At 43.2% G+C, this 63,878-nt stretch overlaps 5 protein-coding genes across 8 annotated transcripts in view; 4 read left to right on the forward strand and 1 right to left on the reverse strand.

Moving 5' to 3' along the window:
• The first annotated feature begins 10,521 nt into the window (after positions 1-10,521).
• LOC116224029 (acyl-coenzyme A thioesterase 5-like) lies at positions 10,522-17,964 on the forward strand. Of its 2 annotated transcripts, XM_031582539.2 has the most exons (11): positions 10,522-10,826; positions 11,100-11,308; positions 12,484-12,583; positions 12,762-12,952; positions 13,498-13,661; positions 13,981-14,100; positions 14,456-14,538; positions 15,776-15,869; positions 16,717-16,797; positions 17,460-17,601; positions 17,717-17,964. In XM_031582539.2, the coding sequence occupies exons 1-11, from the start codon at positions 10,735-10,737 to the stop codon at positions 17,839-17,841; spliced, it is 1,401 nt and encodes a 466-aa protein (XP_031438399.1). In that variant the 5' UTR covers positions 10,522-10,734; the 3' UTR covers positions 17,842-17,964. The 2 variants fall into 2 exon arrangements, with proteins under 2 accessions (XP_031438399.1, XP_031438400.1); XM_031582540.2 differs by lacking the exon at positions 10,522-10,826 and having other exon boundaries at positions 10,890-11,308.
• A 1,788-nt stretch (positions 17,965-19,752) lies between these two features.
• Positions 19,753-42,390, forward strand: LOC105912756 (peroxisomal succinyl-coenzyme A thioesterase-like). 3 transcript variants are annotated; one of them, XM_031582543.2, is made up of 11 exons: positions 32,086-32,241; positions 34,119-34,327; positions 35,754-35,853; positions 36,047-36,237; positions 37,968-38,131; positions 38,469-38,588; positions 38,901-38,983; positions 39,818-39,911; positions 40,286-40,366; positions 40,870-41,011; positions 41,097-42,385. In XM_031582543.2, exons 1-11 carry the CDS (start codon positions 32,150-32,152, stop codon positions 41,219-41,221), a joined length of 1,401 nt encoding a protein of 466 aa, XP_031438403.1. In that variant the 5' UTR covers positions 32,086-32,149; the 3' UTR covers positions 41,222-42,385. The 3 variants fall into 3 exon arrangements, with proteins under 3 accessions (XP_042565945.1, XP_031438403.1, XP_042565944.1); XM_042710011.1 differs by lacking the exons at positions 32,086-32,241; positions 34,119-34,327 and adding an exon at positions 19,753-19,837 and having other exon boundaries at positions 41,097-42,390; XM_042710010.1 differs by lacking the exon at positions 32,086-32,241 and having other exon boundaries at positions 34,029-34,327.
• Positions 42,391-43,812: 1,422 nt separating this feature from the next.
• On the forward strand, positions 43,813-52,738 carry LOC105912751 (acyl-coenzyme A thioesterase 5-like). Its single transcript, XM_031582542.2, has 10 exons — positions 43,813-44,102; positions 45,214-45,313; positions 45,513-45,703; positions 45,802-45,965; positions 46,314-46,433; positions 49,154-49,236; positions 49,648-49,741; positions 50,017-50,097; positions 51,027-51,168; positions 51,273-52,738. The coding sequence occupies exons 1-10, from the start codon at positions 43,871-43,873 to the stop codon at positions 51,395-51,397; spliced, it is 1,332 nt and encodes a 443-aa protein (XP_031438402.1). The 5' UTR covers positions 43,813-43,870; the 3' UTR covers positions 51,398-52,738.
• Positions 52,739-55,650: 2,912 nt separating this feature from the next.
• Positions 55,651-58,535, reverse strand: LOC105912761. The gene is made up of 2 exons (XM_012841760.3): positions 58,407-58,535; positions 55,651-57,254 (listed from the first exon to the last, which is right to left on the reverse strand). Exon 2 carries the CDS (start codon positions 57,250-57,252, stop codon positions 55,705-55,707), a length of 1,548 nt encoding a protein of 515 aa, XP_012697214.2. The 5' UTR covers positions 57,253-57,254; positions 58,407-58,535; the 3' UTR covers positions 55,651-55,704.
• A 4,135-nt stretch (positions 58,536-62,670) lies between these two features.
• Positions 62,671-63,878, forward strand: part of lamb1b (laminin, beta 1b) — a 27,880-nt gene continuing 26,672 nt past the window's right edge. Inside the window, 2 exon segments of the mRNA XM_031582495.2 lie at positions 62,671-62,892; positions 63,526-63,698. Of these exon segments, the coding sequence (XP_031438355.2) occupies positions 62,856-62,892; positions 63,526-63,698 (210 nt within the window). The 5' untranslated portion in view covers positions 62,671-62,855.

Consider the following 63,878-nt stretch of genomic DNA (forward strand, 5'->3'; position numbering starts at 1 on the left):
AAGCTAAAACAGTTGGGAATAAGAGGGAGAGTGTTTTGCTGGGTTAAGGATTTTGATGGAGATAATTTCCAAACACTGTTAATGACTTAAGAATATAATAATGAAGTGCCTTGTATTATTAATTACCTTATATGAATCATGTACTTATGTAAGCAGGAACATGGCTTTTCTGTGTTTCTGCGTGTGTGTTAAGGGGCTTTTATACTCGGTTTTAACGTAGAAACGTACGCACGTAAGATACATAAGCGCTGTTTTAAGCCCCTTGCGCAGTTACATAAGACGTAAGTGCGTCCACCAAAATTTGTAACTATCCAACAAAATCCTCCCAGGGCTTACGCACCCCGCAAGACTGTGATTGGCTGCTAACCGCATCCTTTCAGGAGTCTCACATTTCATTTTCATAGCATAGTATCGCCATTTTTAAAGGCCAAGGCAAGACTACAATATTTTTGAATCATGAATAACCTGCAGACCGTCTCACAAGCCTCTTCTTGATGATTATGAACATACACAACAGAAGAGGTCCAAAGATATGAGCATCTTTACAAACCCTCTTTAAACACTTATAAGGACCTCAAATGACCGCGAATTCATGGATAGAATACTATCCCATTCTCACAGGAGAAATTACCTGAACAGCAATCTGAGCATATTTGTCAAACGCGATACAAGATACTGCTCTGAAATATTCCTATTCCATACTGAATATTCTGTTTAGATCAAAGGTTTGTTTTGACATACCGTGATATTTCAGATGATAGTTATGTGATAGGCTGTACCACTATGTTGACATTTAAATATTCATTTTCCTAGAATATTAGGTGCCACTTAGTCTGCATATGTACAAGCGCATGTTTAGACCAGAGGTGATAAGAAGGGTCGAACTGTGCTTCTTCCGACTTTGCAAAACTTCCATCCTTGCCTCGGACATCAGAAATCCACCACGTGGTTTTCCCTGCTGAACGCTCAACTTCTGTCTATATAAACCTTGTGCGATGTGTTTATCATCGCTTCACTTTCAGCCTTGTGCTGGGAGTGAGCCCAATTGCAATTGTTGTTTGTCTAATAAATATACTTATATGCAGCTCCGGAGTCCTGAGGTAACTAGGGTGAATTTTCACCTATCAGATTTTCTATCAGAAAGGAAAATAATAGCTAGGATTAATGGAGGTCTTAGTAAACAGTATGAAGTAGAGAATGGTATTCCTCAGGGCAGCATTATAAGTCCTCTACTATTCTCAATTGCTATAAATGCCTTTTCAAAGGTGTGGATAGGGCTGTTGAGGTAGCACTATTTGCTGACGATGGAGCGGTATGGAAAAGAGGAAGAAATGTGGAATTTATTGTTAGTAAAATGCAGGAGGCAATTAGTAATATTGAAAAATGGGCATTTGAATGGGGATTTAGATTCTCTGTGAATAAATCCAAGACTGTCTTCTTCACTAGAAAGAGGAATATTAAAGAGGAGCTAAAGATCAGAATATATGGCAGTGAATTAAAGAGAGTTAAGTGTTTTAGGTACCTGGGGCTGTGGTTTGATCAAAAGCTTCTCTGGTCAGATCATATTGATAAAGTAGTGGGAAAGTGTAAAAAGGTACTTAATGTGATGAGGTGTTTGAGGGGTGTTGATTGGGGGGCAAATAGGACTGCATTAAGAGCAATTTACACAGGATTAATACGGTCTGTGATTGACTATGAGTGTTTTATTTATGGGTCTGCTGCAGTGAGCCATTTGATGAAAATTGATGTAGTCCAGTATAAAGCCCCGAGAATGTGTTGTGGAGCGTTCAAGACCACTCCTGTGGCAGCAATACAGGTAGAAATGGGTGAAATGCCACTAAGATTGAGAAGGGAACAGTTGGCGTTGGTGTACTGGACTAATCTTAAGGGGCACAATAATGATCACCCATGTCAAAAAGTTCTGATGCCCTGTCAGGAGAAGGAAAAGAAGCAGAGTTCTAATTTTGGGTGGACAATAGAGCAAAATGCGCAGGGAATGGAAGTTTCTGAGTTGAGCGTAAGTTCGACTGTGACGTATTCCAGGGTTCCTCCATGGATGCTTGAGGAGGTGCTAGTTGATTGCTCGCTATTAGACCGTAGGGAGAATGGGGAATGTGTGGATGAAAGCACGGTTGAAATGCACTGTAGGGTGCAGTATCCTGATAGCATCCAGGTGTATACAGATGCATCTAAAATAGGCAGTAAAGTGGGGGTGGCTTTTGTAGTCCCAAAGCTAAATGTAAAAGTGATGAAAAGGATGACTGATGACTTGGCTGTGTTTACAGCTGAATTAGCAGCAATACGACCAGCTTTAAAGTGGGTGGAAGAGTATAGGCCCAAGTGTGTGGCAATATGGTCAGACTCCAGTTCAGCTCTAGTCTCGTTAAAAAATATGCACTCTATATCAAGACCAGATATTGTGTATGAGGTGTTGCAATTAGAAAATCAAATGCAGAAGTCAGGAATCAGAATTGCCTTTGGCTGGGTTCCAGCACACATGGGAGTAGAAGGAAATGAACTGGCTGATAGGCAGAGGTGTAAAAAGTACTGAAATGTTGTACTCAAGTAAAAGTACAATTACTTTGATGAAATTTTACTTAAGTACAAGTAAAATTACCCATCTAAAAATCTACTCAAGTAAAAAGTAGTTCATTTAAAATGTACTTTAAGTAAAAGTTACTTAGTTACTTTCAACAACTTGATGGGGGCAGCTCCTATATAGTGCAAAAAAGGACAAGGAGTCATAAATCCAATACAAAAACTAGTTATTTTTAATTATAGGAGAATCTTTAGGAATATAGGTGCAATGACATTAAACATGTTAAACATTAAACATGTCAACACAACATTTAAGAACTTTTGGGAGGACATGAACCACATGACAGCTAAAATAAAAAGTTAAAATGCCGCTGCCCCACTGTAAACTTTGGTTACTTTACTTATGTCCACCTTTAGAACATTAGTCTACAAACTTCTTGTTGAGTTTGAGCAGCAGCTGATTTTCAAGGTGAGTAGAGTTCATCCGGGCTCGCTTTGCATTGAACAGCAATCCAGCACAGCTGAAGAGTCGCTCGCAGGCGGCCGAGGCAGGTAGGCCAGTATTGAGTTTCCGGGACAGTTTTTTGATATTCTGAAAGGCGTTCAGCAGATCCATATTGACTGAGACACAGGCTAGGTACCCTTCTAACTCCCCTGTACCTTCTGACCCTTTGGACTTCATTGAGGAAAATAAATCATCTTCATCTGATGAATGTTGTCCGACTTGCTCCAGCCTCCAACATCTGGTCAAGGTGTTGTCTGACATAGACTAGACCTGTAGAATGACAAACAACATTTCTGACAATTAAGTATTGAGCTGCCATCAAGAGTGCATCCTAACACAGAAATAGCTATAAATAGCAACTTGAGATGACAGACCTACAGTACAGAATTCTAGCATTATTTTCTATTTCTACATGCATCACAATTCATAATCCTCAATTCTTGCTAACCGAGACCCCTGAGCATGAACATGAAAGACCTGCACGTTGCAAAGCCACCACTTATCTGACTAAACATCGTGATAAATTCCAGATAACGACATACACATTGACTTGTCCAACTGTCTGACAACGATGGTGTGCGCATTCACGTTGCTCTGTTTCAAGGCATGGGAGCCAGCCAAATGATTAGCCTAATATCAGTTTATGAGGTGTATTTCATTGCTGATGACTGATCTGCAGTCTTTAACACAATATGAGAGACTGAACATAATAATGCTATGACCTGAAACGAATGGAAGACAGGAATGGAATTATTATTAGTCTATTGGATGACGGCTGTCGACGTTAGCATACTGAGGGCGGTTGCAAGTGCTAGCCAAAATGAGGCTACTAGTGCCATGAAACGCATATTTTGCTTAATGGAGCAAAGCTAACTAAACGACAAAAATGCTGTCTGAACTACTAATGGAAAGGGACAAATACTGTACTTACCAACACATGCTTGCGCAGATTTGAAGATGATTTTTTATAAGCAGAAAGTTCTGACTGGCGGGTTAGGCACAGTTTACACAGCATTATATAGCTGTTGCCTCTTTTACGTTGGAAGGCAAACTGCTTGCTGAGATGTGGCCACGGGTTTTCTTCATCTTCTTTAATTTCAACTGGCGGAAAGTTCGGTGCTTCAGCTTGTTGGTTGACCGCAGCTTGTTGGCAGTCCGCACTATCCATCATCTTCCTCCATCTCTATCTCTCGTGACTCGGCACCGGTGCCTTGCATCGACTCCATCATCCACTCTATGCAGCATCCACCATTGCAGCGAGAATTGTCGTTCGCGATTCCCACCTTGAACTATGTTTTTTTTTTTTTTACTCAGTAACGGATGTCATTTCCAATGTAGCGAAGTACAATACTTCAGTCAAAATCTACTTAAGTAAAAGTAAAATTACCGATTTCAAAAACTACTTAAAAATGACAAAGTACACAAAAAAACTACTCAATTACAGTAACGTGAATAAATGTAATTCGTTACTTTACACCTCTGCTGATAGGTATGCAAAACAGGCAGTATTGAAACAAGAAGTAGAGATCAATGAACATCACAGTAAAGCAAAAGTAAGAAGCATCATTAAGATCAAGGTTGGAGATATATGGCAATACATGTGGGACCATGAAAGCACAGGAAGGAATTTGTACTAAATTCAAAGAAGAGTTGGGGGTAGCAGGAGTACTGTAAGGAATAATCAGGAGGAAAACATCATCTCGAAAATGAGATTTGGGCATGTGGGACTCAATAACACCCTAGTGAGAATTAATAAACATGCTGATGGACTCTGTGATTGCGGATGTAGTCAAGAGACCATAGAGCATGCAGTAGAGCAGTGTCCAATGTATCAGCGGCAGAGAAATATACTTTGTAGCCTCCTGAAACAGGAAAAAGTTGTAATGAATTTAGCCAACATACTTCAAAGAAACTCTGGAGATAATTGTTTTAAGTTTATTTTTCATTTTCTGAAAAAGACAGGTTTATTTTATAGGATTTAGTCAGGGTGTTCAGATCCACACTCCAGTACAGAAGGTGGCGGTAATGCACACTAAAAGTTGCGTGCCAACCGCAATAAAACAAGAAGAATAAGAAGCAGCTCCGTCCAGGCTGGGAAACAAGGAAGCAGTAATGAGCCACAACAAAATTTCGGACCACAGTCTAATCACTCAGTGATAACGTTTGGTTTGGTTACTTCCCTTAGGACGAGCGTGCGTTGATAAGTCTCGGGGTAGCCGTTGTCACTATTGGCGGCGTCTGCTTCTCCCGGAGCTTTACAGTGTGTTGAGTGCGTGGAACAAATCCCTTTGAGTCGCCGTGCGTGGAATTCGCCGAGCACCCAGAGAGGAAATATCGGTTTGTTTTCATGAATTGACACAGTCTATCCCGTAGGTTGTCAATCAGCCAGCATATAGGGAACACCTGTAGAGGGATGTCTCACAAGCGCAGACACGACAAATACACAGAAAGAGATAGGCTGTCCCGCCCCCAAACATATGTTCGATGTGATAACATTTGCCCCTGTTACATTCCCCCCCCTCGTTGTCGTCCCGAACACAGTCGCGATACATTCAATGTCCATTTTTACCCCCGTTACACTAGCGCTGTGGTAGAAAAGAGAAAATGTTTTGAAATGTGTGCAAATCAGGAGCGCCAGTGAACGGGTATGGCTTAACCTAAAATAAGAACCACATTCAAACGACACATGTCCAAGCCTTCCAGAAAACAGACTCAGATAAACTATTATATTGATGAATATTTCGAAAGAAATTTTATTTTCCCCCGTGTATCTTCATTTTGGTAGGCCTACTTTGGTCCGGAACCATTCAGGCTAAAGCATCTTGCACACTGCCCCAACAAACGCCAACATTCTCCAACTAACGCCAACATTCTAAAGTTGGCAGTTGTTGCTTTTGTATACGACAATTCAACGTGACGTCACAACAACAAATAACTTACTTCCGGGTGGCTAACGTCGCCCCTGCCCATAGTAAACCTTAACAAACCAACAGGATTTTCCATGTAATTTAACCAGGCTACAAACACGTTTATTCATAATTGTGAATATGATAACAACACGTTTTATGAGTATGATCTTGTGAACTGAAAAAAGAGACGTTCCCGATGTCGTTGCTGTTGATATTTGTTAGCGAGTAACGGTCATATTGTAACGGTTTATTGTATCAAACTCGTAGCGACTGAGATCGCTACAATATCCAACTTAACGATGAACAATTTTCAGGACTGTTTGTAGCTTTCCAGCTATCTGTCTGGACACAAGAATGTTTCCATACAGATATTAATTTAGTACATATCTATCTATCTTATTGACAGTATTGAAAACTTTGTCATTGTATTGTAGATGAGCAGTTTTGAGGGTTTGTTCTCTCTTAGCAGATGTGGTTGGACTGGAGTTAGCTAACTCAGGTCCCAGGTGTTGTGATTGGGCAAAATCAGTGTGATCAGCATCAGGGTTTGGCCGACCTGCATTATAAAAAAAGATTAAGTAACCGTATCATAGCCAAGCCAGATCACGCCACTGTCTGTGGTTTGTTTATTTACAACAACGGGACTAGCATTATCACTCTAGCAAGCTTGCACGATATGCTACCGTTATGCTACCCAACAGCAACCCAACAAAAACGTTTCATAAATGACCTGTGAGAAAATGTCTTCCGCAAATCCGTTCATGAGTGGTTGGTTGCCTAAACCTAATTCTTTACATTCCTTGGTACATCTGGTATTACAACCCCAAACACAACACGTCTTCGGCATGACGTTAATCGATTCGTAAATTAACTACTATTGTACTGTCCTCGTTGAGGTGTGATAACTTCAACTAGACAGCGAGCTAAACTCTCTTATATTCATAAAGATGAAGAATGTCTTGTATTCTTGTTTGCAGATTTATTCTTCAAATTGTACTGAATCCACGACAATAAATTCAAGTGATCAAAGGGTGAAAGAGTAAACTAGAACACAAAAAGCTAAATGTTGCAATTAGCCAAGTCACCTAGTTCCATGAAGTAAAGAAAGCACATGTTAAGCTAACTGTTAACATTTCCTAATAGCATCCACGTTTTAACATTGCCTTTTTAGCATTATAACTACGTTTTTAAACAATGAAATTAACTTAGTTATAACAAGATACAGCGATGCCTCTGCTGGGGAATCAACCTGTAATAAGGAATCTCTCCGGTGTAATGACCGTCAGCCTGCCGTTTCTACATTATTCTGAACAATTTTACCTGCCTACTTCCTGCACGGCTCAAAATTACAACGTCAAAATCAAAGTCTGGATGAAACTGAAATTTTTACAAATTCGACAATTCAAATGAAATGCCTAGAGGCAGAACAACTATAAACTACTATGCTATGCTACTATACTAACAACTGTTGACAGGATGACAGTTAGCCACCCGGAAGTACCTTGGCAACCTTTGTTTACAAACATTCTGATTAGGTCTATAGCTCAAGGGAGCTTGTTTGTGGCGTGTGTCCAGAAATGGCTTCTTCCGCATCACTCTCTCATACAGCTGTTCTTTGTGCAAGGTGCGCTGAATTGTTGAGCGATGCACTTTGGAGGTGGTCTGATGGTAGTATTTGACTATTCTGACCATCCTTTGCCTTTGCCTCCGATATTTTTCTTGTCCTTCCACTTCTGGCCTTAACAAGAACTGTGCCTGTGGCCTTCCATTTCTTGATTACATTCCTCACAGTGGAAACTGACAACTGAAACCTCTGGGATAACTTTTTGTAGCCTTCCCCTAAAACACAAAGCTAAACAATCTTTGTTTGCAGATCATTTGACAGTTGTTTTGAGGCCCCCATGATGCCACTCTTCAGAGGAGATTCAAAGAGAAGCACAACTTGCAATTGGCTACCTTAAATACTTTTTCTAATGTTTGGATGCACCTTTCTATAGAAATGAAGGCTTAACAATCAGACTAATTATGTGTTGCAATTATTCAGTATTGAGTAGTTACAGGTATTCAAATCAGCAAAATGATTAGGGTGCCTAAATATTTGCATAGCCTATTTTTCACATTTGATTTCATTTCACACAACTAAACACTGCTAAATATCTTTGTCTGGAAAACACCCCAGTACTCAGTGTTAACACCAACACCGGCTAACACTAACACTAACACCAACTGCCGGCTAACACCAACTGCCGGCGCACACTGACCCGACTGTTGGTGTTTGTTGGCGTTAGTTGGAGAATGTTGGCGTTTGTCGGGGCAGTGTGCAAGCTACATAAGACAGTGAAATAGTAAAAATTCTATTTTACTATAATATAATACTATAATAATTACAATATATAGTTTTAGGGGACCCAAAATAATGTCATAATTTTAGGCTGCATTAAGAAAAGTCATAATATCATGAGAATAAAGTCATAATGTTTCAAGAATACAGTGTTAGGCCTAATATTTAAGAGAATTCCACACGACTAATTCATGAACATATGCCTTACAACTAAAGTGCAAGTTTTCCTGAGAGGGACAGTTGACATATTTTCACAGAACGCTCATGCAGATATGCACACTCCTCTAATAATCTCACAGATCCTGTGTCGAAATACACCGTCACAGTGGCTGGGATAAGACGGGCTGTGACATTAAGCAATATAACAAGTTTAAGGGCTGCCATCTTTTATTTATGCTGATGTTTGTGTTTATTTTATGTTTATTTTTATGTGAATCACTGCATGTAATTTCTTTGTGCATGTTATTTCTTTGCTGTTAAGCATTTTGAGCTGCATTGTTTTGCATGAAAGTTGCTATACAAATAAAGTTTATTATTATTATTTGTGATTCAGATGACTAAACACATGAATCACTCACTTCAAATATGATTTTAGATTCATTTTAGACTTTATTTACATAATCCTTACAGCCATGGAAGTGTGTGGGCTCCTGTTAGATGTCAGACTTCCACAGAACTCTCACTTACGCACACTGCTCTGATAACTTCAAAATTCTAAAAAAAAGAATCTTATCTGTGCCTTCAACTGCAAAATCAGATGGTGACATTAAGCCATATCCTGTCTGTTGCATAAGCATGCTAAAATACAAAGACAGAAGCTCCACCAGGAACTTTGTGCACAGTTACTATGGCAGCACACTATATAACACTGTTGGGAGCACATAATTCTAATGGTACCTCCTAGGGGCCTAGGCTTTTAATGCAAACAGGTCTGGCCACTTTTTATTGTTTTGTATGATAATCAGGTTTCTCTGACCCACTGCCTGAGATGGTTCTCAGTGGCCTGCCCCCATTCCCATGCTATATTTGGTTGGAGTCACTCACACCTCAGTTTGCTTCCTGCCCCAGGTGTCTGAGCAATACTAGTGTGGGGACCGTTTTGGAGATTATCACGGACAACTTTTGGTGGTCACAGCCGCTGCTTTATCACGAATCTAATGTTCTCACACAGGACATACTGTCATTTCTTACACACCCTTGGCAGCTATTATAACCCACATAGCAGACACATAAGCATTGGCCATTATGTAATGTTTATGTGTTTACAGTATAGTACATAACATGACATTTACATGTACATGGTGATGTGAGAACCTGGTGATTATATCCCTTTTATTTTACATTCATGCCAGCTGTGCTGCTGCTGGTAATGTAAGCAAGGCAAGTACTGTATGTAGGCTTTTAGCTAGCTCACTTGTTTTACACAAAAACTCCTTACTGCCCCATAGCTGAATAGGTACTGTGTCACGCTACGCCTTGCACTTTGACCTTCAGCTTGTCCACTGACTGTTACTCTCATTTCTCTCACCCTCTCTCCCTCCATCTCTCCCTCCACCAGGTGTGTGTGTGTGAATGTGAGGAAGGCATTCTATGAAAGGTGTGTGAAGGTGAGGAAGGCACTCTATGAGGTGTGTGTGAAGGTGTCCAGATTTGTAGCATTCCAACTCGTGCAATGGCAGACCCTTAAAGACGCTTGCAATTGGTCTTGGCCCTAGTAGCGCTCCTTGTCCAGCAAGGGCACGCAAACCTGACTTCATCTGGCAATCATTTATTGTTTCATATGAAGCTGGCTCCCCCCACTGGTCATTGTGTGAGATTTGGTTAATGGTTATCTTTGTTCTTGCTGTTTTTACACTTCTAAGGGAAAAGGTTAATCTCATAGGAGCTTATTTTGTCATTGGGTATAAGCCACAACCCTTTCTGGCTCAGAGTCTTTCTCCTGAATATGCCAAAGCAGCTCATGACACAAAAAATTTTAATCCACCAATATTTATAATGTATTACATATTTCAATCTTGATATCCTGAATTATAGAGAAGCTGATATACCGACCTTTGACCAAATCCGTTGCAGGGTCAGCCGTTATGCACTACATTATCGCCAGAATTGAGATCAGTTCGCTACTTGATCTAAAATTATGTTATCAAAAGACTATCTGTAATATTCTGAACTCGTAAAAGTTGCACAAAATATTACTGACAGCTACCATCATAAATCCACGCCTTCAAGCACGCAGTGCAGCGACGTTCATGGCTGTAGTTAATAAACCCCCTATCTTCAAACACCCTAACTGCAGGCAGGGGGCAAGACCACAACCTCCAGACATATTGCATACAGTATCGTTGGTTGTTCGAAAGAAGCGTCTCGCCGCACTCTGGCTTTCGCTAAGCAACAGATGACACTGAAATTGTTGATCAACGACAATCAGGGGAAACGCAGTCATGATTTTCAGAAGTTATTGCATCTTGGCACAGAAGACTGCACGAGTGTTAGTTTCGGGTAGACATCAACTTCCGACTTGCATCTGGCTAAGGTAGGCTATGCAATTCTCCTGTTGTGTCCAAATTCTTCATTTTTATTACCAAACGACTGGCCCCTTAGTTCAGTTTTACTCTTGGCATGTGGACTTGAGGTTGAGACTGAAAGGGTTAATCTCGGACTCCATGTGTATCGCGTTACTAGGATGCACTTTCACCGAGTCCTAGCGTCATTTGTTTAAGACCGAAGACTTTGTAAAGAGGTAAAAGTAACGGAATGTCATTTTATTCAAGAGTAGCCCAAAGATAAATGTTTCTGCTGATGTCAGTCTTCGTAGGTCGGCGAGCTCAATGGCTGTGTGTCCGGTGTTGTCGGTGCAACCTACCCGGGCACTGGTGGACGAGAAGTTTCAGATAGTTGTGAGAAATCTACACCCAAAACAAGAGGTGACGGTCCATTCTTTACATCACTCCGAGGATAAAGACTACTGGGAGGCGTTTGGCCATTATACCAGCGACGAAAATGGAACCGTTACAGGTAACCAGCGCTGGGGAAGCTACTTTGAAAGCATAGCTCTGCAAGCTACCGATCACTTCAGACTGGAAGGAGTTGAACTACAGCCAAGCTACTGAAGGCAGAAATTTGGTTAGGTTAACTTAAGCTATTTAAAGTAACACTACGCAACAATTTGAGACTTTTTGAGGTATGGTTTTGAAGGCAACTAGTTTTGGTACCATCCTTAAATTCATTTTGATAGCATATGGTCATGTGAAGGACAGATAAACATCTGTGATAGGAAACTATAACTAAATATGATGCAAAAACTCATTTGAGTTTATTGCAGAAAGTGCCTACTTGTTCCCAGATCATAAAATTAAATACCCCACTATTCATGGGAAAGTGCAAAGAATGTCAGCTTTGGTGTTGCGTACAATGTCCATCATTCAGACAGCTGCATTTCAGAAACTAGAATCCAGGTGGGGATATAGCACCAAGTAGGATTACTCAATTAGCCAGGTAACTTCTAAAAAAGCATGCAACAACGTCTCTGAACATCTGTTAATAAATAGCAATAATCAATAAATATGACTAATTGACATCTAATATATTAAAGCTTAGTTTTATAAATTCAGATTCAAAATATTAAAAACTGTAGCCTAAACTATTTCATCTGCGCTTTTCTTGAGACCAAGATGGCAAGGAATATTTTTTTTTTGTCTTAAACTAATCTGGATTTTTTTATTATTTGACTACAACCAAAACACTTTGAAAAAAATGGGCCTATTGTCTTACTTGTCAGTTTTGTAACATCTGACTGGTACAATCTTCAACTTGCGCCATTTTAGACAGTATGAACAGCTTGGACACTGCTCTAAATAACGGGCCTATCTTTTACCAGTTAGAGCATAATCTCTTGTTTATATGAGTTCCGAGCAACCGTTAGCACATGCACTACACAAAGGTCAGGTGTGTGGTGGTGGCTGCCTGATGAATGCATTACCTGGGTATGCCTTCACAGCCTTCAGGATGGGTGGAAAAAAGGTGCGGGGCTGGTCAAAGGGGTTCAGTTACAGTAGAGAAGCTGGGGTGTGTTTTGGTTTGCCTTTGCATCAGCCTGGCTAGCTTGCTATGTAATAATACAATGCATCGACTGGTCACTGTTCTGTCTGTAGACCTTGCTGACTTTAAACCCTTTTCCCCTTTTCTCGTAGTTATGGAAGATGCAAGCCGTGGTGGGACCTACACTGGAACTGAACCCATGGGCCTACTTTGGAGCCTGCGGCCCATTCCCGGTAGCAGACACGGGCTCAGGTAGCATAGCTATGTATCAGACAGAGTGACTGAATGTCTGTGAGACTCTCCTGTCTGCTTAGTACAGGCTACTGAATATTCCGTGTGCGTTTGTGTGCGTTTGTGTGTGTTTGTGTGTGTGTGTGTGTGTGTGTGCGCGTCCATACAGGCTACTAAATGTCTTTCTGGGATGTTTTAGGATGCGAAAGAGGAACGTTCTGTCTCCAATGGTGGTGAACATATCAGTCTACAAAGGTCACATGAACCAGGGGTTTTCTGAAGAGGCCGCATTGGCGACGGTTGTCACAGAGAGATGGTACCTGGCGCCAGGTGTGCAGCGTGTGGACATTAGGGAACAAGGGGTCAAAGGCACACTCTTCATACCACCAGGTACAATCTCTCACACTCACACACACTCACACTCACACACACACACACACACACACACACACACACACACACACACACACACACACACACACACACACACACACACACTCCCACTCACACTCACTCTTACACACACTTTCACTCACTCAATCACACACTCTCACTCACTCTCACAGTCACACTCTCAATCACACACTCACACATACTCTCACACTCACATTCTCACTCTCACTCACGCTCATACTCATACTCACTCACCCAAACACACACTCACAAACACACTCACACACACACACACACACACACACACTCTGTCTGAATATGATGTTTTGAATATGATTTGTATACATATGAAGGGGAAAGAGAGCCTATTTTGCCAGTTTGTACATTTTGTTACTTCCTGCAGCTGTAGGTCGCTGTGCAGATTTAACAGTGCAAAAAAAGGTTTAAAACGGTGTGTGTGTGTTGGTCTGGTCTGTCTCTATATGGCTTTGTGTGTGCATATTTCTCACATTTATTCTTGTGTGTGTATGTGTGTGTTTCAGGCCCGGGGCCCTTTCCTGCAGTCCTGGACATGTGGGGAGGGGGAGGGGGGCTGGTGGAGTACCGGGCCGCCCTCCTGGCATCACATGGCTTTGTTGCTTTGGCGTTGGAATACCTCACTCCGAATAAAAAGCGGACGTTGGATATTGAGACCAGATACTTTGAGGTGTGTGTTTTACTGTCTAAGGCATAGTCCAGCCTGTAACCTTTCACCCAAATTCCCATAATCTTTGGTGTGTGTGTGTTTTATCAGATTGTTCTAGCAGTAGCGTAGTACACACACATGCATGTGATGGAGATCATGCTGTGGTGTTTCGTAGCAAGTTAAGCCATTCGGCACAGCACTGAAACGGCACATGAGTCTACATGCTTTTGTTTTTCTTTTTTTTTGGTGGTGGTGGTGTGTAAGAGTTTGCAACAAAATAATGGGTCCTTTTTAAAAGAGTGTGTGTGTGTGTGTGTGTGTGTGTGTGTGTGTGTTGTAGACGGCGTATCATATCCTGCAGTCCCTGCCTCAGGTGTCTTCAGATAGAGTGGCTGTGCTTGGCCTGTCCTTCGGGGCGTCAGTCACCCTCACACTTGCAGCATACTCTAAAACCGCCAAGGTAAGTCTTGCTGTCTGTCCGTTTCTCTCTCTCTTTCTTTCTCTTAAACACACTCTCACACACACAATGTACTTTCTCAAACACTCCCCTTATTAATACAGTCTTTCAGAAGTACAGTTGCTCAAGAAAGAAGGTATACAGTAATCCCTCGTGGGATCCCCAAATGTGGGATTTTAAGGAACGATTTGTGTAAAAAGTTCTGAGTAACACAAGTAAGAAGTCATATTTTTAAGTCTGTTGACAAATGAACGGTGAAATATATATATATATATATATATATTCAAACCTGCTATGCAGTCAGTGCTGACAATAAATACCAAATAAATACTAAAACTGTGAATAATGTCTCTTTCAGCCCCGGTGCTGTGTGTGTATCAGTGGTAGTCATGTTCACCCTGTCAACAAGACCCTCTTTGAGATCTTCCAGCTAATGAACCAGTAAGTACAGTGGGAACTAGTTGGGGGGGGGGGGGGGAGGAATGGCGGATGACAGACCGAACGTGTTATGTATAAAAGTGTCTTTTTTTTTTTTTGCTAGAGAAGTTAAGCCAGAGATGTCCTAAAGGGGGAAGTGGCAATCTTAACAGTTTAAGAACATCTCTGGTAAAAATGTGGTCAGCAATTTGACAGCGACATGATTGGTTGTTCATCAATCTTGCTTAGCAAAGGCTTTATTAACACACACACCCAAATGTGTGCCCGCTACAGAGGCTACACCTGTCTTTTCCTGTGTCGTTTGGCACCCTTCAGAAACTGTGCAATCAAGGCACAACATCAACCAGATAAACTGCCTGTGTGAAACTCCAGGGGTAAAATGATCGGTTCTGGCCGGCCCAGGGCCCGGAGCTCCGATGGGTCTCAATTCAATTTAAATGTTTGTTTATTTGATCAAGAGGGACAGTGTACATTCATGTAAATGCACCCAATTATAGCCAAAAGGCTAGTTTCCATTGGCAGTCCCCCTGCCAGAGTGGCAAGATTGAGGGAAAAATAACAGCATAACATGAGGAGAGGGAAGGGAAAAGGGCAACCCCCAGACCATGCTCCTAGAGGAGTACAGTGTGGGAACAGGAAAAAAACCTCAGCACATAAGCACATCCATTTTACAACATGACAGAAACATGACATGACTTGCAACAGGGAGGGGGGTGGGGGGATGGAGGTAAGCCAGCGCAAACAAGCAGCCATCCGGTTCTGCAGCCATGGTAGGCGCTGGTCACAGACCCGTCTGTCACACTGGGGGTACGAAGCAGGCGAAGGCATGGGATGGAGGTCGTGGGGGGGTGATTGCATATCTGTACATAATATGTACGTGTGTATGTATGTAGAAAGTTTGTGTATGAGTAGGCCTGGATTGTCGCCTTCACCTAGGCCACAATCAGTCAGTTCCGTCAGTCTGTTCCCCATACGTATGGAATATGTAACAGTGTGGAGAGATCATCTCCGTACGATAGATAACGCGCTTCTAGGTCTTTACCTCTGTGTATTTTCACCAGGGCTCCAAATGTCTGGTACATAAGCAGTTTAGGTGTTTGTGTGGGTTTGTGTGAATACATGTGCCTATGGCCTAGCCTGCATGCTGTGAATGTGTGTAAGGATGACGTTATGTGATCTTCCAAGGCAGAGCAGTGTAACGTGCGTGTGTGTGTGTGTGTGTGTGTGTCCGCGTCTGCAGGAGCTTGGCCAAGTCACGCATTGATGAGAATAATCATGTGATCTGGAGAGATGTCATTCTGCCCATCCCTACTGAGCCTGATCTTAAAGTAGATGTAAGTGTGTGTGTGCGCGTGTGTATGTGCGTGCATGTGTGTGTATCAGAATCAGGTTTTATTGGCCAAGTAAGTTTGCACAAACAAGGAATTTGACTTGGTAAAGTGGCTCTCAGTGTGCTTACACAGAATATACATTACAACACAATACAAAACAAACAGTGCAACAGTGCAACGGTCTAAGAAGTTTAAGAAAGTATATACGAGGCGGAATGGCTATATACAGTAGCTGTGAAATGTTACACAACAATAGTGCAAAGAAGAAGTGGAAAGTGCCAGAAGTGCAGGGATAAATATATATGCTACAGTGGGTTAGCTGTTCAGTAGTGAGACGGCGAGGGGGAAGAAACAGTTTTTGTGTCTGGAGGTTTTGGCGAACAGTGATCCGCTAGCAGACAGTGAGCGTCTACCAGAGGGGAGGAGTTTGAATAGTTTGTGTCCGGGGTGTGAGGGGTCTGCAGTGATTTTTTTCCTGCCCGTTTCCTGACTCTGGAGGTGTACAGGTCTTGGATGGTGGGCAGGTTGGCACCGATGATTTTATGATGATCTATGTGTGTGTGTGTATGAGTGTGTGTGACAGGGACAGAGAATATCTTTAGATGGGAGTTTAACTTGTGTGTGTTGTGGTGTTTTTTAGTAGGTCAGCAAGGTGAGATTATTATTCATAATGAAACATTACTAAGGCAGCATGCTGTGTATTGATGAAAGGTAGGTAAGAAATAGTCTGTGTGGTGCATTTCTTAAACATGCTTCAAGTATGTGAATTTTGATTTGTGTCCGTGCTTGTGTGTGTGTGTGTGTGTGTGTGTGTGTGTGTGTGTGTGTGTGTGTGTGCGTGTGTGCACAGGTGGGCAAGATAAAGTGTCCTCTGCTGGTTGTGATCGCTCAGGATGATCAGAACTGGGCCACTGTGGAGTCCACTGAAGACGTGAGTGAACCTGCTGCTCAATCTCTCTCTCTCTCTCTCTGTCCCTCTCTCTCTGTCCCTCTCTCTCTCTCTCTGTCCCTCTCTCTCTCTCTCGCTTTGTCCCTCTCTCTCTGTCCCTCTCTCTCTGTCTCTCACTCTCTGTCTCTCTCTCTCTCTCTCTGTCCCTATCTCTCTGTCCCTCTCTCTCTGTCCCTCACTCTCTGTGTCTCTCGCTCTCTATCTCTCTCTCTCTCTCTCTCACTCTCACTCTCACTCTCTCGCTCTCTCTCTCTCTCACACACACACACACACACACACACACACACACACACACACACACACACACACACACACACACACACACACACACACTGGTTGTATATCCTGGTAAAGAGTGTGTGTTAGCACACACACACACTCAGTTGCAAATGTATTCTCTCCAACGCTCCTCTTTATAAAGTTCAAGATGGAATGTATTCACTAATCTCTAGTGACCAACTGTGGGATATTCCTCATCAACAGTAAAGTGTCATGCTCATGGCTCATGTTCAAGTCAACAGTATGCTGATCAGTAGTCTCTAATAATCCACTAGGACTGTCATCCTGGATTAACAATGAATCGTTTGTGTGTGTGTGTCTGTGTGTGTGTCTGTGTCTGTGTGTCTGTGTGTGTGTGGACACAGATGGAGCAGATTATGGAAAGGTCTGGAAATCGTCACCTGCTGACGGTGTTGTCATACCCAGATGCAGGTCACTTGATTGAGCCTCCATACACTCCACACATTCGGTTCAGTAACTTCATCACTCACTTCAATGGGGAGAAAGGTACGTACACACACACGCATACACACACTTCAGTACCTTCATCACTTAACACAGCATAAATAAAAGGTACACACACACTATTAGTGTGCCTCCTAACCTGGCAGTTGTGTTGTAGTGATCATGCTGTGGGGAGGTCAGACTAAGCCTCATGCAGACGCCCAGGAAGACGCATGGGAGAAGATCCTCCTTTTCCTCCAGAAACACCTCTACCAGGATATACCACCAGAGGCCAAGCTCTGAAACTGCTCTCTCTCACAAACACACACTCTACCAGGATATACCACCAGCGGCCGAGCTCTGAAACTGCTCTCTTACACACACACACACACACACACACACACACACACACACACACACACACACACACACACACACACACACACACACACACACACACACACACACACACACACACACACACACACTCTTTACCAGGATATACAACCAGTGGCCAAGCTCTAAAATCACACACACTCACACTCACACACACACACTACCAGGATGTCAAATACCTCTATCGTGATGTGCCACTGAAAATCTACCAGTACCAGCTACTAAACCCTACAACTACAGACACCTCTACCAGGAATCACCACCAGATACTAAACCCTACAACTACAGACATCCCTACCAGGCATCACCACCAGATACTAAACCCTACAACTACAGACATCCATACCAGTCACCACCAGCTACTAAACTCAGGTTTTACCACCAGCAACCACCAGCGCTGAAGCAGATTTTAAATTTTTCCCAGATCAATCTGTAAAACCACAGGGCTACAATCACCACACAGTCTCATATCATCATGTACCTCAACTAGTTGCAGTCAAGGAAACCGATGCTATGTAATATACTGTGATTGCATAATGCAAGGGTTGTGCTTATGTGTCTGGTATGGGGTCTCCTAGGGTTAGGAACTGAAGATAGAGCCATATTCTGGTCACTATAGCATTAGAATGCATTGCTCCCAACAGTGTTCTATAACAATGTGCTGCTATAGTAACGGTAGAAGGTTCACAGGTATTGCTTAATGTCATGGGCTGTCTTAGCTAGTTGAATGTTCAGCCACTTAGTGCATTTATATGCAGTAAGATCTCTTGGGTTTGAGAGTGACCGTTCTGTAAAAGATGACTGTATATATCCTGCTGGAGAACATGACCAACATGACAAACCAGCCACTCTGACCACTTAACATGTGGTCACCATAACCTTCCAAACAGTAGTGTTGTGGTGACCAAGGAGAGGTCCACCCCCTGGCATGGTTCAGACTCCCGGGGTCAGGAACCAACCTGTGGTGGAAGTGGCAGCAGCAGCAGCTGTGGGAGAGGGGGTCGGCCACGGGGAACCATCTTAGGCCACGACTCAGAGAAACCCAATTATAATCTAGAAGAGCGGAAGGTAGCCAGACCCGTTTGCATTAGAAGTCTAGTTAATTTACATTAAGAGCCTACTGGGGATCTTAAACAGTATATATGGCTAGAGTTGGAGAGGCTGGTGGGTCAGACCTTCGGGCTGAATCTGTTACTACTCTTTACCGGAATGAAGACTGATTGCTGTATGAACCACTAGAAACATTCTTTTTACTTGCTGCTCTGAAAGTCTGTGAAAAATCTGTCCTGGTCAGGACGTCACAGTCCATAGTTGTAAGGATTATGTTAATACATTAATTAATGGAACATTTTATTTTTTTGAATAAATAAAATAATTTGATTTTCAGTTGAGTGATGTGTGTGTCTGTCTGGTTCTACAACACCCAAATCACGGAATGCCAGCAGCTGTTCAATTCGTTCAAGAAGGCTGGCTCTGCTCTGGAGCCTCAAGAGTTGGTTGTGGAGAGAAGGATGTACACCCCCCAACACTCACGCACACACACACACACACACACACACGCCCTGGAATTGTTGAGACTGAAAGGATTAAATTCGGACTCCATGTGTATCGCGATACTAGAATGCTCTTTCACCGAGTCCTAGCGTCTCTTGTGTAAGACCGAAGACTTTGTAGCCAGGTAAAAGTTACAGAATGTCATTTTATTCCAGAGAAGGCCAGAGATGAATGTTTCTGCTGATGTCAGTCTTCGTAGGTCGGCGTGCTCAATGGCTGTGTGTCCGGTGTTGTCGGTGCAACCTACCCTAAAACGAGGTGACGGTCCATGCTTTACATCACTCCGATGATAAAGACTACTGGGAGGCGTTTGGCCATTATATCAGCGACGAAAATGGAACCGTTACAGGTAACCAGCGCTGGGGAAGCTACTTTGAAAGCATAGCTCTGCAAGCTACCGATCACTTTAGACTGGAAGGAGTTGAACTACAGTTAAGCTACTGAAGGGAGAAATATAGTTTGGTTAACTAAAGCTACTTAACGGAAACCACTTTGTAAGAAAAGAAATCAAAAAGACAATGTACACGTGATACGAAATTATAACTAAATATGATACAAAAACGACACATGCCAGCAAAATGCTACTCATTTGAGTTTATTGCAGAAAGTGCCTACTTGTTCACAGATCATATAATAAAATACCTCACTATTCATGGGAAAGTGCAAGGAATGTCAGCTTTGTTGTTGCGTACAATGCCCATCATTCAGACAGCTGCATTTCAGAAACTAGAATCCAGGTGGGGATATTACACCAAGCAGGATTACTCAGTTAGCCAGGTAACTTCTAAAAAAGCATGCAACAACTTCTCTGAACATCTGTTTATAAATAGCAATAATCAATACATATGACTTATTGACACATAATATATTAATGCTTAGTTTTACCATTTCAGATAAAAAATATTAAAAACTGTAGCCTTAACTATCTCATCTGGGCTTTTTTAAAGGCCAAAATGACAAGTGTTCTGGCTACGCCAGCAAATGTTTGATTGTTTAGAAGGACTTTTATTTTGAAACGAGAAATAATAAAGACCGTTAACTCATTAGGAAATTAATCTGAAAAGTTCGATATGTTTTTAACGACTCCTTTTGTAAGCTCTTTGAAGGCATTCTCTGTAAGTACTGAGATATTAGTTAAATATCCATAATTAGTAACAGTTTGATCTATGAAATGTCAATAACTAAGAGATACTAGTTAATGTAAATACATTGTACGTTCGATGGATACATTGCGGTTGCTAGTTATCGCTATGCTGTTAGCTTATAGGCTACACGTAGACCTTTGTACTTGATGTTGTAATTGATCGTAATTATTATTGTAATCATATTTGTATGTATCTGTATTGCAATTTCACACCATTACATGTGATTAACTCCACCCTCGGTAACAAAGCTTGTTGTGTGTGGTGGTGTTTAACTAACTTGATAACTGAACAAGGAGCTCAGTGAGGCCAGTAGCCTACAGTGAAAAGAGAAACTTGAGAGAGCTGCTGATGACCAGACTGCATTGTCACGCAAGGTATCCCGACCAACACGACAACTGCAACATCATAAGGAAGGATTGAGGTAAAACACATCCACTTCAGACATGGATAAAAAACATATATCAGCCCGATCTTCAACTTCGCATTCTAGCAGATCTTCCACCACATCAGGCGTCGCTATGGCAGCTGCCACAGCACGCGCTAAAGCTGCCCAGCCCAGGCTAGAGCATCTTTTTCAATGAGAGAAATAGAGATGAAAAAGCCCAAGCATCACTTGAAGCTCTAGAAAAAGAGAGAGGCAGAGGCCGCTCTGGCTGAAGCAGCGGTAATGGAGGCTGCGGCCGCAGACTTTGATGCTACAGATGAGCATAGACCACAGCTGTTGTCTACGCAGAGTACACAACAGCACACTGAAGAATATGTGAATAGGCACATCCATCTCAGTGGCGACACACATTAGGTTAAATCGTCAATTCCAAGCGATGAGTACGCAGCACATAACTATGTATCTGTATGCGAGAAGCAGGACAATACATCTCCAGTTCAGCAGCCGTCCAGGCCTCCTGCAAGTAGTAACACTCATGCCAACAGTGGTCCTGTGGACAAACAGAGCTGCCCTCTAACCTTTAACAGCCATGGTAGAGGCTTACCTGCTTACACACCGCAGTCTAATGGTCATGGCCCTTATGCACCCGGGGCTTCACACCACTCTAGTGACACAGCCGCATTTTACCTAGTGAGATATCTGGCACGGAGCCAGCTGGTGTCATCAGGACTTACTAGGTTTGATGACAAACCTGAGAACTATCTATCCTGGAAACTGTCACTTGTTAACGCCATTGAGAACCTAGATCTTAAAGCAGGAGAAGAGATGGATTTATTAATCAGATGGCTAGGAGCGGAGTCTGCTGAACATGCACGTCGCATTAAGTCAGTAAATGTGAGAAATCCCTCCATCCCTATCTCATTTGGGAGAGGTTGGATGAGATGTATGGGTCACCAGAAGCCATAGAGGGCGCTCTTTTCACAAAACTGGAAAAATTCCCCAGAATAGCGCCCAAGGAACACAGTAGGCTCAGAGAACTTTCTGATTTACTATCTGAGATTGAGTCAGCCAAATGAGAAGGATACCTACCAGGGCTCGCTTATCTTGACACGGCGAGGGGTATTAACCCGGTAGTGGAAAAACTACCATATGGGCTCCAGGACAAGTGGATGATGGAGGGGTCATGCTATAAAACAAGAACATAGAGTACCTTTTCCACCATTTTACTTCTTCTCAGAGTTTGTGCGCAGGCAAGAAAATGCACGCAATGATCCAAGTTTTAATCTCAACTCTTTCTCTAATGCTATTAAAAGACAGGACAGGTTCACTGACAGTAATAACAATGGCCGCAAACAGTCTCTGTGCATAAAACAGACATACATGTACGTATATTCCTCCTCTTACTCCATGCACTCTGCTGAAGGCCCAGACAAGCAATGCCCTCTACATCACAAACCACACCCCCTAAAAAGGTGCAGAGGCTTCAGAGAAATGCCTATTCATGAAAGAAAAAGAATATTAAAGGAGCACAACATCTGTTTCAAGTGCTGTGCATCAAACAAACATGTAGGCCGATGCTGTGAGGTGACACTCAAATGTGCTGAATGTAGCAGACAGGCATCCAACAGCCCTGCACCCGGGTCCAGCTCCATGGGTCTCCCAGTCCTTTCCTCCCTCTATAGAGCATGGCGGGGAGAGAGAAGAAGACCCAGAAGCTGCTGTTGTGTCTTATTGTACTGAAGTGTGTGGGGAAGGCTTCAATGCTCCAAAATATGCCTTGTAACTTTACCCAGCTGGGAACCGCAACAAAGGCAAGACAATGTATGCTATGCTGGATGACCAAAGCAACAGGTCACTAGCCCGCTCAGAGTTTTTTGATATGTTCAGTGTCGATGGCCCCACATTCCAGTACACACTAAAAACCTGCTCTGGTGTAGGTGAAGCAGCTGGCCGGCGAGCTACAGGCTATGTCATCGAATCTGCAGATGGTGCTATTAGTCTTTCCCTACCTTCACTCTTAGAATACAACCTGATACCAAACAATATAGATGAAATTCCAACTCCAGCCGCTGCGGATGGCCACCACCACCTCAAACCTATAGCCCATGAAATACCACAACTAGATTCAAATGCTAAGATCCTGCTGCTGCTGGGAAGGGACATATTAAGAGTGCACAAAGTGCATCAGCGGACCTCATGAAGCCGCATACTCACAAAAGCTGAACCTAGGATGGGTACTCGTCGATGATGTGTGTCTGGGGAGCACGCACAGACCCTCTGAAGTTACTTGCATGAAGACCTACATCCTCGAGAGCGGCCAAGCCACTTTCCCCCATGTGAGAACCACTTGACAGTTAAAGAGAAACTCTGTCACTCTAATCAACTCCAGCCTCTCAGCTACACCCCATACGAAAAGGTGAAAACCTGGGCAGATCAGTCTTCTGTCAAACCAAAAATGACAACAATCTCGCACCATCAATGGAAGACCTCTTATTCCTTGACGCAATGGAGAATGAATTATTTCAGGACTCCACAAACAGCTGGGTGGCGCCGCTTCCATACCGCCAGCCGCGGAAGAGACTGCCAAACAACCGTCCATATGCCATGGGTCGCCTTAAGTCTTTACATCGCACCCTCGACCATAATCCAGAGAAGAAATCTCACTTCATGGACTTCAAGGAGTATTTTTCAGAGTCTACCACCCACAAAAGTCTTCACAGATACGGGTGGTTTTCGACTCCAGTGCACAGTTTGAAGCCACGTCCCTCAATGATGTACTACTATCTGGGCCAAACATGAACAACAGCCTGCTGGGTGTCCTCATAAGATTCAGAAAGAACCCAGTTGCGATCACAGCAGATATTCAGCAGATGTTTCATTGCTTTCTGGTGCGAAAAGACTGCGGGGACACTCTTCGCTTTGTCTGGCACCAGGATAATAATCTAAGCAAAGAAATGGTTGACTATAGAATGAGAGTGCATGTCTTTGGAAACAGCCCCTCACCCACAGTGGCTACCTACGGACTCAGGAGAGTGGCTCGACAGGGAGAAAACCAATATGGCAAAGATGTTCGTCACCTCATTGATCGTGACTTCTATACGGACGATGCCCTCAAGTCTGTGTCCACCATAGAAGAAGCGGTGGATCTTCTCAAGAGGACGCAAGAGATGTTGGAGGGGTGCTCTCAACAATCAACAGTCTTTTTGACCCATTAGGGTTCCTGGCACCAGTAACCATCCAAGGGCGGCTTCTGCTTAGAGAGCTATCGGCACGAGTTTCTGACTGGGATTCCACCCTCCCTGAAGACATGCAGGAAAAATGCGGAATGCGAAAAATGGAATGGCAAACCTCACTACAACATCTCAGCAGTATCCATGTGCCCCGTGCATAATCATACATACCTCCCTCCAAGGTGCAAAACACAGAGCTATGTGTCTTTTCTGACGCATCTGTCAAAGCCATATCTGCGGTTGCCTATCTGAAAGTCACAAGCACCGACGGGACAACAGAACTAGGGTTTGTGTTAGGCACAGCACGACTCGCCCCTCAGCCTGAACTCACCGTCCCCAGGCTCGAACTGTGTGCAGCGGTCATGGCTGTTGAAATCGCAGAAGTAATAAGCGAAGAGATCGATGATACATTTGACTCCATCAGCTTCTACACAGACAGCAAGGTGATTCTTGGCTATATACACAACCAATCAAGGCGTTTTTATGTCTATGTAAATAACAGAGTTCAGCGCATCAGGCAGTCTACTACACCTGCACAATGGCACTATGTGCCAACATATGAGAACCCTGCTGACCATGGTTCACACTCTGTTCCAGCTTCAAAACTCCACAACACTTCATGGCTTACAGGACCCTCATTCCTACACCGCTCATCACGGTTGCCACCTTAACAGCGTAATGGGTTTCAGTTTATTGACCCTGAAAATGATGCAGAGATCCGTCCTGAGGTGAAAACTCTGTCCACACACATCACTGAGAACTCCCTGGGAACAAAACGATGGGAACATTTCTCCACATGGAAATCCTTGACCGGTTCTGTGGCTAAACTTCAGCACATTGCCCGCTGCTTTGCTCATCCAGGAGACAATGAAAGCTGTGCCGGGTGGCACATTTGTAAGAAAGTCCTCTCCTGCAACATGCTCGAAGAAACTGAGAAGCTGATTATCAGAACTGTACAGCATGAAGTATATGAAGATGCAGCTGCATCACTGCAAAACGTCAACTTTCCCATCGCAGTCCACTCATAAAGCAGAATCCCATTGTTGATACTAACGGCCTGCTCAGAGTAGGTGGACGCTTTAATCATTCAGGCCTTGGAACGAAGGAAACAAACCCCATCATCTTACCCGGCAGTCACCAGACCTCAACACTTCTTGTGCGATACACCATGAGAGAACCCAGCATCAAGGGAGGCACTTTACCGAGGGCGCCGTAAGAGCGGGCGGCCTGTGGCTAGTTGGAGCCAAGAGGTGCATAGGCAAAGTAATCAATACGTGTGTTACCTGTAGATCGAAGAGCAGCAAATGTGTGACCTCCCTGCGGACCGACTCCAAACAGACCCTCCCTTTTCATACGTGGGCATGGACATGTTTGGGCCATGGGAGGTGTCCTCAAGATGTTCACGCGGGGGTCAAGCAAACAGTAAGCGATGGGCAATACTATTTACTTGTTTATGTACAAGGGCTGTCCACATTGAAGTTGCCCTTCTAATTTCATCAATGCCTTGAGGCGTTTCTTTGCGCTGAGGGGCCCAGCCAAACAGCTACGCTCAGATTACGGAACGAATTTCATTGGTGCATGCAGAGAAATGGGAATCAACACAACAGAGCACAGAAAAGTCCAGAACTACCTGCAGGACCAGAGGTGTGCATGTACCTTCAACCCACCTTATTCATCTCACATGGGTGGAGTGTGGTAAAGCACGATTGGGGTGGCACGGCATATATTGGATGGCATGCTGTTGCAAGTTGGACGTGTGAAGCTTACTCATGAGACATAAACTACATTCCTGGCTGAGGTCACAGCCATAATTAATGCTCGTCCTCTGATACCTGTCTCGTCCGAGCCAGAGCACCCCCATATTCTGTCACCCTCAATCCTGCTGACCCAAAAATCAGGCAGGCTTATTCCCCTTCCAAGCAGCTGTGGCCCGAAGGACATGCTAAAGAATCAGTGGAAACATGTTCAGTTGCTAGATGATGAATTCTGGAACAGGTGGCGGAAAGAGTACCTCAGCACCCTACAGTCTCGTCAGAAGTGGCAACATAAGAGAACGAACATCAAAGAAGATGTGGTTCTTCTTCAGGACAAGCAAGCCAGGATAAATGAATGGCCGACAGGGGTCGTTGTCAAGACTATCCCTAGCCAAGATGGGCTCATACGGAAGGCCGAAGTAAAGGTTGTTCAGCAAGGAACAGCAAAGATCTACTACAGACCCATTTCAGAACTGGTGTTCCTCCTATCCCCATTTTGAAGTCCTTATCAACAGCTGGCCATGGTATCTTAAAGATACCAGGCGGGGAGTGTTCTGGCAGCAAAGCAAATGCCAGCAAATGTTTGATTGTTTAGAAGGACTTTTATTTTGAAACGAGAAATAACAAAGACCGTTAACTCATAATTCGGTCATAATTCGGCAGTTAGGAAATTAAAGCAGCACAACAGAGGAATTGCTAATCGCTAACAAGATGCTAGCGGCTAAACCTAGCGAAACCTGTTGAAATTGGCTTACTTTGTCATTATGACAAACAAGCAAGTGCAACACAAGACAAAGCAAGACAGCAAATAAGCTACTTACTAGTCCGTGTAGGATATTTTTCTATGGTAAGATGAACATGGATTGACTCATTAGTACGAAAGGCCTCAGTTAACAAGTGGAGAGGCTGAACATCTGGAAAACAGTATACAAACTCTAGAAGTGATTAATTGACTAATTGATTATTTGTGCATGGGAATTATATATGCCTGTGTTAAGGAATTATTTATGCATGGGTATTATTGTGTTGTGTTTTGGTATCGGAGTTGGTCACCGTGGTGATTGCAATTGGTGTGTGAGGACAGGAGGACGGACTGACGATGGACTAAGGACTGACGAGTGTGGAATGTTTTAAATGGGTTTTGTTTTCCAGGAAGTTTTCATGTCAACAAATTATTTGAGGGATACACTTTTTACTGAAGAGAGGTTGATTCACTCTTCGGACGAGTGCAGACACTTTTGAGAGTGGTATTCAACTGTAAGACACAAAACAGACTACGAGTGGGTAACCAGGGATGTGAGCGTGAAAAATGCTCCAACATGTGTGATGACGCTGGTGGGCCAATAAATGAAATGCAAGTAATAAGGAGTATATCGTTTTACTGAAAGATTGTCTATAAAATGCAGATAAATATTTCGAGTGAATGATGAACGAATGTTAAATAACGAGAAAGAATGAGGTTTCCCCAACTTGTTTAGGTTACATATGAGTGAAAAGTTACGATACTTTTTAAACTCACTTCATTTCATTCCGCGTTAATGAAGACGGCACAGGTAAGATCTTGTTATTCTTTTGTGTCATAGTACTTTAGGCTACTGTCACGTTCCTGCTGAGCTCCGCTCTGGCCAAGCTCCGTTCAGCACTCACTAACACTGGACTCACACGTAGCCGTTGGAATGCGTTGATCCGGCAAGGTTGACCTATCCCCATTCACTTTGACTACGTAGATGGTCGTATTTGTACCTAAAAGTTGTTTGTTTGACTTCTTTTTGCTTAGATTTTTTAAAAGTTACCGAGAAATAGACACTGTACAATGTAAAAACCCCTTTATTGTAACTGAAAAGTACGTCTGTTAGGATTTGCGAGGTGTCTGACCCACCTATCTAATGTCAGCATGCTACTACTCACAAGGTAAACAGCTTGCTAGTGGCATGATTGGTTTGTTGACCTGTCAATCTCACTGTAACGTCTCTGTTATCAACACAACCCCATGCGCCAGACTCCTCCTCCGCCATCCGTTGGATCAACGCGTTGCAAGGTCACCGCTCACCTGCACCGCGTTCACACTCACCTGTTTCCTAATCACCCACACCTGTCACTGTCCCCACATATCAGTCCCCCCAGGATTTCGCGGGCCTTTTTTGTGATAGTTGCGACCTAAAATTACAGATTTCGCGGGGGCTTTTCCAAAAAGTTGCAGTGTTTTTTAGGTGTTTGTTGCGATGAAATTGCAGGAGCAAGTGAAAGTTGAGATAAAAAGTAGCGAATTTCCCTCTTTGTAACTATAATTGAGTTATTTGTTGAAAAATAAATAATGAATAAACAAACATTCTTTAGAGAACAAAGCCATTGAGAAATGGTCCTCTAAATAACCTTACCAACATGCCAAACAAAAGATTACCAGGACTACAAAAATGTAGCAAAATAGGCTGTTCTGCCCTCTGCTTAATTAGGTCAGAAAATGTATATTGCTTATATTGTTGTTATGGAAACGAACACAGTATACTATAGGACTTTTACTTTGACATCATTCAAATGTTCGTCTCGTGTGAATGGCAACAGCTGTTAGACAGTTATCTAGAAACATAGCTAGTTATGCTATGTTATGCTAAACACGTAGCGGGAACAGTACATATAATTTACTTATCCACAACGAAGTGCACCTGTTGGTATTACAAAAGGACCACAAGTAAGACTGAATAAAATGTTATGAATATTTCAGCTTTCACATAAAACGGAAAAAAACAGTCTGTGTCACTGTGATCTGTTTCGTCGTCTGACGTCCTGCCTGCGTTTCTGCCGTTCTCATTCTATGCTTATCAATCTGTTTTGCTATCCTTGTTGATTTATTTTATCCGTATAAGTGTTTACAGTATGTTGTTCAATTTCATATATTAATTTAAAGTCATCCAATTTCAAGTAATCCATTCTTCTACACTATAGCCACCTTATCTTCAATCCGAAAGCAATGTTAAATCTCCATGGCAACAGCTCTCGAGGGTTTGGGAAATAATCGGATTTATCGCTTCCTTCATTATTCACAGCAAAATAAGTAATGTTCATTACATTTCATAGATCTATTACCAGACTCTATGTAAAAAGGGCCACGCACACCTTGTGGAAAATTATAAAAAATTGAAGCCAGATCTATTTCTGAATCTTCGGTGGGGACATGGGCTGCGTTCAATTTCCATGTCTGGTGTAGCCATTATCATTGTTTACCACGGATTAGAACTCTGCTAGTAGGGACTTTAAGCAGTGACGTTAGAGGGACGGCTACGGCGTCCACGAAACATTCCAACGGGTTGCCGTAGTAGTGGTAATCGACTATCACTAAGCAACTAATTGTAACTCTCAACGGCTACTTCTTGGGCAAACTGACGTTCGCTCTGAGCATCATCTTGGGTGCTGGCAACTATGACATGTCTATGAACAAACAGGAAAATCGGTCAAATTAGCGGGTATCTTTAACAAATATACTAATAATCCATAAAGCTACTAATGGTGGAATCGAATATAAACGAAATGACAGTGTCAAATACGATAAAAACGTATAATGACCTGCTTGAAATCCTTACGTATTACTGAGTACGTCAAACCAGTGGCTCTCCCGTAGTAGACAGTTGGGCTACAACGGCAGGAAATGTCGAGATAGATTCTCGCGTGCGCAAACTGTCACTTGAACGCCGTAGCCGTCCCTTCAACCGTCGCTGCTTAAAGTCCCTAGTGTCTGCACCGTGTCCGTGGGGGCAGAATTTCTGCCCTTGGTGTAGCGAAAGGGAGAAAGTTGTGGGAGACGACAATGATTTGTCAAATTTGCGGGAAAGTTGCGGTGATGTGTTAAAATTGCAACGTCGCGCTGAATTCGCGGGGAATCGCGTGAATTTGCGTGAATTGGTGCGATCGCAACATCACGAAATCCTGGAGGGTCTGACTTATACCTCACACTCCCTTCACTCTGTGTCTGGTATTGCACTACACGGATACAACCTGTGGTCTGTCTCGTGTGTCCCTGGATGTTCCATTTGCAGTTCATTTTCAGTGAACTAATTATTGTCGCTAACCTGAAAAGTTAGAAGTGTGCAGCTGATAAGTGGATAAGACCAACGTGTCTGGCCGAAGTAAATAAGGAACGGAAACCTGACTGAAGGCACGCATAATATAGATAAATAATTTCAACTTGTAAGGCATAAACGATGATTCATGTTGAACTGTGTTATAAGGTGGGTGGAAAACTTTCATGGGAAATTCTTTTGTGATGATTTTGTGACTGCGATTGTGGTGAAAAACACGAGTAAGGCATTACCATGCCTCTCGCGTTATAAAGCTGTAAACTGTGTGCTACATGTTGTCACTAGTTTGAATAGTTCATAGTAGGCAAGTGGATAAGTGGATTCAAATAGACGTGCTCAGCTAAGAAAGAAAATAGAGGAAATCTGGCTGAAGGTGTGTATAAGATAATAAAATAATTTCGACTAGGAAAGGATAAAGGTGTTATTATATGAATTGGGTGATTTGAAAAGTTGGAATAAGATGAGTCATATATAATATTGCATAGCATATCATGAGTTTTGGCGATTGGTTTCTGGTTGGCAGAGTGCTGTGTGATCACATGAGGGCTAATTTGTGAAGTAATTGGTCGTAAGGATTAAAATAAATGGGAAATCATATGGTACATATACAGATCAATAATATGTGTTATATGGTGGATGGCATTGTGAATGTTATTAACTAAAGTACTGAAGAGCTAAATGGTTGTAGTTAGAGTGTGAGGTGTGGTATTGTTAACAAAAACCTAGACTTCTCAATACAAGGTATTGTATGCATTGGTGATCAGGAGACACTTAAAGAAGACAATTGAGGAAGTGGAAGGAAAATTACGAGTTAAAGATCACTGGGTCATCTTCCATCTGCAGGATAGAGAGAGAGCACGTAAGGGAGGGGCTCCTTGTTCATTTACACACACACCTGCACTCCTGTGAGTAGGGGGCAAGCAGGAGAGTCAGAATACATATATTATTGTGGTAGTACTTGGATTTAGAGATGGCTTTGGGAAACTCAGAACAAAATACACCTTTAGAGGAGGTAGTTAAATCAGAAGCAGATGTGGTGGAATTTAAACGCGAGTTTGCTAAGGTCGTACAATTTGTGGTAGAGATAGGGGAGAGGCTGGAACAAGCAGTTAGAGAGATGGCTCCAGCAGATGTTTATGAGAACATGGGCCCCATTCTAAGTAAGCGTTCTCCAGAGTCATTTGCTGATGGGGCCTCACATCAGAATGTTGATAGTGTAAATGTTGAACATGGGGTAAGGTCAAAGGGCACTCGCTCTGTGTCTGAGTCAGAAGAAACACGGGAATAAGAAAATAATTCTAACCATCTGTCTATGGAGGACCAAGAGAGGGTCAGAGAGAAGCTAGAGTTAGAACAGAGGAGGAGGCAGGAGTTGGAACAGAGGAGGAGGGCTGAAGACACGCTCATAGAATAGAATAGAATAGAATATATTTATTTGTCATTGCACAAGTACAACGAAATTGAGGTAGCAGCTCTCAGACACAAAAACAATACAAATATAGATTGAACATATATATATACACATATTTACACTATAAAAACACAAGACATATAACACAACAGAGAGACAAATACAGGTCAGTTTTGTGCATTGTTAAGTGCTATGATGGCTCTGGGATAGAAGCTGTTTCTCAGCCTGTCTGTTCATGGGGGTACTCATAGGAGAAACACTCGAGGAGCTCAGCGCTGGGCATGCAGAGGGGGCCCAAGGAGGTGTGTCATGTAGGAGGAAAGAGGTGAGAGATAAAAACAGACGTTGGATACATTGCGGTTGCTAGTTATCGCTATGCTGTTAGCTAATACTCTACACGTAGACCTTTGTACTTGATGTTGTAATTGATCGTAATTATTATTGTAATTGTAATCATATTTGTATGTATCTGTATTGCAGTTTCACACCATTACTCGGTAACAACGCTTGTTGTGTGTTGTGGTGTTTAACTAACTGGATAACTGAACAAGGAGCTCAGTGAGGCCAGTACAACCATAGTTATAAAAGACAGATAATCATTCTGAACACTGTCTCCAAAGCTACTGCAGTGGTAGGTCAACGACGCTCAGGTGAAACGCAGTCATGATTTTCAGAAGTTATTGCATCTTGGCACAGAAGACTGCACGAGTGTTAGTTTCGGGTAGACATCAACTTCCGACTTGCATCTGGCTAAGGTAGGCTATGCAATTCTCCTGTTGTGTCCAAATTCTTCATTTTTATTACCAAATCGACTGGCCCCTTAGTTCAGTTTTACTCTTGGCATGTGGACTTGAGGTTGAGACTGAAAGGGTTAATCTCAGACTCCATGTGTAACGCGATACTAGGATGCACTTTCACCGAGTCCTAGTGTCACTTGTGTAAGACCGAAGACTTTGTAAATAGGTAAAAGTAACAGAATGTTAATTTATTCCAGAGTATGGCAAGGCAAGGCAACTTTATTTATATAGCGCATTTCATGCACATGTGCAACTCAATGTGCTTTACATATACAATAACAGGAAAGACAATAAAGAATTAAGATAAATAAAATAAAAATGATAAAGTAAAAAGGAGTAAAAAGAAGTTGATAAACATAAAAATAAAAGATTAAAAAGTAAGTATACTGGAAGAACATAATCATATGGAATGTAGGTGCTACAACTCACAGATTAGACAGGTACTGCTGTAGCAAGCAAATCAGTGAAGCAAATCAGTGTTCATAAGCCCGACAAAACAAGAAAGTTTTGATCCTTGATTTAAAAGTATCAACATTTGGGGCCCATCTAAGTGTTTCTGGGAGTTTGTTCCAGGAATAAGAAGCAAAATATTTGAATAATGCTTTACCATGTTTTGTCTTAGGTCTATAAACAGTAAGCAGTCCCTTTCCAGATGACCTAAGGGTTCTTGATGGTTGATAGGGAGTAAGAAGATCTAGGAGGTATTTTGGGCCCAAACCATTTAGGGTTTTGTAGACCAATAAAATAACTCTCTTGCACAGTGGAAGCTAGTGTAAAGATCTGATGTGGTCGTATTTTTACTTAGTTTAGTACCCTTGCAGCTGCATTTTGAACACGCTGTAGTTTTTGGAGGGTTTTCTTAGGAAGGCCGGTATAACGCCCGTTGCATTGATCTAGTCTATTAGAGATAAAAGCAAAAGCCTGTAAACTGTTAGGAATAAAAATTTGTTGAGATTGCTTTAAAAGGAATGAAAGGTATGCAAAGGAGGCAAACTCTCCCAAATGTACCTGCTTGCACTGAAATATGTCTCTACAGAGAGCAGCTACTCCGCCACCTTTTTTGCCATCACGGCTGACATTTGAAAATATTAAAATAAGGGGGGGGGGGGGGGGGGGTAGCCTCAATCAGAATAGCTGCACTATTTGTATTATCTAACCAGGTTTTGGTTAAAGTGGCATTATGTAGGAATTGTAGGGTTAGGGTTAGGATAAGCAGTTTTACCTTAAAATAACAGCTTAAAAAAAATTGGGGGGCTACAATGACGTTTAATATGGAGAATCGCCTCCTATTATTAGGCGCCCCCTCATATTACTGCGTTATGTAAGTTTGCCTGAAGCCGCCCGGTTACTACTGTCTGCCGAACTAGTAAGTAGCTTATTTGCCGTCTTGCTTTGTCTTGTGTTGCACTTGCTTGATGTTTGACTGTTAGGAAAGTTGTTGACTCACTAGTTTGTCATAGTGTCAAAGTAAGCAAATTTCAAGAAGTTTCGCTAGGTTTAGCCGCTAGCATCTCGTTAGCGAATAGCAATTTCTCCATTGTGCTGCTTTAAGAATAAGAAGTCAAGATTATGTGATGTGATAAAGTCATTGATTAAAAATAATTTATTCCCTAGTGATCTTATGTTAAGTAATGCTGTTTTAAAGGTTTTACAAACAGACTTCTGTGTAGGTCTGGAGGTAATACTAACACGAATAAGATTACTTGAATGGGAGCTAGTATTAAGATGTCTAATTTGTCTTTGGCCATGCCGCCGACTATTTAAAATGACTGGTATTTGTGACATATATTCTGACTGTCAGAAAGCCCAGAGATGAATGTTTCTGCTGATGTCAGTCTTCGTAGGTCGGCGAGCTCAATGGCTGTGTGTCCGGTGTTGTCGGTGCAACCTACCCGGGCACTGGTGGACGAGAAATTTCAGATAGTTGTGAGAAATCTACACCCAAAACAAGAGGTGACGGTCCATTCTTTACATCACTCTGAGGATAAAGACTACTGGGAGGCGTTTGGCCATTATATCAGCGACGAAAATGGAACCGTTACAGGTAACCAGCGCTGGGGAAGCTACTTTGAAAGCATAGCTCTGCAAGCTACCGATCACTTCAGACTGGAAGGAGTTGAACTACAGCAAAAATACTGAAAGGAGAAATCTAGTTTAAAGCTACTTAAAGTAACACTATGCAACAATTTGACACTTTTTGAGGTATGGTTTTATAGGTAACTCATTTTGGTACCATCCTTAAATTCATTTTGATAACATATGGTCATGTGAAGGACAGATAAACACCTGTGTCTGTCCCACTAGCCATCCAGGATATGCACTATGTAATTATGTGTTTCCTGGCTGGAAAAAAGCAAAAATGGAAGAAAAACTTTCACAGCATGACATTGCCAGCTATACTGCCCAAATACACCAGTTAGTGTGTTGGTCTGGGCTGTTGGTGGTGTTTGCAAGGTTTTCATGCCTTTTAGGTTGTTAGCGTTCTAGTTTTGGAACAGAAATCCTTATTGCTGCTTTAACGGAAACCACTTTGTAAGGAAACAAATCAAATAGACAATGTATAACAAAATAAGTTTACAAAAACGACACGTGCCAGCAAAATGCCACTCATTTGAGTTTATTGCAGAAAGTGCCTACTTGTTCACAGATCATAAAATAAAATACCCCACTATTCATGGGAAAGTGCAAGGAATGTCAGAATCAGTCAGACAGCTGCATTTCAGAAACTATAGTCCACCAAGCAGGATTACTCAGTTAGCCAGGTAACTTCTAAAATAGCATGCAACAACGTCTCTGAACATATGTTAATAAATAGCAACAATCAATACATAATAACTAATTGACTAATTGACACCATATATATATTAACACTTAGTTTTACCATTTCATATTCAAAATATTAACAAACTATTTCATCTGGGCTTTTCTTAAGACCAAAATGGCAAGGAATTTCTTTTTTGTCTTAAACTAATCTGGATTATTTGACTGCAACTACAACAGTTTGAAAAAAAAAATGTTTTTGTTTTGATACATCTGACTGATACAGTCTTAACAACTAAAACGGTCTTCAACTTGCGCCATTTTAGACAGTATGAACAGCTTGGACACTGGTCTAAATAACGGGCATATCTTTTACCAGTTAGAACATAATCTCTTGTTTATATGAGCTCTGAGCAACCTTTAACACATGCACTATACAAAGGTCAAGTGTGTGGTGTTGGCTGCCTGATGAATGCATTGCTTGGGTATGCCTTCACAGCCGTCAGGATGGGTGGAAAAAAAGGTGCGGGGCTGGTCAAAGGGGTTCAGTTACAGTAGAGAAGCTGGGGTGTGTTTTGGTTTGCCTTTGCATCAGCCTGGCTAGCTTGCTATGTAATAATACAATGCATCGACTGGTCACGTTAGATTCACATGTGCTGTTCTGTCTGTGGACCTTGCTGACTTTAAACCCTTTTCCCCTTTTCTCGTAGTCATGGAAGATGCAAGCAGAGGTGGGACCTACACTGGAACTGAACCCATGGGCCTACTTTGGAGCCTGCGGCCCATTCCTGGTAGCAGACACGGGCTCAGGTAGCGTAGCTATGTATCAGACAGTGGTGTGAGACTCTCCTGTCTGCTTAGTAAAGGCTTGTGTGCGTGTGTGTGTGCGTGTGTGTGTGTGCGTGCCTGCGTGTGCACGTGTGTGTGCGTCCGTACAGGCTACTGAAGTATGTGTGTGTGTGCGTCTATACAGGCTACCGAATGTCTTTCTGGGATGTTTTAGGATGCGAAAGAAGAACGTTCTGTCTCCAATGGTGGTGAACATATCCGTCTACAAAGGTCACATGAACCAGGGGTTTTCTGAAGAGGCCGCATTGGCGACGGTTGTCACGGAGAGATGGTACCTGGCGCCAGGTGTGCAGCGTGTGGACATTAGGGAACAAGGGGTCAAAGGCACACTCTTCATACCACCAGGTACAATCTCTCTCACACTCACACTCACACACACACACTTTCACTTTCACATTTACACACTTTCACTCTCACTCTCACTCTCACTCTTACACACACTCTCAATCACACTCTCACTCACTCAGACCCCATGCAGACGGACTCTAGTTTGCCTGAACCCGGGTTCATTTTTCACACCTATTTCACACCTACCCACTTTTTACATCGCGTGCACATGAACCCAGTGAATCCGATTGACTCAGCTGTAGTACATCCCCCACGCCTGTTGGTGGCGCTTTGGTGCTACAGACAACTGAAGAAAACGGAGAAGAAGACAGGAGCATGCTATCAAAATAACATATGACAGTAGTTGAGCTCCAACTAGCAACGTTTAGCTTAGCCGCATAGCCTACATTTAATCTGCACAGTAACACATTATGGTGGTTTATAAAATCAGTGGTAAGAGCAGACTGTAGGTTAAGCGAAAAATAATTATATTTGTTATTGATAATAAAGAGTTTAGAACAGTGCAACAAAGCAATGTGCAACATGACATGTCTGAGTTGTTTAAATGCCTGTGCTTTATGGAGATGCTGAGCTTGAGCAGGAGAGACCACAATGCAAGTGCTGTGGATCCTGAATGTTTCATGGTTTACAGTTGCTTCCAATTTCATGGTTTTATTACTAACAACAAATGTAGGCTATTGTTGAGGGCTTTGTCCTTCACGTACTGTAGGCTACCTCTGAAGTAACGTTAACGCTAGCTAGTAGCTATCGCTATCGTTGTCTGACAGGACTAAAGCTAACGTAACATTCATCTGTTTTGAAACTTCCGTCTATAATAAAAAATCTTTTCACGTCAGATTTGCTCATATAGGCTATTGCTGACACTTTTAAAAACTGTTTTTTGAAAAATGGTCTGATGCAAATAGATTAAACAGTGATAGATTAAAGTGTGGCTTGTTAATGTCATCCCTTTCCTAAAATAGATGCATTTGTATTAATCCCGTTAGGGAAATTCACGTGGAAAAGGAGCAAGGTAATGGGTAGAATTTTTTCTTTTAAACTGGAGAGCTGTTATAACTGGCTGCCAAACTCACTGCGCCATGGCAACCCATTCAGTTATTAAATAATGCCTGTTGTGTCCGTTGTTCTGGCTGGTCTAATGATGCGATCACGTGGGGCAATCCGATTAGGTATGCGGATAGCGTGCAGACGAACACCAACAGCAATCGGATTCGGAGGTTACTCACTTTGGACCCCCGATTCGAGGGAGTGCGGATACAGTGCGTTCGTCTGCACGATAGGGCTATCTGTACTCGGGGTTCACCGGGTCCAGACAAACTAGAGTCCGTCTGCACGGGGTGTCAATCACACACTCACTCTCACACAGTCACACTCTCAGTCACACTCTCAATCACACACTCACACACACTCACATTCTCACTCTCACTCACTCACGCTCACACTCACACTCACTCACCCAAACACACACTCACAAACACACTCACACACACACACTCTTTGAATAGGATGTTTTGAATATGATTTGTTTACATATGAAGGGAAAAGAGGACCTTTTTTTGCCAGTTTGCACATTTTGTTACTTCCTGCAGCTGTAGGTCACTGTGCAGATTCAACAGTGCAAAAATAGGTTTAAAACGGTGTGTGTGTGTGTGTGTGTGTTGGTCTGGTCTGTCTCTATATGGTTTGTGTGTGCATATTTCTTACATTTATTCTTGTGTGTGTTTCAGGCCCGGGGCTCTTTCCTGCAGTCCTGGACATGTGGGGAGGGGGAGGGGGGCTGGTGGAGTACCGGGCCGCCCTCCTGGCATCACATGGCTTTGTTGCTTTGGCGTTGCAATACCTCACTCCGAATAAAGAGCGGACGTTGGATATTGAGACCGGATACTTTGAGGTGTGTGTGTGTGTGTGTGTGTGTGTGTGTGTTGGTGTTTTACTGTCTACTTAGGCATAGCCCAGCCTGTAACCTTTCACCCAAATTCCCATAATCTTTGGTGTGTGTGTGTGTTTTATCAGATTGTTCTAGCAGTAGCGTAGTACACACACATGCATGTGATGGAGATCATGCTGTAGTGTTACGTAGGAAGTTAAGCCATTCGGCACAGCGCTGAAACGGCACATGAGTCTACATGCTTTTGTTTTTCTTTTTTTGTGGTGGTGGTGCTGGTGGTATGTAAGAGTTTGCGACAAAATAATGGGTCCTTTTAAAAAAGTGTGTGTGTGTGTTGTAGATGGCGTATCATATCCTGCAGTCCCTGCCTCAGGTGTCTTCAGATAGAGTGGCTGTGCTTGGCCTGTCCTTCGGGGCGTCAGTCACCCTCACACTCGCAGCATACTCTAAAACCGCCAAGGTAAGTCTTGCTGTCTGTCCGATTCTCTTTCTCTTTCTTTCTCTTAAACGCACTCTGTCTCTCACACACACAATGTATTTTCTTACTCCCCTTATAAATACAGTCTTTCAGAAGTACAGTTGCTCAAGAAAGCATGTATACAGTAAACCCTCGTGGGATCCCCAAATGGGGGATTTTAAGGAACGATTTGTGTAAAAAGTTCTGAGTAACACAAGTAAGAAGTAATTTTTTAAGTCTGTTGACAAATGAACGGTGAAATATATTACTAAGTAAATAAATAAATACTAAAACTGTGAATATTGTCTCTTTCAGCCCCGGTGCTGTGTGTGTATCAGTGGTAGTCATGTTCACCCTGTCAACAAGACCCTCTTTGAGTTCTTCCAGCTAATGAACCAGTAAGTACAGTGGGAACTAGTTGGGGGGAAAAAATGGCGGATGACAGACCGAACGTGTTTTGTATAAAAGTGTTTTTTTTTTTTGCTAGAGAAGTTAAGCCAGAGATGTCCTAAAGGGGGAGGTGGCAATCTTAACAGTTTAAGAACATCTCTGGTAAAAATGTGGTCAGCAATTTGACAGCGACATGATTGGTTGTTCATCAATCTCGCTTAACAAAGGCTTTATTAACACACACCCCCAAATGTTGAGCAAGTGGACCAATCCCAGTTGTTGCAGTCTGCGTGACCTCAACGTATAGTTCCATTTCTAGGGAGGTGTGCGTTAGCCGCTACAGAGGCTACAGCTGTATTTTCCTGTGTCGTTTGGCACCCTTCAGATACTGTGCAATCAAGGCACAACATCAACCAGATAAACTGCCTGTGTGAAACTCCAGGGGTAAAATGACTGATTCTGGCAGGCCCTGGGCCTGGAGCTCAGCCCTCTCCGTGGGCCACGGCCAGAATGTCACGGGGGCCACGGCCAGAATGTCACGTGATCCGATGGATCTGTTCCCATACATATGGAATATGTAACAGTGTGGAGAGATCGTCTCCGTACGATAGATAACGCGCTTCTGGGTGTGTATTTTCACCAGGGCTCCAAATGTCTGGTACATAAGCAGTTTAGGTGTTTGTGCGTGTTTATGTGAATACATGTGCCTATGGCCTAGCCTGCATGCTGTGAATGTGTGTAAGGATGACGTTATGTGATCTTCCAAGGCAGAGCAGTGTAACGTGCGTGTGTGTGTGTGTGTGTGTGTGTGTGTGTGTGTGTGTGTGTGTGTGTGTCCGCAGGAGCTTAGCCAAGTCACGCATTGATGAGAATAATCATGTGATCTGGAGAGATGTCATTCTGCCCATCCCTACTGAGCCTGATCTTAAAGTGGATGTAAGTGTGTGTGCGCGTGTGTATGTGTGTGCGTGCCTGTGTGTGTGTGTGTGTATGAGTGTGTGTGACAGACAGAGAATATCTTTAGATGGGAGTATTAGCTTGTGTGTGTGGTGGTGTTTTTGAGTAGGTCAGCAAGGAGAGATTAATATTCATAATGAGACATTACTAAGGCAGCATGCTGTGTATTGATGAAGGGTAGGTAAGAAATCGTCTGTGTGGTTCCATTTCTTAAACCTGCTTCAAGTATGTGAATTTTGATGTGTGTGTGTGTGTGTGTGTGTGTGTGTGTGTGTGTGTGTGTGTGTGTGTGTGTGTGTGTGTGTGTGTGTGTGTGTGTGTGTGTGTGTGTGTGTGTGTGTGTGCGCGCACAGGTGGGCAAGATAAAGTGTCCTCTGCTGGTTGTGATCGCTCAGGATGATCAGAGCTGGGCCACTGTGGAGTCCACTGAAGACGTGAGTGAACCTGCTGCTCAATCTCTCTCTCTCTCTCTCTCTGTACCTCTCTGTCCCTCTCCCCTCTCTCTCTCTCTCTCTCTCACTCTCTCTCTCTCACTCTCTCTCTCTCTCTGTCCCTCTCTCTCTCTCTCTGTGTCTCTCTGTCCCCTTCTCTCTCTGTCCCTCTCTCTTTCTCTCTGTCCCTCTCTCTCTGTCCCCCTCTATCTCTCTCGCTCTGTGTGTCTCACACATACACTCAGTTGCAAATGTATTCTCTCCAACACTCCTCTTTATAAAGTTCAAGATGGAATGTATTCACTAATCTCTAGTGACCAACTGTGGGAAATTCCTCATCAACAGTAAAGTGTCATGCTCATGGCTCATGTTCAAGTCAACAGTATGCTGATCAGTAGTCTCTAATAATCCACTAGGACTGTCATCCTGGATTAACAATGAATTGTGTGTGTGTGTGTGTGTGTGTGTGTGTGTGTGTGTGTGTGTGTGTGTGTGTGTGGACACAGATGGAGCAGATTATGGAGAGGTCTGGAAATCGTCACCTGCTGACGGTGTTGTCATACCCAGACGCAGGTCACTTGATTGAGCCTCCATACACACCACACATCCGGTTCAGTAACTTCATCAATCAACACAACAGGGAAAAAGGTACGTACACACACACAAACGCGCGTACACAAACTCTTACACTCACTTCAGTACCATCACTCCTAACCTGGCAGTTGTGTTGTAGTGATCATGCTGTGGGGAGGTCAGACTAAGCCTCATGCAGACGCCCAGGAAGACGCATGGGAGAAGATCCTCCTCTTCCTCCAGAAACACCTCTACCAGGATATACCACCAGAGGCCAAGCTATGAAACTGCTCTCTCTCTCTCTCTCTCTCTCTCAAACACACACACACACACACACACACACACACACACACACACACACACACACTCTACCAGGATATACCACCAGCGGCCAAGCTCTAAAACTACACACACTCTCACACACACACACACATCGTGATGTACCAGACACTTCTACCAGGCACCACCAGATACTAAACTCAGGTTTAACCACCAGCATCCACCAGCGCTGGAACAGACTTAAAAAAAATGTCCCAGATCAATCTGTAAAACCACAACAGGGCTACAATCACCACACAGTCTCACGTCATCATGTACCTCAACTGGTTGCAGTCAAGGAAACAGATGCTATTTAATATACCGTGACTGCATAATGTTGTGCCTATGTGTCTGGTATGGGGTCTCCTAGGGTTAGGAACTGAAGAGAGAGCCATATTCTGGTCACCATAGCATTAGAATGCTGTGCTCCCAACAGTATTCTATAACAATGTGCTGCTGTAGTAACGGTGAAAGGTTCACAGGTATTGCTTAATGTCATGGGCTGTCCTAGCTAGTTGAAGGTTCAGCCCCAATGACTTAGGATGACTGAATGCATTTATATACAGTAGGATGTGTTGGTTTTTCAGACGTGTGGTTATTTGAGACTCAGTTCTGTAAGAGATGACTGTATATATCCTGCTGGAGAACATAAACAAACTTGACAAAGCAGCCAATCTGACCACTTAACGGGGGTCGGCCACGAGGAACCATCACAAGCCACGGCTCAGCGAAACCCAGTTATAATCTAGAACAGCGGAAGGTTGCCACATCCGTTTGCATTAGAAGTCTAGTTAATTTACATTAAGAGCCTACTGGGGATCTTAAACAGTATATATGGCTAGAGTTGGAGAGGCTGGTGGGTCAGACCTTCGGGCTGAATCTGTTACTACTCTTTACCGGAATGAAGACTGATTGCTGAATGAACCACAAGAAACATTCTTTTTACTTGCTGCTCTGAAAGTCTGTGAAAAATCTGTCCTGGTCAGGATGTCACAGTCCATAGTTGTAAGGATTATGTTAATACATTATTTAATGGAACATTTTATTTTTTTTAATAAATGAAATAATTGGATTTTCAGTTGAGTGTGTCTGGTTCTATAACATCCAAATCAGAAAATGCCAGCAGCTGTTCAATTTGTTCAAGAAGGCTGGCTCTGCTCTGGAGCCCCAAGAGTTGGTTGTGGAGAAAAGGATGTTGCACAAGCTGCTCAACATAATGGCCAACACTACACCCCCCAACACCCACGCACACACACACAACCTACTGGCCAACACTACACCCTACTGGTGAGACAACAGAGTGTCTTCAGTTGAAGGGTACTTACAAGGACCATTGCAGGAGGTCATTCTTGCCCACCACAGTAGCCATCTACAATGACTCCCCTGGAGAAGAGACGCTAAGTGGCAATGCACATTTAACATTCTATTTGCACATTATTGGCATTTCTTTATTCTAATTATTTATAAAATAGAGTATAGCACTATAGTGGTAGACGTGTATACATCATTTTGTGCGCTTGTGTGTGTATATGTATATATATATAGAGAGAGAAAAAGCACAGAGTATAGATGTTTCATGAGCAGGGTAGAATTAATGCATGACAGTGTGGTGGGGATGGGTAGGTGTGGGCAGAGTGGTTTCTGCCAGTAGAGGGCAGAGGGGTTCTGCCAGTAGATCAGGTGGAGACACTAGAGTAGCATCCCGAGAATTTCGTCAGTATTGATGCCTTCGCATAATGTGATATAGAAAGAGATAAAGAGGGAGAGGCTGCCGGCATAGTGTGTGGGAATTTTGTTTATGTTAAGTTTTGTTGAGTTATGGTTGGCTGACTTGGTGCATGATAATTTTTGTTATACACGGATAGCAAGGGTGGCACGATACAACAACAGTGTACAACTGGCTGGTGACAGCTGCAACGCGTCGCATTCTGCATGATCCGTAAAGGCCCGCCTGCACAGTGCAACATACGCTGTCTGTTGCCCACTGCTGCTAAACACAACATGGCTGACAAGAAGTATGAAGTATGTTGCGACAGGTGCCGGGTTTTAATGCATTATTCATGACTATAGGATACACTAAAGAGGAATGGCTTTAGTGTCGATTGATGTGAATTGCTGCTGCAATACTGACATTTCCCTTTGAGGATAACTAAAGTACTCCATCTATCTAAGATATTGTTCTTTGTTAATATCCAAAAATCTGTTATTGACTATTTTCAGTGATGAGTTATTTTGTTCTTACCTAACTCAGCTGTTTATCTTGCACCCTCCTTTCTTGTTGCAAAAGTTGTTCATATTTGAGCTCAACAGGCAATTCATCACTGTGTTTGTTTCTCACTTACAGAGTCAGGGCTGTGTATGAACATCGGAGTTATTTTGTTTGTTTGTTTTTTGGAAGTACCGTGACCGTGGCGAATTTGACACACACACACACACACAGCCCCACACACACACTGGAATTGTTGAGACTGAAAGGGTTAATCTCGGACTCCATGTGTATCGCGATACTAGGATGCACTTTCACCGAGTCCTAGCGTCACTTGTGTAAGGTCGAGGACTTTGAAGCCAGCCAGGTAAAAGTTACGGAATGTCAGTTAATTCCAGAGTAGCCCAGAGATGAATGTTTCTGCTGATGTCAGTCTTCGTAGGTCGGCGAGCTCAATGGCTGTGTGTCCGGTGTTGTCGGTGCAGCCTACCCGGGCACTAGTGGACGAGAAGTTTCAGATAGTTGTGAGAAATCTACACCCAAAACAAGAAGTGACGGTCCATGCTTTACATCACTCCGATGATAAAGACTACTGGGAGGCGTTTGGCCATTATATCAGCGACGAAAATGGAACCGTTACAGGTAACCAGCGCTGGGGAAGCTACTTTGAAAGCATAGCTCTGCAAGCTACCGATCACTTCAGACTGGAAGGAGTTGAACTACAGCAAAGCTACTAAAGGAGAAATCTAGTTTGGTTAACTAAAGCTACTTAACGGAAACCACTTTGTAAGAAAACAAATCAAATAGACAACTTACACGTGATACGAAATTATAACAAAATATGATACAAAAACGACACGTCATACGAGTTTATTGCAGAAAGTGCCTACTTGTTCACAGATCATATAATAAAATACCCCACTATTCATGGGAAAGTGCAAGGAATGTCAGCTTTGTTGTTGCGTACAATGTCCATCATTCAGACAGCTGCATTTCAGAAACTAGAATCCAGGTGGGGATATGGCACCAAGCAAGATTACTCAGTTAGCCAAGTAACTTCTAAAAAAGCATGCAACTTCTCTGAGCATCTGTTAATAAATAGCAATAATCAATACATATGACTAATTGACACCTAATATATTAACGCTTAGTTTTACCATTTCAGATTCAAAATATATTAAAAACTGTAGCCTAAACTGGGCTTTTCTTAAGGCCATAATGACAAGGAATGTTCTGAATGTACAAATCTAGATTTTTTTTATTATTTGACTACAACTAAAACAGTTGGCCTATTGTCTTACACGTCTGTTTTGTAACATCTGACTTGTACCGTCTGTACAACTAAAACAGTCTTCAACTTGCGCCATTGTAGACAGTATGAACAGCTTGGCCACTGGTCTAAATAACGGGCCTATCTTTTACCAGTTAGAACATAATCTCTTGTTTATATGAGCTCTGAACAACCATTAGGAAAAAGGTGCGGGGCTGGTCAACTCCCAACCGTTAGCACATGCACGTGGTGGCTACCTGACGAATGCATTGCCTGGGTATGCCTTCACAGCGGTCAGGATGGGTGAAAAAAAGGGGTTCAGTTACAGTAGAGAAGCTGGGGTGTGTTTTGGTTTGCCTTTGCATCAGCCTGGCTAGCTTGCTTTGTAATAATACAATGCATCGACTGGTCAAGTTAGATTCACATGTGCTGTTCTGTCTGTGGACCTTGCTGACTTTAAACCCTTTTCCCCTTTTCTCATAGTCATGGAAGATGCAAGCAGAGGTGGGACCTACACTGGAACTGAACCCATGGGCCTACTTTGGAGCCTGCGGCCCATTCCTGGTAGCAGACACGGGCTCAGGTAGCATAGCTATGTATCAGACAGTGGTGTGAGACTCTCCTGTCTGCTTAGTAAAGGCTCGTGTGTGTATGTGTGTGCGTGCGTGTGCGTGTGTGTGCGTGCCTGCGTGTGCACGTGTGTGTGCGTCCGTACAGGCTACTGAATTATGTGTGTGTGTGCGTCTATACAGGCTACTGAATGTCTTTCTGGGATGTTTTAGGATGCGAAAGAAGAGCGTTCTGTCTCCAATGGTGGTGAACATATCCGTCTACAAAGGTCACATGAACCAGGGGTTTTCTGAAGAGGCCGCATTGGCGACGGTTGTCACGGAGAGATGGTACCTGGCGCCAGGTGTGCAGCGTGTGGACATTAGGGAACAAGGGGTCAAAGGCACGCTCTTCATACCACCAGGTACAATCTCACTCACAGTCACACTCTCACACTCTGGTCTGTCTCTACATGGCTTTGTGTGTGCATATTTCTTACATTTATTCTTGTGTGTGTTTCAGGCCCGGGGCTCTTTCCTGCAGTCCTGGACATGTGGGGAGGGGGAGGGGGGCTGGTGGAGTACCGGGCCGCCCTCCTGGCATCACATGGCTTTGTTGCTTTGGCGTTGGAATACCTCTCTGCTACTGAGGAGAGGACGTTTGATATTGAGACCGGATACTTTGAGGTGTGTGTGTGTGTGTGTGTTGGTGTTTTACTATCTACTTGGGCATAGTCCAGCCTGTAACCTTTCACCCAAATTCCCATAATCTTTTGTGTGTGTGTTTTATCAGATTGTTCTAGCAGTAGCGTAGTACACACACATGCATGTGATGGAGAGCATGCTGTAGTGTTACGTAGCAAGTTAAGCCATTCGGCACAGCACTGAAACAGCACATGAGTCTACATGCTTTTGTTTTTTTGTGGTGGTGGTGTGTAAGAGTTAGTAACTCTTATCGCGACAAAATAATGGGTCCTTTTAAAAAAGTGTGTGTGTGTGTGTGTGTGTGTGTGTGTGTGTGTGTGTGTGTTGTAGACGGCGTATCATATCCTGCAGTCCCTGCCTCAGGTGTCTTCAGATAGAGTGGCTGTGCTTGGCCTGTCCTTCGGGGCATCAGTCACCCTCACACTCGCAGCATACTCTAAAACCGCCAAGGTAAGTCTCACTATCTGTCTGTTTCTCTTTCTCTTTCTTTCTCACTCTGTCTCTCACACACACAATGTACTTTCTCAAACACTCTCCTTATAAATACAGTCTTTCAGAAGTACAGTTGTCCAAGAAATAATGTCAGTAATCCCTCGTGAGGGATTTTAAGGAATGATTTGTGTTAAAAGTTCTGATTAACACAAGTAAGAAGTCATATTTTTAAGTCTGTTGACAAATGAACAGTGAAATATACAGCGGGTAAAATAAGTATTGAACACGTCACAATTTTTCTCAGTAAATATATTTCCAAAGGTGCTATTGACATGATTTTTTCACCAGATGTTGGTAACAACCCAGGTAATCCATACATACAAAGAAACCAAAACAAATAAGTTCAGAAATTAAGTTATGTGTAATAATGTGAAATGACACAGGGAAAAAGTATTGAACACGCTTACTGATATTTATTTATTACTTTGTACAAAAGCCTTTGTTGGTAATAACAGCTTCAAGATGCTTCCTGTGTGGAGCAACTAGTTGTATGCATTGCTCAGGTGTGATTTTGGCCCATTCTTCCAAACAAACAGTTTTCAAATCTTGAAGGTTCCGTGGGCCTCTTCTATGAACTCTGATCTTCAGTCCATAGATTTTCAATTGGATTCAAGTCAGGTGATTGGCTTAGCCATTCTAGCATCTTTATTTTCTTTCTCCGAAACCAATGAGAGTTTCCTTGGCTGTTCGTTGTCTTACTGAATTGTCCACCCTTGTTTAATCTTCATCACCCTGGTAGATGGCAGCAGATGTTTATCAAGAATGTCTCGGTACATTTTTCCATTCATCCTTCCTTCAATTATGTGAAGTTTGCCAGTACCGTATGCTGAAAATCAGCCCCACACCATGATGTTCCCACCTCCAAACTTCACTGTTGGGATGATGTGCAGTGCCATTTGTCCTCCAAACATGGTGTGCATTATGGCATCCAAAGAGTTACATTTTGCTCTCATCTGACCAGACTATATTCTCCCAGTATTTCACAGGCTTGTCCAAATGTTGTGCTGCAAACTTTAAACGAGCTTCAACATGCTTTCTCTTCAACAATGGAATCTTATTTGGTGAGTGTGCATACAGGCCATGGCGGTTGAGTGCATTACTTATTGTTTTCTTTGAAACAACTGTACCTGCAAATTCCAGGTCTTTCTGAAGTTCTCCATAAGTGGCCCTAGGCTGTTGGACAACTCTTCTGATAATTACAGTGCATGAAATGCCCTGTATTGTTATTCCTTCGTTTCTTATACTTCTTCTTCTTCTTTGTACCGACTTCTGTACTTAATTCTGCTCGAACCCCTTAACTTAGAAACTCCGTCCAAACTTTGGCGCGTAGGTCTTGTAAAGGACACTTATGCTATGTGTTTTATTTTTCTAAACTTTATACTTTTTAAGATATTAAAGAAAAACGAATACAAATTTTCCCATTGGGCCATTATGACATCATAATAGGGTCATTAAACTGGCTTACACCTGTGCTTCACTGACACCTGCGCCAAGGTTCCAAGGCTCCTCTTCTCTCTGTCCCTCTCCATTCAACTGTATAACTATGAATATTAAGAGACACCTTCCATACTCTACTTTTTTTTCTCTTCTCTCTGCTTCACTCCATTTTCTCTCCTTCTTTCAATATTTTCCCTCTTCACTCTCTCTTCTTTCCTTCTTCCACTCTTCTTTCCTTTCTTCTTTCCTTCTTCCACTCTTATTTCCTTTCTTCTTTCCTTATTCCACTCTTCTTTCCTTCTTCCACTCTTCTTTCTTTTCTTCTTTCCTTCTTCCACTCTTCTTTCCTTCTTTCACTCCTCTTTCTTTTTTCTTTCCTTCTTCCACTCTTCTTTCCTTTCTTCTTTCCCTTCTTTCTTTTCTTCTTTCCTTCTTCCACTCTTCTTTCCTAGCTTCACTCTTCTTTCCTTTCTTCTTTCTTTTCTTCTTTCCTTCTTCCACTCTTCTTTCCTTCTTTCACTCTTCTTTCTTTTCTTCTTCCTTTCTTAACTTTTGCATTTCATGCACTGGTATTTCCTTCAGGAAATGCATTTTCTAGTTCTTTTCACTCCTCTGTCAGAAATCTTGCGAGGAGCACCTGGTCGTGGTCGGTTTATAGTGAAATTATGTTATTTCCACTTCCGGATTATGGCCCCAACAGTGCTCACTGGAACATTAAGAAGTTTAGAAATGCGTCTGTAACCAATGCCATCAGTATGTTTTGCAACAATAAGGTTGCGAAGGTCTTGAGAAAGGTCTTGAGAGAGCTCTTTGCTTTTACCCATCATGAGATGTTTCTTGTGTGACACCTTGGTAATAAGACACCTTTTAATAGGCCATCAGTTGGGGCCGGATTGCTTTCTAATTACTGATAGATTTCAGCTGTTGTCTTGGCTTTCCATGCCTTTTTGCACCTCCATTTCAATGTGTTCAATACTTTTCCCCTGTGTTATTTCACATTATTACACATAACTTAATTTCAGAACATATTTGTTTTGGTTTATTTGTATGTATGGATTACTTGGGTTGTTACCAATATCTGGTGAAAATGTCATGTCAATAGCACCTTTGGAAATATATTTACGGAGAAAAATGGTGACGTGTTCAATACTTATTTTACCCGCTGTATATATTTTTCAAACAGTGCTGACAATAAATACTAAATAAATAAATACTAAAACTGTGAATAATGTGTCTTTCAGCCCCGGTGTTGTGTTTGTATCAGTGGTAGTCATGTTCACCCTGTCAACAAGCCCCTCTTTGAGGTCTTCCAGCAGATGAACAAGTAAGTACAGTGGGAACTAGGTGGGGGAAGAAAATGGCGTTTGACAGACCAAACGTGTTTTGTATAAAAGTGTCTTTTTAGACTCAAAGAAGCCAGAGATGTCCTAAAGGAGGAGTTTAAGAACATCTCTGGTAAAAATGTGGTCAGCAAATTGGCAGCGACATGATTGGTTGTTCATCAATTTCGCTTAGAACCCTTCAGAAACTGTGTCGTTTGGCACTCTTCAGAAACTGCAATCAAGGCACAGCATCAACCAGATAAACATCCTGTGTGAAACTCCAGGGGTAAAATGACCGGTTCTGGCAGGCCCAGAGCTGCTGCATGCTGTGAATGTGTGTAAGGATGGGGTTATGTCTTCTGTGATCTTCCAAGGCAGAGCAGTGCAACGTGTGTGTGTGTGTGTGTCCACAGGAACTTGGACAAGGCGCGCATTGATGAGAATAATCATGTGATCTGGAGAAATATCATTCTGCCCATCCCTACTGAGCCTGACCTTAAAGTGGATGTAAGTGTGTGTGCCCGTGTGTGTGTGTGTGTGTGTGTATGAGTGTGTGTGACAGACAGAGAATATCTTTAGATGGGAGTATTAGCTTGTGTGTGTGGTGGTGTTTTTGAGTAGGTCAGCAAGGTGAGATTAATATTCATAATTACTAAGGCAGCATGCTGTGTATTGATGAAAGGTAGGTAAGAAATAGTCTGTGTGGTTCCATTTCTTAAACCTGCATCAAGTAAGTATATTTTGATTTGTGTGTGTGTGTGTGTGTGTGCGTGTGTGCACAGGTGGGCAAGATAAAGTGTCCTCTGCTGGTTGTGATCGCTCAGGATGATCAGAACTGGCCCACTGTGGAGTGCACTGAAGACGTGAGTGAACCTGCTACATAATCTCTCTCGCTCTCTCTCTCTGTCCCTCTCTCTCTCTCTCTCTGTCTCTTTCTCTCTCTCTCTGTCCCTCTCTGTGTGTCTCTCTCACACACAGAGATACACACACACTCAGTTGCAAATGTATTCTCTCCAACACTCCTCTTTATAAAGTTCAAGATGGAATGTATTCACTAATCTCTAGTGACCAACTGTGGGATATTCCTCATCAACAGTAAAGTGTCATGCTCATGGCTCATGTTCAAGTCAACAGTATACTGATCAGTAGTCTCTAATAATCCACTAGGACTGTCATCCTGGATTAACAATGAATGCATGCCTGCGTGCGTGCGCCTGTCCGATCGCATTGTTGACATTACAGCGAATGAATAACGCAAAGCATATGGACAAAGCGCAATACACACAAACAAAAATAATACAACTGAACTGGTTCGCACATTTGAATGACAACTCCTTAGAAAGTGTTCTTAAAGACTCTCCAAATACTCCTGACATTGTTGTTGATGATCTTTTAAAAACCATTGTGATTCTGGAAGTGTGTTGTTGCTTTGACATGTATATGGACCTGTGTTTCTCTGAATTTTTTTAAAAATATCAGCCATTAATTCATGCTCTGACAGTAGGTGGTTATAGTACAAAACTAGTTGTACTCATTTATGGTAGCCTTGGACATGTTCATAGACTCTGTGTTCGAGGATTGCAAATTGCTGGACTTAATAAGAAGAACTCTAAGCAAATAGCAAAATAGGCACTCTACCCCTGATATGACTATGTATTCATCTACTGATTCACTTGGCTGTAAATACTTGCACAGTGTTTGTGTTGTTGTGTGAGACATAATAGGCTCTTTATTAATATTTGGATCAGTATTGGTCATTCCAAATAAATTAATCAAATGTGTATGGACACAGATGGAGCAGATTATGGAGAGGTCTGGAAATCGTCACCTGCTGACGGTGTTGTCATACCCAGACGCAGGTCACTTGATTGAGCCTCCATACACACCACACATTCGGTTCAGTAACTTCATCACTCAACACAACAAGGAGAAAGGTACGTACACACACACACTTCAGTAACTTCATCACTTAACACAGAATAAATAAAGGTACACACACACTATTAGTGTGCCTCCTAACCTGGCAGTTGTGTTGTAGTGCTCATGCTGTGGGGAGGTCAGACTAAGCCTCATGCAGACGCCCAGGAAGATGCATGGGAGAAGATCCTCCTCTTCCTCCAGAAACACCTCTACCAGGATATACCATCAGCGGCCAAGCTCTGAAACTGCTCTCTCTCACACCCACACACACACACTCTCTCTACCTGGATATACCACCAGCGGCCAATCTCTAAAACTACACACACTCACACAACACACACACACACTCTACCAGGATGTCAAACACCTCTATCGTGATGTGCCACCGAAGATCTACCAGTACCAGCTACTAAACCCTACTACTACAGACACCTCTACCAGGAATCACCACCAGATACTAAACCCTACAACTACAGACATCCCTACCAGGAATCACCACCAGATACTAAACCCTACTACTACAGACACCTCTACCAGGAATCACCACCAGATACTAAACTCAGGTTTTACCACCAGCATCCACCAGCGCTGGAACAGAATTTTCCCAGATCAATCTGTAAAACCACAAGGCTACAATCACCACACGGTCTCACGTCATCATATACCTCAACTGGTTGCAGTCAAAGAAACAGATGCTATTTAATATATCGTGACTGCATAATGTAAGGGTTGTGCTTATGTGTCTGGTATGGGGTCTCCTAGGGTTAGGAACTGAAGAGAGAGCCATATTCTGGTCACCATAGCATTAGAATTCTGTGATCCCAGCAGTGTTCTATAACAATGTGCTGCTATAGTAACGGTAAAAGGTTCACAGGTATTGCTTGTCATGGGCTGTCTTAGCTAGTTGAAGGTTCAGTCACAATGACTAAGGATGACTGAGTGCATTTATATACAGTAAGATGTCTTGGGTTTCAGAGTGACAGTTCTGTAAGAGATGACTGTATATATCTTGCTGGAGAACATGGCCAACATGACAAAGCAGCCACTCTGGCCACTAAACACGTGGTCCCCATAACTTTCCAAACGGTAGTGGTATGGTGATCAAGGAGAGGTCCACCCCCTGGCATGGCTCAGACTCCTGGGGTCAGGAACCAACCTGTGGTGCAAGTGGCAGCAGCAGCAGCTGTGGGAGAGGGGGTCGGCCACGGGGAACCATCTTAGGCCACGACTCAGAGAAACCCAATTATAATCTAGAACAGCGGAAGGTTGCCACATCCGTTTGCATTAGAAGTCTAGTTAATTTACATTAAGAGCCTACGGGGTATCTTAAACAGTATATATGGCTAGAGTTAGAGAGGCTGGTGGGTCAGACCTTCGGCGCTGAAGCCGTTACTACCTCTTTACCGGAATGAAGACTGATTGCTGTATGAACCACAAGAAACATTATTTTTACTTGCTGCTCTGAAAGTCTGAAAATCTGTCCTGGTCAGGATGTCACAGTCCATAGTTGTAAGGAATATGTTAATACATTAATTAATAGAAAATTGTATTTTGAATAAATAAAATAATCTCATTTTCAGTTGAGTGATGTGTGTGTCTGGTTCTATAACACCCAAATCACGGAATGCCAGCAGCTGTTCAATTTGTTCAAGAAGGCTGGCTCTGCTCTGGAGCCTCAAGAGTTGGTTGTGGAGAGAAGGATGTTGCACAAGCTGCTCAACATACTGGCCAACACTACACACAACCTACTGGCCAACACTACACCATACTGGTGAGACAAGTGTCTTCAGTTGAAGGGTACTTCAGTTCCGCTGCAAGGACCATTACAGGAGGTCATTCTTGCCCACCACAGTAGCCATCTACAATGACTCCCCTGGAGAAGAGAAGCTGACTCTAAATGGCAATGCACATTTTACATTTAATATGCACATAACTTTTTTATTGTAATTATTTATAAAATAGGGCATACCACTATAGTGGTAGACGTGTATACATACCTTTGTGTTTGTGTATATGTATATGTGTATATATATATAGAGAGAGAGAGAGAGCACAGAGTATGTAGATGTTTTATGAGCGGGGTAGAATTAATGCATGACAGTGTGGTGGGGATGGGTAGGTGTGGGCAGAGTGGTTTCTGCCAGTAGAGCAGAGGGGTTCTGCCAGTAGATCAGGTGGAGACACTACACTACCGGATGGTGTCAGTCATTCTCCTGAGCCCGCCCCCTCAGGAGCGTTTAAATAGCCATGTTTGACGCCATCTCATCCTCTTGAAATACTGAGCACAAAAGCTCGGGAGTACACTGTAAATGCCACACAGTGTTAGATCTGGTCCCTGCATAGGGAACCGTAGTTACAGTGGACTGCGATCTAACACATGGGACCGTATCCCATCACGCGTGAATTACAGTGTTAGCCAAGAGCACCAGCTCACTGAATTGGGCCTTCAAGAAGGGCCATATAACTGCTGATGATGGGGCAATACAGGACGTTTTATTCTTTATTCTTGATCACAGATCCCCTGCCCTAAGACCCCCTGTAAAAAACTAGGTTCAGCCACATCCATCATACAGAAGCGAATGAATGTGTGACGAGAACTCCAGCTTGCAGTCCGACAGATGTCTTCCACTGGGACCCCTTCAACTGTAAAGTGTGACCCACTGTTACTGTTCTGAGCACCCATGGCTATGCAGCGCACGTGTGCCAGCTCTCCACACAGATTTTTAGGCTGGGCTTTGAGTTGAATAATTGGTTGGGAGTGAACCCGCTCATGGCCAATCTGCCTATATCTAAACCCATGCCCGCTCCACCTAGGGAGAGGGTTATGATCTGAGGCAGTATTGCCAACATTGCGGTGTGCCAATCTGTACTCAATGGCTCAAAATTAGTATTTTCCCCAGTAAATTAGTATTTTTCCTTAAGTGAAATCTGCGTTAGTGGGTGCCACAGGCAACATGTTGATATGTACTTGTAAAAGAAACACTATTGTGGCATTCAGCCTACATAGACTTATTTGTAGGCTGTAAGATCAATTTTTGAGAGGGTCTCTTTTCTTAATCACGTGAATTCGGCTGTGTCATAGTTTATTTTGGCAACCTTTTCATATTGTGGTGGAAGCATTTCTCATATTTAAGTTTCTGTATACAAAATGCAACTCTTATAAAATACAACCATGGCTGAACAAAAGAAGAAGAGACATTTTCACTGAGTTATACTAAGCAATACAGCTGTATAACTTCTGTATGCCCCAAATAGCACATCCTGTATAACTCAAGTTTTATTATGTATTAATGCAGGACTAAAATATCGCACCAAAACACTAAGACACAGCCCGAGTCATGTTTGAACTAAAGGTCCGAAGCTAGTGAGTCTGCTCGACTGCACCCACATTCAAGTCAAAAGATTGAGCTTAATGAAAAGACTCAGTAAGGCAAAAGACTGATCATTGTCTACAAACTGAGAGGAGTAAGAAGAGAGCTCGATTAGAAGGAATACCGTCACGTGTAAAGTACTGCTCGACGACGCCGAGAAGAACAGTGGCAGCAGCGGTGCTCGTGTCAGTTTGTTGCCATGGGGATAACAACAAATGTGGTCTGTTCCAACTTCAGTCTTTTGCCTTACTGAGTCTTTTCATTTAGCTCAAATTTTTTGATAAACATACCTTGATGAAATTCTGCGTTAACCATTCGTATTTGTGTTACAAAAATATATCGCTCGAGTGAAAAGTTTTATTCTTGATCATTAGTTTAATATTCTTTCATTGGAAAAGAACCAAGAGGAGAGAGCACATTAGTCCAGTTTTAGCTGCTCTGCACTGGCTTCCAGTAACTTTTAGAATTGACTTTAAGGTCCTTCTCCTAATATACAAAGCCCTTAATGGGCTAGGACCAAGTTACATTGCAAACTCCCTAGTCAAATACTTGCCCTCAAGAACACTGCGATCATCGAATGCTGGTTTATTGGAGGTTCCCAGCAACAGCCGTAAGAAAATCGGGGACGCTATGGAACATACTGCCTATAGACATCAGGGAAGCCAGCTCGCTTAACATCTTTAAAAAGAAAATTAAAAACGTACCTCTTCACATTAGCCTTTAACTAGCTACCACTTCGCACTATATATATATATATATATATATATATATACTATATATATATATATAAATACTTTTAATTTAAATCTCTACTTGTGATATTAAGGGGTTAGATTAAATATATCTCTGCAATTTTATTTTCTATCTTATGCTATGCATTTTATGTACATAAATAAAGGTACAATGAACGGAGCTTCCCTATTGGTTTCCGTGTCGCTGCAGCTATAACATTGACCAATCAGCGCAAGCGTATCACGGCGGCCAATGTAAAAAACAATGGCGGCCTCCATGTTGTTAAGCAGGAGGCCAAATTATGACACGTTTTTGCTTATTTCTCGAAAATTCTATGAATAATATTGCAAGTTGACCCCAAATTCGTGTGAATGAGTCATCATTTTCGTATCGCCGTATTTCCAACACATTTTTTAATTAGTACAGATCAATTCGTACGAGTTGGCATCATCGAGTATGAGGGTACCCCATCACGCTGCTTGGATAAATGTGGGTGTATGGGTGCTGTGGTGGATGTGTTCGCTGGAACCTGTCCAGCCCCTGCCCGCGGCGGGCATCATGCTGGCGCGGGGCGTAGGGCACACTCTGTGGCGGGTGGGCCACTGCATGTTGTGGCTGGGGTTGTGTGGGAGGTTGGAAGGGGTGCCTCTTCCGACCCCGGCGCGCCTGAAACTTCGCTGGGGGTGCTGGGGAGCGAAAACCGCTTCGCTTCTTCCCCGCCGTTGGTGCTGGACCGGAAGGAGCCCGGCGCTCGCCAAACTTAGCAGTCATGGTGCCGACCACATCCCCAAACACCCCCGTCGTGCTGACTGGAGCATCCAGGAGTGGGGCCTTCTCCCGGTCCGACAGCTGAGCCTCAGAAAGCCACAGGGAGCGCTGTGTTGCCACAGCCGCACCCATGACCCGTCCCAGAGCCTGGGAGGTGCAGCGGGTGAGACGGAGCGAGAGGTCCGTTGCCCGGCGCAGCTCCACCACCAGCTCGTTATCACTGCCCAGGGAGGACGACAGCTCGGTCAGCAGCTTCGCCTGGTATCTCTGCAACAGTGCTGCAGTGTTACTGGAACATGCGGCCTGTCCAGCTGCCAGGTATGACTTCTCCGCCAGGCCCGCCTGGTGTCTGGCCACCCGGGTAGGGAGGAGTGGTTTCTGGCCCAGGCGCATTGTGGGTGAGAGATACCCTGCCACAGCGTCCTCCACCTGTGGAAAGGAGAGGTAGCCACTCTCCTTGGCCTGGTCTAGGTTAAGGTAGGATGCAAACCCAGGGACTGGGGCACGAGCTGAGTAGGGGCTGGCCCATGTCTTCATCAGTTCCCTATGCACCTCAGGGAAGAAAGGGATAGGGCTGGGGGCTGATACAGGAGGGCCACTGTAAAACTCCCCATCCAGCAACGAGGTCTCTGTGATGGGTGGGGCAGGGAGGGGGAGACCTAGCCGGTCAGCTGCCCTCAATGCTACTTCATGTAGCTGATGGCCCAGGGTCCTGGATGACACCGGGGGAGAGGGTGCCCGCAGTTCATCAGCCATGTACAGTTCAGTGTCGTCCTCTGACACGTCGTCCTCTGACACGTCCCTCGTGCTGAAAACCTGCAGGCTCTCCGTCTGCAGCCCGGAATCCAAATCCGGAACGGGCTGATCGGAATGGCAGTGCGGTAGCTCCAGGGAGGGTGGAGAAGTGGGGGAGGGGGCAGCGGGGGCGGCTGCGGCAGTAATGTGGCTACCGGACTCCCCGCTGCCTGCTGCCGACGGTGAGCACTGCTCAGCTGGGAGAGTCTGCCCAGTGTGAACAGGCGACGGCTCTCCTGCATCCCTGCGGTCCCAGTACGCAAGGCGTTTTGCCACCTTTGCGAGTGTCATTCCGGCACAGAAGTCGCAGGAGGGAATTCCGACACTCAGTGCTGCCTCGGCGTGCTCTCTGCCGAGGCACACGATGCACTGATGATGCCTGTCCCCTTTGTCCCTGCTGTGCCCACACTCAGGGTACAACTGCCTCGACATTCCTGGAACGAGAGAAAAATTAGTACAGAACAAGTTTGTTTACCTTCCCAACGGTGACAGCCGTTAGCAGTGTTGCCGACATTGTGGTGTGCCAATATGTACTCAATGGTTCAAAATTAGTATTTTCACAAGTAAATTAGTATTCTTCCTTAAGTGAAATCTGTACTGCATAAGCGGGTGCCACAGGCAACATTTTGAAATGTACTTGTAAAAGCCATATTGTGGCATTCAGCCTACAACAGACTTATTTGTAGTCTTTAAATCACTTTTTGAGAGGGTCTCTTTTCTTAAATCACGTGAATTCGGCTGGGTCAGTGTATTTTGGCAACTTTTTCATATTGTGGTGGAAGTATTTCTCATATTTTATAAGTTTCTGTATACAAAATGCAATCATGGCTGAACAAAAGAAGAGGAGACTTATTCTAGGAAAGACATTTTCAAAAAGTTATACTAAGCAAAACAGCTGTATAACTTCTGTATGCCCCATATAGCAAATATATATCATTCTTGATCATTAGTTTAATATTATTTCATTGGGATCCATATTAAGCAGTTGTTGATAAAAAAAAAAAACATCACAGAAACTTGCCCAAATCTGTTTGTGGCGTCCATTTGTAAACCAAGAGCAGATGCGACAAGGTACCTTTATCCATCAACGTAAAAGTCTTCATATAGAGATTTTGAAGACGTTAAAACACATTCCCAATTGCATGTGCGCCCTTAAATAAAGGTACAATGAACCGAGCTTCCCTATTGGTTGCCGTGTTGCGGCAGCTATAATATCGACCAATCAGCGCAAGCGTTTCACGACGGTCAAGGTAAACAACAGTGGCGGCCTCCATGTTGGTAAGCAGGAGGCCAAATCATGAGAAATTTTTGCTTATTTCTCGAGTTAGCTCAAATATTCTATTAATTGAACAATATCAAAAGTTACCCCCAAATTCGTATGAATGATCAAATTCGCCGTATTTCCACTACATTTTCGAATTAGTACGAGTTGGCATTGCTGCGTTAGGCAGCAAGCTAGCTAACAGGGCAGTCAGTGGACTAGCCAGCTAACGAACAAGCTAGGTAGCTAACTCGAAACTTTTACATTGCTATAAAAGCCTTAACTCGAGGCACTTAAAGCCAGTTACGGGAGAAACCACACTTACCGACTCGGAAGAGTTTAAGCTCACGGAGTTGAAGCTCGAAAGTAGCTAGAAGCTAGAATTTACTGGCGTAACAAAACGAAGCACTTGGTGGATCACTTCAAGCTAAGTATTGAATAAGGATGAGATGACGTCAATCATGGATATTTAAGCGATCCTGAGGGGGCGGGCTCAGGAGAATGATTGACACCTTCTCAGCCATTCTGAAAAGTGAAAAGTGCTTCAATTGGCTCCGTGACTACATCACGTCCCATGTGTTAAATCGCAGTCCACTGCGATAGGGCTGAAACACACCAAACGCGTTTTTAAAACGGCAGACGCTTCAAAAACGCCTTGGCAAAGTGCAGCGGGCAAAACATTCACAGGATCACCAGGCTGTTTTGCCCGGCGCCTAGGAAGCGGAGCTGCGTGCGCAACCTGCCTGGGCCGAGTGTGACATTGATGAGCGGTGCGCCTCCGCGCCTTGCGCTGGAAAGTTGAGAATAGTTCAACTTTTAAGCGCATCTAAAAAACGCCAGAAAGACGCAACGCGCGGCGGAGAAAAGGCGCAGACGCAAGCAAACAATGCATTTGCTAGCGTCCCGTTTTTAAAAACGCGTTTGGTGTGTTTCGGCCCATAGGGAACTAAAGGACTCCATCTACCGTATCTTGTTCTTTGTTTATATCCAAAAATCTGAAAAATCTAATTCTACAAAATCTGTTATTGACTTTTTTCAGTGATGAGTCATTTTGTTCTTACCAAACTCAGCTGTTTATCTTGCACCCTTATTTCTTGTTGCAATATTTGTTCATATTTGAGCTCAACAGCCAATCAATCAGTGTGTTTGTTTTCCCACTTACAAAGCCAGGGCTGTGTTTGAACATCGGAGTTTTATTTATTTATTTGTTTGTTTGTTTGTTTGTTTTTTGCAAGTACCGTCACCGTGGCAAATTTGACAAAAAGTGTATGGGAGTAGAACCGCTGATTTAAGTCATGGTCATATCCATTATAAACCACAAGGGGGCGACATATAACACAAAATAGCACTTGGATATTCTGCAGCACAAGTTGTTCCGCTATTCACACTATTATACGCTGTTATGTCAAGTGAACCCAAACACACTGGCCTCAGTCCCCTCCTCTTGCTGAAAGATGATGTTTGAGTTCTTTATCATGGAGAGGCAGAATATGGATACATTTAAGGTACAGTCTGCAATTCTAATCCAATACACTTTTTGTCAAATTCAGCAAATTGCTCCTCACGGTCCTCTAGCTGTCCATTCAGTGTATGTGCTTAAAAAAACTCAAATGTTCATTCAGATGTAAAGTACACATATGTACAGATATGATCTGTCTGACTAAATATAGTCAACATGAGGAGAGGAGACTATCAGTGCTCCATTCTCCGGCCCATAGACACACATATAATAGTAAAACATGTACATTACAATTAGCAGACGCTTTTGTCCAAAGCGACGTACAAGGGAGAGTCAAGCTACGAGCAATAGAGACCTATAGTGTAACAATAAATAATATTTTACATAAGAAATAGATAAAAAGTGCAGGAAAAGAACTGCTATAAGTGCAAGTTAAGTACTAAGTAATAGCCTACACATTTAAACCCACAATCCATAACATCAGGTCAGCACGACTGTGATCTCACAAACCTGCAAGTATATGTAAGTCCATCAAACACCTGCAAAACTTAATCAGAAGTAATAATAGAAATACAATAGAATAGAAAATTTACGTGTTTGAAATAGCTGATATGGTTAACACATACCAAACGGTATTTAAAAACCCTGCAACCCAAAAACCAGGCAAGCTGCAAACTTTGGCCCTGATAAATGACGATATGGAATCAGTCAGAGATTTGGATGTGATAAAGTCTTCTGTCTGACCTGAGCCAACAGCACTCTGTGCCAGCAGCAGGCGGAGGCTGTGCCGGATCCCGGCCAGACTGGAGTTGTTATCTGGGGTTTGGTGATTTGTGAGCATCCAGGCAGAGGATGAGTTGCCTCCTGCCACAGCCTGGCTCACAGATGCTGGGGGGGACACACAAGACTGAGTCTCTCCAGCCTGGCTCAGAGAGCAGCAAGCTTCAGGACAGCACTGTCTTTTATATAGAACAGAACCAGTCCAGAGACAAGCTAACTCAGAACAGCCCAGATCAACTCCAGAACAGATCCCAGCTTTTAAATGGATTGGATCCAGAATAAGCAGCTCTCTCGATATCTTTCTAGTGTTGTGAAGGTTTCTTAGTGTGTATTATCCAACAAGCTATGCCGATTACAAATCACAAAACTAAATATATAACCACTATAAGCTGTCTCTATCTTTCAAATGCATCTCCAATATATATTTACCCGCATTTGACTACATTTCTGGTCATGGAGCTTTTGAGAAGGATCCCAAGGCTGTTTAGGTCGGGTAGAATCTAACGTTATCTTTGCTGTTGATTCAGTTTGTTTGTTTGCTTTCATGGTTGTAGCACACTGTGTTTGCCTGCCAATTTGTTTCATACCTGGCAACCTGGCGTGTCAAAATGGTACTGGGGTATGGGCAGTGGGCGGGATCACACAGGCCAAAACACAAACAGACGTTCTGCTCCGGAAACAGAAATTTCCAGGAACATACTGGCTGTGGCCTTGTTGTTAAGAGAAGCCAGAATTTCCACTAAGCATGTTTCCTTAATCTCTGTTGACTTATCATGGTCACTTCATGATTTAGTACAGTAAATATATTACATATTGGTCCCTTAAGTTAACCCTGCCACCCTGTCAACCTCATGTCAAAACAGAACACAAAACCTGTTCATGTAGTGATTATCATCTGTTATCATTATTATCATTATCAGTATCATTATCACCCGATTTTTGGTTGACAATATCATATACTTAGACTTCTCCAAACCACATGAAACTTGGCCTGATTGTAGCCCCACATGGCTGGCATGCAATAGAAGCTATATTGTTGCTTATGTATACATGTTTATACATTTCACAAAGTTTAACACAAATACATATCTATTATAAAGTCACACTCATCCTCATATTCACTAGATAGCTACTCAATGCAGGGACTGCATCACACCCTATCAGTGTACAGCCTTCCTTGAATTTTCACTCAGAATCAATACAACAAACATTAAATTCTAATTTTGCCAGAAATCTTATCAATCAACCTCACACGCTTTTCTTGGAATGGAAAATATCTTCTTATTTCACCTTAATTATCGCTCATTCTGTGGCCTGGATGACCACATGGGCCTATTAGGCAGAGGTCACGGGGGCTCTAAAAACCCACACCAAGCCCTGCTGCTCCAGGGTTGACCCTTGAAGACCCTTAAAGGCCCCTAGCACCACGGGTCCCCAGCCTGACTCCAGCTGGTCTAGAGCATGTCTGACCTAGTGGCGTCTTTAGGTCTGATCATTCGAGACTTTGGCCCCAAATATTTTAAAGGTGCAGTGTATAGAATTGAGTGTATCTAGCAGCAAGACTGCAGATTGCAATCAACTGCCAACCCTCCCTTTCCAAACACATAGGATAACCTACGGTGGCTGTCAAGGGCCAACAAAGCTCTGTTTAAAAAAAAAAAGGCAATCTAGCCTAGTTGTGAAAGGTCAGGCTGGGTCAGTGGTAAGGCATGCTGGGTCAGGAACAAGACAAACAGACACAGCTCTTGCCTGTGGTATTAGTCTCGTAAATCCCATATGATGGGCTATACAGATGTCTTTTTATTTTGTCCATTAATGCGCTATTTGTTGGCGATTGAAATACATTAATATAGCTTACTGTATCATGTGTTGATGTGGTGTGACTCCTGTAGGCAATCTACAGGTATTAAATATGTCACGTTAGCTGGTTAGCACAAGGTGGTTGGGCAGTGAGTTGCTTCTTTCTGTGCGCGCTGCGCGTGCCCGGGAGTTGGAGGGGCCTCTCATGCCCACCCGTCTATGATCGTTCTCTCACTTCGTGTCTAGTTTATCTCAAAGATGTTATTATCTCATCTTCGTTCACTCTTTACTTATGTGTTTTTGTTTCAGCCCAATTGTGCTCAATGCCTGTTAAACTTGACCAATGTTCCCATGAAAATCTCATGAAAACATTCCTTAACGCAAAGCTGTCTACAGGACATACAAAAGTGAAGGGGCCGTGGCCTCGTGTGGGTCTGCGTCTGGACTGCGCGGATCACTGGTTCCCATGGTCCGGTTTGGTGTCTCACGTTCTTATCCTGTCACTCTGAGGAAGAAATATCGCTAACGGCGCGTGATGTCAACATCACTTGGCTTGGCTTGACCGCTCGTGCTCAATAGCGCACAGTTTGGACTCGCACTGCTCACGGGGTGGGTCCGTTGGCGCTCGAGCAGAGTGGGATGGGACTTGGCTTTTCAGGGAGAGCTGAAGACATACTAACACACGCACGGAATACTACTCACGTTCTCCGTTTACACGTATAAATGTTTTAAACTATGAAAATGCTGACCCTTCTTATTGCAGCGTGTATGGGTAAGTTTATTAACACATTTATTTGGGGCTTTATGGTTTTACGTTTTTGTGTTTTTTTTTTTGGTTGATATAGTTTGATACATTGATTGATACATATTAGGTTTCAGATCTTTTGAATTTCAGCACACTGTGAGTGCACAGTGTCTTAGCAGACTGTAAATTCACACAGAATTGGGCAGTTCTGCAGATTGATGATAAGTGTGTAATATGGAACATCTGGGGCAGAGTGGGAGTGAACCATGGACAAGGCTACTCTTATCTGACATTCTGGGATTAGCGAAAGTTACATGGTTGCGCTCTGCGGCGTTTCCTCAATGACCCAATACATCTGTGGATTCAAATCAGTATAATGATCACAGCCTTACTGCGCGCCAGAACTTAGTGCAGAGGGTCTGTCTAGATATTAGAGATAAAAAAAAACACTTCTGACTGCTGTTTTGCTGCTTTCCTAACGGTCTCTCCGCTGCGCAAGGCAGAGAATAATTAGCGAGCGCATGTGACACTAATTCAAGATGAAAACTAGCTCCCTAGCGCTACCTATGAATGTAAAGAAGGAAGGGGAGCTTGTCAGCGTGTTTTTCATGATAACTTTCTCTCTCACACACACACACACACACACGTTCCCTCATTCAGCCCTCGGGTCGCACGCCCAGATGGACACCCCTGGATTCGGTGACGTTTGCGCGCAAGGCAGCTGTTATCCCAACACCGGAGACTTGTTGATCGGTAGAGGCCACCAGTTAACCGCGTCATCCACGTGTGGCCTTGAGCGGCCAGAGCGCTACTGCATAGTGAGCCACTTACAGGTAGAATACGGAGCTAGCAATACACACACACACACACACACACACACACACACACACACACATACACATACACAGAAACGGATACACACACACACACACACACACACACAAACATACACACACAAACATACACACACACACACACACACACACACACACACACACACACACACACACACA

This window comes from Clupea harengus, chromosome 16 (genome assembly GCF_900700415.2).
Source record: "Clupea harengus chromosome 16, Ch_v2.0.2, whole genome shotgun sequence".
NCBI classification, from domain to species: domain Eukaryota; kingdom Metazoa; phylum Chordata; class Actinopteri; order Clupeiformes; family Clupeidae; genus Clupea; species Clupea harengus.

Excerpts from the sequence above, each read along its gene's own strand:
- LOC105912761 (XM_012841760.3), bottom strand. The coding sequence starts at position 57,252 with ATGTCGAGGCAGTTGTACCCTGAGTGTGGGCACAGCAGGGACAAAGGG.
- LOC105912751 (XM_031582542.2), top strand. The coding sequence starts at position 43,871 with ATGAATGTTTCTGCTGATGTCAGTCTTCGTAGGTCGGCGAGCTCAATG. Across the intron at positions 44,103-45,213 it reads CGAAAATGGAACCGTTACAG|TCATGGAAGATGCAAGCAGA; the intron begins GTAACCAGCGCT and ends CTTTTCTCATAG. Across the intron at positions 45,704-45,801 it reads CACGCTCTTCATACCACCAG|GCCCGGGGCTCTTTCCTGCA; the intron begins GTACAATCTCAC and ends TGTGTGTTTCAG.
- LOC105912756 (XM_031582543.2), top strand. The coding sequence starts at position 32,150 with ATGATTTTCAGAAGTTATTGCATCTTGGCACAGAAGACTGCACGAGTG. Across the intron at positions 38,589-38,900 it reads CATACTCTAAAACCGCCAAG|CCCCGGTGCTGTGTGTGTAT; the intron begins GTAAGTCTTGCT and ends TGTCTCTTTCAG. Across the intron at positions 39,912-40,285 it reads AGCCTGATCTTAAAGTGGAT|GTGGGCAAGATAAAGTGTCC; the intron begins GTAAGTGTGTGT and ends GTGCGCGCACAG.
- LOC116224029 (XM_031582539.2), top strand. The coding sequence starts at position 10,735 with ATGATTTTCAGAAGTTATTGCATCTTGGCACAGAAGACTGCACGAGTG. Across the intron at positions 15,870-16,716 it reads AGCCTGATCTTAAAGTAGAT|GTGGGCAAGATAAAGTGTCC; the intron begins GTAAGTGTGTGT and ends GTGTGTGCACAG. Across the intron at positions 16,798-17,459 it reads CTGTGGAGTCCACTGAAGAC|ATGGAGCAGATTATGGAAAG; the intron begins GTGAGTGAACCT and ends GTGTGGACACAG.